The sequence below is a fragment of the Trachypithecus francoisi genome, unplaced genomic scaffold (genome assembly GCF_009764315.1).
Source record: "Trachypithecus francoisi isolate TF-2019V2 unplaced genomic scaffold, Tfra_2.0 Lachesis_group12, whole genome shotgun sequence".
Lineage (NCBI taxonomy): Eukaryota > Metazoa > Chordata > Mammalia > Primates > Cercopithecidae > Trachypithecus > Trachypithecus francoisi.
The window spans coordinates 88,935,108-89,005,971 of NW_022681457.1; the positions used below are offsets into that span (position 1 = coordinate 88,935,108).

The 70,864-nt window shown below is 44.9% G+C and overlaps 2 protein-coding genes across 3 annotated transcripts in view; both read left to right on the forward strand.

Moving 5' to 3' along the window:
- Positions 1–11,205: 11,205 nt before the first annotated feature.
- On the forward strand, positions 11,206–47,408 carry CLSPN (claspin). The gene is made up of 25 exons (XM_033227136.1): positions 11,206–11,353; positions 15,891–15,999; positions 16,503–16,951; positions 17,880–18,041; positions 18,725–18,802; positions 19,140–19,212; positions 20,000–20,108; positions 20,302–20,879; positions 27,964–28,155; positions 30,707–30,951; positions 32,395–32,573; positions 32,676–32,740; positions 34,235–34,434; positions 34,778–34,932; positions 35,530–35,756; positions 36,924–37,035; positions 39,506–39,581; positions 39,783–39,886; positions 44,030–44,194; positions 44,302–44,423; positions 44,978–45,105; positions 45,408–45,513; positions 46,088–46,170; positions 46,433–46,594; positions 46,899–47,408. Exons 1-25 carry the CDS (start codon positions 11,330–11,332, stop codon positions 47,007–47,009), a joined length of 4,014 nt encoding a protein of 1,337 aa, XP_033083027.1. The 5' UTR covers positions 11,206–11,329; the 3' UTR covers positions 47,010–47,408.
- Positions 47,409–66,539: 19,131 nt separating this feature from the next.
- Positions 66,540–70,864, forward strand: part of CUNH1orf216 (chromosome unknown C1orf216 homolog) — a 5,303-nt gene continuing 978 nt past the window's right edge. The window contains exons 1-3 of one of the 2 annotated variants that reach the window (XM_033227138.1): positions 66,573–67,061; positions 69,042–69,216; positions 69,388–70,864. The exon at positions 69,388–70,864 is cut by the window's right edge and continues 978 nt beyond it. In XM_033227138.1, the coding sequence (XP_033083029.1) occupies positions 69,393–70,082 (690 nt within the window). In that variant the 5' untranslated portion in view covers positions 66,573–67,061; positions 69,042–69,216; positions 69,388–69,392 and the 3' untranslated portion in view covers positions 70,083–70,864. Of the gene's footprint in view, positions 67,062–69,041; positions 69,217–69,387 lie in introns of both variants that reach the window. The other variant, XM_033227137.1, reaches the window with a different exon arrangement.

Here is a 70,864-nt window from a genome sequence, read left to right on the forward strand (position 1 = left end):
GTACAATCATGGCTCACTGTAGCTGGACCTCACCGGGCTCAGGTGATCCTCCTACCTCACCCTTCTGAGTAGCTGGGGCCACAGGCATGCACCACCAGCCCCAGCTAAATTTTGTATTTTTTGTAGAGATAGGGTTTTGCCACATTGCCCAGACTGGTTTTGAACTCCTGGGCTCAAGCTGTCCACCTACCTCAGCCTCCTAAAGTATTGGATTTACAGGCATAAGCAACCGTACTCAGCCTATTCTGTTGATTAATGTAGGTAACTAGGACAGCCCAGATTTAAGAGATACTGAATTAGATGGGAGGTACAGCAAAATCACATTGAAAAAGGGAAAGGGCCGGGCGCGGTGGCTCAAGCCTGTAATCCCAGCACTTTGGGAGGCCGAGGTGGGCGGATCACGAGGTCAGGAGATCAAGACCATCCTGGCTAACACGGTGAAACCCCGTCTCTACTAAAAAATACAAAAAAACTAGCCGGGCGAGGTGGCGGGCGCCTGTAGTCCCAGCTACTCGGGAGGCTGAGGCAGGAGAATGGCTTGAACCTGGGAGGCGGAGCTTGCAGTGAGCTGAGATCCGGCCACTGCACTCCAGCTTGGGCAACAGAGCGAGACTCCGTCTCAAAAAAAAAAAAAAAGAAAAAGGGAAAGGACACAGCCATGATTATTCTCTCAGTCTACCACAATGTTCAATAAAAGTTTGTGTGGTGCATGAATGACTGTATGTCTTATAGTTCTGTTCTTCATATTCAAGGTCTGCTATGATCCTGCTTCCGGAGCAAGGACCTCATATCTTTTCTATAACACTCATCACAATCTACTCCACAATTTATTTATTTGTAATGATATTTTATCCTCAGAGAAAGGTAACTTGTCTTGTTTTCTCTGATATCTCATGAGTCTAGCAGATATTCAGGCTCCAAATAGACACTCTGTAGATGCTTATTGAGTTGGATTTAAACAATCTTTAGATCTTATTCCCTACTTTCCTTATCATCATCACCTACTAGTCCCCACTAAAGTCATTAGCTGGACATCTCCCTTAGTATCTTACTATCATTCCTGTCTCCATGCCCTTACGCATTCTATTTTCTGTGCCTAAAATACTTCTCCTTTTCCTCTTTGCCTATTGTAATGTTTCTCACTGACATTTAGCAACCTTGGTCTTACACAAAAATGCCAATAGAGTCTGGGCCATTCTGACAATCATGATAAATCCCCTGGTTGAATACCACTGGTAGGCCGGGCACGGTGGCTCAAGCCTGTAATCCCAGCACTTTGGGAGGCCGAGACGGGTGGATCACGAGGTCAGGAGATCGAGACCATCCTGGCAAACACGGTGAAACCCCGTCTCTACTAAAAAATACAAAAAAACTAGCCGGGCGAGGTGGTGGGTGCCTGTAGTCCCAGCTACTCGGGAGGCTGAGGCAGGAGAATGGCGTGAACCTGGGAGGCGCAGCTTGCAGTGAGCTGAGATCCGGCCATTGCACTCCAGCCTGGGCGACAGAGCGAGACTCCGTCTCAAAAAAAAAAAAAAAAAAAGAATACCACTGGTAAAACCATCCTTTGGGCCTGTAGTAAGCACAAAATTATATTGTCTGTCCAATAACACCTCCTGTCTTAGAAGTTCCTAAGTGTTTCTCTATCCCAACTATATTGTGTTTGAAGGAGTTACTGTATTCTCATAAGGCTCTACCTTTCTAGGTATAGTTGAAGTACCTGGCATTCCTGAAGGGGGTCAAATATTAGCAAATCTATAAGTGGGAGCTGAAATGTAATAGCAGTAGGAATGGACCAGGCGTGGTAGCTCACGTCTGTAATCCCAGCACTTTGGGAGGCTGAGGTGGGCAGGTCACCTGAGGTCAGGATTTCAAGACCAGCCTGGCCAATATGGCAAAACCCCATCTCTACTAAAAATACAAAAATTAGCCGGGTGTGGTGGCAGGGCCTGTAGTCCCAGCTACTCGGGAGGCAGAGGCGGGAGAATCCGGCAGGCGAAGGTTGCAGTGAGCCGAGACTGCGCCACTGCACTCCAGCCTGGGCGACAGCACGAAACTCTGTCTTGGAAAAAAAAAAAAAAAGGAGGAATGGACCAGACTCTGTTTGTCCTTATGTGGTAGAATTCTTTTCCCCCAAGCATACATAAATGAATAGTCTCTTAAGACTGGTTGAGGCATATGTAATTGAAGTATAATTGACAAGTGTTAGGGATGCTAATGTCTAAATAAACACTACTGTCACCACCAAGCCATTAACTTTCTTTAATGGAGGTGGGAGTCGTGAAAACACTTGAGTTTTTATAAAAACTGAAGTAAAAAGCTTGAGAAAAAAAATCGAACACAGCAGGGTAGAAGAATTTCTCGTATTCACTTTTCCTGGGTAGGTAGCGAAAAGGGGAATTGAAGAGAAAATATGTGAATGGAGGCCGGGCGCCGTGGCTCACGCCTGTAATTCCACTACTTTGGGAGGCCAAGGCGGGCAGATCACAAGGTCAGGAGATCGAGATCATCCTAGCTAACATGGTGAAACCCTGTCTCTATAAAAATACAAAAAAATTAGCTGGGCGTGGTGGTGGGCACCTGTAGTCCCAGCTATTCAGGATGCTGAGGCAGGAGAATCGCTTGAACCCAGGAGCCAGAAGTTGCAGTGAGCCGAAATCGCGCCACTGCACTCCAGCCTGGGCAACAGAGCAAGACTCTGTCTCAACAACAAAAACAAATAAAGAAAAGAAAATATGTGAATGGAATACAAAAAGAGTTTGGGTTTGGGGTGCTGTAGGGATAGCAGTTTGGAAATAGAATGGAGAGAAAGGCTGAGCCTGGGGACCCCCTCTTTAGTCACCAGAAGTAACTCCAATTTGGACAATGAGTAGACAGGGGAAAGCGAGGAAGGATAAATCTTTCATTCTACACATTAATTTGCACCAAGTTAAAGTGAGTCTGTATTTGGAATTAGTTACCTGCATTCTTAATTTTGGTGAATGGCATCACAATCCATCACTCACCAGTCCAGAAATGTGGGTGTCACTGGAGTCACATTGGCTTCACTGTCCCTTGCCCCTCAAGGTTAATCATCCATCAAGCTCTGTCAACTTTGCCTCTTTTTCCAATCCATCCTCTCCTCTCCATTGTTACTACCATTGACCTAGTTCAGGTTTCCATAATCTCCCACTTAGACAACTGGTCTTCCTGCCTCCAGTCTAATACCCTTCCAATCCATGCTTCATATGCTGCTAGAATAATCTTTCTCAAGTATATATCTGGTCATATCGCTCTCCTTAACAAAACCCCTCCCCACACCCCATCTGCTCCATTCATACTGTCTAAAAGCTAAAATTTTAGGCATACCATTCCAGACCTTTTGTTCCTGGTTTAACCTTCATTACCTAACCTCTTCATAACATGTTTAGCCTTTATTCTGGCCACACCTCCACACCATGCTTTAGTCACACTGACCTACTTTTAGTTCCTCAAACACAACATGTTTTTTCAAGCCCCTTCACATACCTGGAATGCCTTCTCCTCCCTGTACCAGCCTGGAGAACTTCAATTCATCTTAGAAACTCAGTTCAGGAGTCATCTCCCCACTGACTTACCCCAGGCATGGTCAGTTGTCCCTTCCTCAAGGACAAGTAGCTCCCTCCCACAGCTACTTCCATGTCACACGTGCTTGTTTGCTTGCCTGTCTCTGACTGCAGTGGGAAGCTCTCTGAGAACAAGATTGTATTTAATTTGTCTTTATATTCTTTGTATCTAGTACAGGCTTAAAATAGGTGCTCAAGTGGATCAATATTTTATAGATACGTTAGATTTGCCTAGTGTCGTGGTAAGGAAGCTTCTGCACACAGACTAGATGATGGTGTGTGCATGTACTGTTATACCTTGGGAAAAGGTCTTAACATTTTTTTTGTTTTTTAGTCCCCAGTATTTTAACCACTTATTCAACAATTATTTATTATTTAATTATTCCTTTTTTTTTTTTTTGAGATGGAGTCTCACTCTGTCACCCAGGCTAGAGTGCAGTGGTGCGATCTCGGCTCACTGCGGCCTCTGCCTTCTGGGTTCAAGGGATTCTCCTGCCTCAGCCTCCCGAGTAGCTGGGACTACAGGAGCGTGCCACCACACCCGGCTAATTTTTTAGTTTTAGTAGAGACGGGGTTTCACCATCTTGGCCAGGCTGGTCTCGAAATCCTGACCTTGTGATCCACCTGCCTTGGCCTCCCAAAGTGCTGGGATTACAGGCGTGAGCCACCACACCCAGCCTAATTATTCCTTTTTTAAGATGGAGTCTCACTCTATTGCCCAGGCTGGAGTGTTGTGGTGTGATCTTGGCAACCTCTGCCTCCCGGGTTCAAGCAATTCTCTGCCTTAGCCTCCCAAGTAGCTGGGATTACAGGTGCCCACCACCATGCCTGGCTAATTTTTTGTATTTTTAGTAGAGACAGGGCTTCACCACCTTGGCCAGGTTGGTCTTGAACTCCTGACCTTGGGATCCACCTGCCTTGGCCTCCCAAAGTGCTGGGATTACAGGCGTGAGCCACTGCACCTGGCCTCAACAATTACTTATTAAGCACCCACTATATTTCAGGCCGTATACCTTTAAAAAAAAAAATTGAGTCAGGGTCTCGCTCTGCTGTTGCCCAGGCTGGACTGCAGTGGTGCGATCATGGCTCACTATAGCCTCAGGCTCAAGCGATCTTCCCACTTCAGCCTCCTGAGTGGCTGGGACCACAGGCGCTCATCACCACTATCAGCTAATTTTTTTTTTTTGAGACAGAGTCTCACTCTGTTGCCCAGGCTGGAGTGCAGTGGCGTGATCTCGGCTCATTGCAACCTCCACCTCCGGGGTTCAAGCGATTCTCCTGCCTCAGCCTCCTGAGTAGCTGGGATTACAGGCGTGTGCCACCACGCCCAGCTAATTTTTTGTATTTTCAGTAGAGATGGGGTTTCATGGTGTTGGCCAGGACAGTCTGGATTTCCTGACCTCGTGATCCGCCCACCTCGGCCTTAAGCTAATTTTTAAAAAAATTTTTTAGTAACGATGAGGTCTCACTATGTTGCTCAGGCTGGTTTTGAACTTCTGAGATCAAGTCATCCTCCTGTCTCAGCCTCCCAAAGTGCTGGAATTATAGGCATGAGTCATTGTGCCCAGCCTTGTGCCATTTTACTTTATTCTATTATTATATTTCTTTTCTTTTTTTTTTTTTTTTTTTTTTTTTTGAGACCAAGTCTCACTCTGCTACCCAGGCTGGCGTGCAGTGGCAATATCTCAGCTTACTGCAGCCTCTGCCTCCCAGGTTCAAGCGATTCTCCTGCCTCAGACTCCCCAAGTAACTGGGATTACAGGTGCCTGCTACCACATCCGGCTAATTTTTGTATTTTTAGCAGAGACAGGGTTTCACCATGTTGGCCAGGCTGGTTTCAAACTCCTGGCCTCAAGTGGTCCACCTGCTCGGCCTCCCAAAGTGCTGGGATAACAGGCATGAACCACCGTGCCCAGTGTATTTTTATTTTTTAAGACAGAGTTTCACTCTGTTGCCCAGGCTGGAGTGCAGTGGTGCAATCTTGGCTCACTGCAACCTCTGACTCCTGGGTTCAAGTGATTCTTGCCTGTTAGCCTCCAGAGTAGCTGGGATTACAGGCATGTGCCGCCACACTGGGCTAATGTTCGCATTTTTGGTAGAAACAGAGTTTCGCCATCCTCTTCTCTCCATTGTTATTACCATTGATCTAGTTCAGGTTCCCATAATCTCCCACTTGAACAAGTGGTCTAACTCCTCTTATTCTGGTTGAAGTCCTGGCCTCAAGTGATCCACCTGCCTCAGCCTCCCCAAAGTGCTGGGATTACAGGCTGAGCCACTGCACCGAGGCCCTGTACCATTTTAAAAGTCAGAGGCTACAATGATAAACAAGAAAAACAGCTCTGGCCTTCAAGCAGGGTACTCTCTAACAGAAGCTTCATAACTGTATGGAATGACTTTTTTTTTTTTTTTTTTTTTGAGACAGAGTCTCACTCTGTCGCCCAGGCTGGAGTGCAGTGGCGTGATCTCAGCTCACTGCAACCTCTGCCTCATGGGGTCAAGCGATTTTCCTGCCTCAGCCGCCATGCTGACATGCCCGGCTAATTTTCTTTTTGTATTTTTAGTAGAGACGGGATTTCACCGTGTTGCCCAGGCTGTTCGCGAACTCCTGACCACAGGCAATCTACCAGCCTCGGCCTCCCAAAGTGCTGGGATTACAGGCATGAGCCACCGCACCTGGCCGAAATTATTTTTAAAATAAGATATTGGGAGATGCGGCTATTTTACCCTACCATAGGAACATTTAAATAACTTGAATAAATCTTAAAATGACTCCCACGTCTCAAATGGTTTTAGGATAGAGTGGCATAACCAAGGTCTGCCACACAGTGGCAGTATTTCTCCAGGGACAAAGGTAATTTGGAGGCCCAGGACTTTGGAAAAGCAGGTAGTTCTCACACTTTACTCCAGAGGAATAGCAGTACTAAAAATGTAACATAATATCCTTCCTCAATTTGCAGAAAAAGAAATAAAAGACATAATTCAGTCAATCATCTTCCTCAAAACTTTCTTAAGCCTTTGGTTTCTGCTTTTGTCTGCCAAGGAACACGTATAAATAGAGCACTTTCAGAACTGGCTGAGCATGTTAAGTTCCATGGCTGACTTTTCCCCAGACTTGCAATGTGAGAATTGCTTTTTAACTTTTTTGTGTGATATAATAATATATCCTACTAGTAAAAATGTTTCCTCATTCAAACGACCAGATTAACAGCATCAGTATTGCAAAATGCTTCCTATGAAGTGCTATACTTCCTGGTGCCCTGCCCATTAAACCTACTTGAGAATCATGATCTCATCCAGTGTTTTCTAGTTACAAAAAAGAAGAACAAGTTTCTTTTCTTTTTTTGAAATAGAGTCTCACTTTCTCACCCAGGCTGGAGTCCAGTGGCATGATCTGAGCTCACTGCAACCTCCGCCTCCTAAGTCCAACCAATTCTCCTGCCTCAGCCTCCCGAGTAGCTGGGATGACAGGTGCCCGCCACCACGCTCAGCTAATTTTTGTATTTTTAGTAGAGTCAGGGTTTCACCACGTTGGCCAGGCTGGTCTCGAATTCCTGGCCTCAATTGATCTGACTGCCTCGGTCTTCCTAAATGCTGGGATTACAGGCATGAGCCACTGTGCCCAACCTCCAAAAAAGAACACATTTCTGAGAAACTAAATTACTTACTTAAGTTCATGAAGCCCTCTGTGGGACAGGTTCAGACTAATCCCCGTAAAGCGAGCACTCCAGATGTTTCCTTGGTTGCCACTTATCAACTTGATAAACAAGGATTGTTGGATAACTACAATAATGAAGGGACAGAGAGGTCAAGGTGATTCACAGGTTTCTGAACTGGTGAGTGGATTATGGTTCCATTCACCAAAATTGAGAATACAGGTTGCTAATTCTAAATACCGACTCACTTTATCTTGGCACAAGTTAATGTGTAAAATGTGTAAAATAAAAGGTTTCCTGGGGATGGGAGGAATGAGAAATTGTTGTTTAATGGGCATAGAGTTTCAGTTTTGCAAGATGAAAGGAGTTCTAGGCCAGGCACGTTGGGTCACAGCTGTAATCCCAGCGCTTTGGGAGGCCGAGGTAGGTGGATCACTTGAGGTAGGAGTGCGAGACCAGCCTGGCCAACATGGTGAAACCCCATCTCTCCTAAAAATACAAAAAAGTAGCCAAGCATGGTGGTGGGAGCCTGTAATCCCAGCTACTTGGGAGGCTGAGGCAGGATAATTGCTTGAACCCAGAAGGCAGAGGTTGCAGTGAGCCAAGATAGCACCACTGCACTCCAGCCTAGGCAATAAGAGCAAAACTCCATTTCAAAAAAAAAAAGAAAGAAAAAAAGAAAAGAATTCTGAAGAATGGTTACATAACAATTTGAATGTACTTCTGAACTGCATACTTTAAAATGATTAAGATGGTAAATTTTCTGTTATATATGTTTTACCACAATAAAAAATGAATAAAAGGTTTTCCTTTCCTAGCTTACCCGTCCACCCATTGTTCAAATTGGAGCTTTCTCTCTTCGCTTCTGTGATGAGTGAAGAGGTGCTCCCCAAAGATATTTTAAAATACTAATATAAGGAATGTTATTTATTCACTTTCAGAGGGAGCTCAAGTTGTCAAATTGTTGGCCGGGAGTGGTGGCTCACGCCTGTAATCCCAGCACTTTGGGAGGCCATAGTGGGCGGATCACGAGGTCAGGAGATCGAGACCATCCTGGCGAACACGGTGAAACCCCATCTCTACTAAAAACACAAAAAATTAGCCGGGTGTGGTGGTGGGCGCTTGTGGTCCCAGCTACTCGGGAGGCTGAGGCAGAAGAATGGCGTGAACCTGGGAGGCGGAGCTTGCAGTGAGCTGAGATTGTGCCACTGCCCTCCAGCCGGGGCGACAGGGTGAGACTCTGTCTCAAAAAAAAAGGTTGTCAAGTTGTCAAGTGAATGAATTAATTAGTTCAACAAATATTCATCAGTTTTCCTACCTTGAACCTGGGATGTTCTAAGCCCTTTGTTCTCAAAGTGTGGTCTCCAGATCAGCGACACCAGCATCACCAGGGAATTTGTTAAGAAATATACATTCCTGTGGGGCATGGTGGTTCATGCCCATAATCCCAGCACTTTGCGAGGCTGAGACGTGCAGATTGCTTGAGTCCAAGAGTCTGAGAACAGCTTGGGCAACATGGTAACACCCCTTCTCTACAAAATAAAAAATTAGCTGGGCATGGTGGTGCACACCTCTAGTCCCAGCCACTTGGGAGGCTGAGGTGGAAGCGCTGCTTGAGCCTGGGAGGTTGAGGCTGCAATGAGCTGTGATCATTCCACTGCACTCAGGGAGGAAAAAAGGAAAGAAAGAAGTATACATTCCTGGACCCCACTTCAGATATACTGAATCAGAAACTTTGGCACTAGGACCCAACAATCGCTGTTTTTACCAGCCTTTCAGATTATTCTGATGCATGCTCAAGTTTAAGAAAGATAATTCTAGGTTGCAATGATACAGAGGCAAAGAAAACAAAGTGCCTGTCCTCTTGGAATAATAACAGACAAAGATATAAATAAAATTTCAGGCAAAGGGAAGTGTTATCAGGGAAAGCAGCACAGGAGAAGGAGGGAGAACACAGAGGATGCTCCGGCAGGGTCTCTCTGAGGGGTATGAGCTCTGAAGTCACCTCGAGTCTGAAAATTGGCTCCACCAGTTTCTAGCCTTTTAAAAGTTTGGTTTTCTCATCTTCTAAGAAAGAGATAATGATATTACCTACAAGTTTACTCTGAAGATTAAATAAGATAACACTTATAAAATCCTTGCAACTGTTTCTGTCACTGAGTAAGGCTTCAACAAACGTTAGCCCTCCACATATGATGGGGAGTGCCATAGATGTATATTTGGGAGTCATTGATGTAGAAATTAATAGTAAAGTGGATGAAAAGGTGGATAAACCAAGACACAAAAAGAGAAGAGGATGGATGATGGGCTGTTTTTGGTGGCAGGGGCAGAAGTGGGTTGAGAGATGGTGAGGAGGTAAAGAAATGAAGATGTGGAAAGGGAGCTTTTTTCTGAACCCAGCCAAAGCTGGAAACTTGGAAGAGGAGGCCAGTGGATTGGGTGACGAACCAACCATTTGGTATGCCTGTGACTGAGGAGGTTCTCAGGATGCAGGACTTTCAGTGCTAAAACTAGGAAAGTCCTGGGCAAGCTGGGCTGGCAGTGGGTATGACCATGGAGGGTGAAGTGAGCAATAAATATTCTGACCTTTCTTTCCTGGTGGTCTCTCATCTCCTTACAGTCACCTTATAAAGTGCCTTTACAGGGGCCTGACCCAACCAGAAGTCAGAAGGCAAGGGAGCTGGGATAATACAGTCTAGAGAGGTCAGCCTTGCCTTGACACAAAACAGGGTAAAGGAAGGACAGAGAATTGACCTGGAGGGGCAAAATATAATGGCCAGCACAGTGGCAAAACTGGGATTAGAATTGTTTGGGATAGGCCAGGTGCGGTGGCTCACGCCTGTAATCCCAGTACTTTGGGAGGCTGAGACGGGCGAATCACGAGGTCTGGAGTTCGAGATCAGCCTGGCCAACACGGTGAAACCTCATCTCTACCAAAGATACAAAAAAATAGCTGGGTATGGTGGCACACGCCTGTAATTCCAGCTACTCAGGAGGCTGAGGCAGGAGAATCGCTTGAACCCGGGAGGCGGAGGTTGCAGTGAGCCAATATCAGGTCATTGCACTTTAGTTTTTAAAGACTAAAGGTCTTTAAAAAATAAAAGTGGGCCAGGCGCGGTGACTCACGCCTGTAATCCCAGCACTTTGGGAGGCCGAGGCGGGCGGATCATTTGAGGTCAGGAGTTCGAGACCAGCCTGGCCAACATGGTGAAACCCTGTCTCCACTAAAAATACAAAAATTAGTCAGGCATTCGTGGTGGGTGCCTGTAATCCTAGCTACTCGGGAGGCTGAGGCACGAGAATCGCTTGAACCCGGGAGGCGGAGGTTGCAGTGAGCTGAGATCGGGACATTGCATTCCATCCTGGCTAACAGAGGGAGGCTCCGTCTCAAAAAAAAAAAAAAAGTGTGTGTGTATACATATATATGTGTGTGTGTGTGTATATATGTGTGTGTGCATATGTATGTGTGTACATATATGTGTGTCTATGTGTGTGTATATGTGTGAGAGTGTGTATATATGTGTGTGTGTGTGTGTGTGTGTATATATATATATTCAGTGGTAAGTGTCGTGTACAAAAGGCAGACAGGATCTAGCTGCTCCAGAAATGAAGTCAGTGGAGAAAATCCCCACGGGGACCTTGGAATCCCTTTAAAAAGGTTCAGGTACAGGACACTCCCAGGTGCCCAGGAACCGTTTCCCAGCTCACTTCCCCCAGAAGACTCACCCCTCCGATCGCACTTCCTGCTTTGGCAAGTGTCAATGGTCAAAGACCACTGCTCGCCTGGTACCTACTGCTCGCCCCAGTGTACTTCCAGCTTCCTGAGGCTCCGCTTCCAGCAGCTGCGACCCAGCCTGGGTTATATGAGGTTGGGCGGCCGGAGGCGCTGCGTGATTGGTGGGTTGGAACGGGGCGGGGACTCGCTGGAAAGTCCCCTCTGGATTGGTGCAAACCATCGGGGTGGGACCTCTACTCTGGCTGGGCGGGAAAGCTCGAACTGCGCTGCCGGGCTGGAGACGGCGGGAGCCGCTGCTCTCCGGCTGAGGGAACCAGAGACAGCTCCGTCCCTAACGGAGCGCCGGGGAGGCAGGCGTCATGACAGGCGAGGTGGGTTCTGAGGTGAGTTTATGCACACGCCCCCCACCGGGGCTGCGAAGGCCCGGCAAAGAGGGGTTAGGTGGGGCCGGGGTAGACCCAGCTGACCCGGTGAGCCCGGGCGGGAGGACTGCGGCTCCCGGCGTTCACCGCGTCGGCTCCCGCAGCCTCGAGACTCGGTCGGGATGGGTTCCGACCGGGCGTCCCGTCCCGCCGCCGGGCTTCCCGCGCTTCGGGCTCCGTGGCCGGGGAGCTCCAGGTCTCTGCGGCGCGCGCTGCCGGCAGCCCAGCCCCTCCTCAGCCGGTTCCTGCAGCCAGCCCTCCCCTTTGGCGCGTTTCCTGTCGCGGAAGCTCCTCCCCTCAGGGTGCCCTGAAAGCCAGGAGGCTCTGGCCGAACCGGGCCGCAGGGGTGCGGGGCGGGATTCTCCGCAAATAGAGGACGAGGGTGTTAGGGAGTTCCACATTGGGCCTGGGAGGGGCCCTGGAGGTCATCGCACGGAGGCCCTTTGCGTTTTCCTACGGGGACCCGAGTGGGACGTCACCGTTGGGGCGCCTGGCTGGTGGCTCGCAGCTCCCTGGCGAAATTGGGCGTAGAAAACAGATGTTTCCAGACCTGTGTCCTTTCTGGGGCCGGATTCGGGCAAGGCACTCTCGCCTTAGGAGCAAAATTTAAAGGGGCGCCAAAACACTCATTAATCAAACTCATATTTTAATGCAATTTTTTTAAACCGAAATTAATGCAAAAAATTTTTATGATTTGATATTGAACAAAATATCAGACGTTTAAACAGAGACAAGATCTGACCAGTCATTTGCACGACCTTGGCTCACTCACCTCACCCTAATCCTGTCCTTGGTTCCAATAAACTTTATTTACAAAAGCGGGTGTATTATTTACCTCATGAGCCATAGATTATTAATTTTTAAAAAAATATTGCATTAATATGTTGTTTATTTTGATTACTGAATTTTTTGAGACCTCACCCCCCCTGTTCCTGGCCCTGCCCTTTGACGTTGCTGCAAATTGCCTAGAAGAGGGTCATCATTCAAAGCAGCCCTATTCCTTGAGCTGTCTAGTTACCTAAATTCGATTTCCACATTCACAAACAGAAGTAATAGTTTCACTGCTTTGGATTGTTGAGAGGATCGTCAGTGCATACATATTAATTCTCAGCAATCCCAGCACTTTGGGAGGCCAAGGCCAGCAGATTGCTTGAGCTCAAGATTTTGAAACCAGCCTGCATAGAAAACATGGCAAAACCCCGCCTCTACAAAAAAAAAAACAAAAATTAGCCGGGCATCGCCCGTAGTCCCAGCTACTCAGTAGGCTGAGGTGAGAGGATCCTTTGGGCCTGGAGGTCAAGCCTGCAGTGAGCCATGATCCTGCCACTGCACTCTAGCCTGGGTGACAGAGTGAGATGCTGTATCAAAAAAAAAAATTGTGCCAAGCATCCAAATCAATTTTTTATATATATATATATATTTTTTTTTTCCGAGATGGAGTCTCGCTCTGTTGCCCAGGCTGGAGTGCGGTGGCGCAATCTCGGCTCACTACAACCTCTGTCTCCCTGGTTCAAGTGATTCTCCTGCCTCGGCCTCCTGAGCAGCCGGGACTACAGGCACACACCACCATGCCCAGCTAATTTTTGTATTTTTAGTAGAGATGGGGTTTCACCATATTGGCCAGGCTGGTCTCAAACTCCTGACCTCGTGATCCACCTGCCTTGGCCTCCCAAAGTGCTGGGATTACAGGCGTGAGCCACCATGCCTGGCCAATTTAATGATTTTTTGAGAAACCACTCGGGTGAGACCTTGTACCCTGTTACATTACTGATGTTCATATTTCTCCCTTTATTAATAAGTGGATTCAGAGCCCTGAGAACTCCAAGGAGGTAGACTTGGCATCTAGGATTAGCTTGGTCACTAACTGATCAAGTCACCTAACACACCCCTCCTCCTTAGGTTTTTATTTGCGACTTTTTAAACTGTCTTATTTAGAAATTTTCAAACCTATACAACCGTAGAAAGGATGGTATAATGAACCCATCACCTTACTTCAACTACAGTTTGAATATGTCTCGTCTGAAATGCTTGGGACGAGAAGGGTTTTGAATTTCAGATTCATTTTGGGTTTTGGAATATTTGCATACACTTAATGAGATGTCTTGGGGGAGGGACCCAAGTCTAAACACGAAATTCAGTTATATTTCATATATACCTTACACACATAGTCTGAAGGTAATTTTATACAGCATTTAAAAATAATTCCGTGCATGAAGCAAAGGTTTTATTGCAGCTCATCATATGAGGTCAGGTGTGGAATTTTCATCCAGTGAAATTTCAACTAGCATCATGTCAGTGCTAAAATATTTTGGATTTGGGAGCATTTCAGGTTCAGATTAGAGATGTTCAACCTGTATTATCAAATCATGATCAATCTTGTTTCATTTATACCGCTACCCATTTTTCCTCTCATGGGATTATTTGGAGGAAAATCCCAGATATCATATTATTTGAACCACAAATATTTTAGTGTGCCTATCTAACAGACAAGGGCTTTCCAAAAAAAGATAACTACAATATTATTACCACACCTAAGAAGGATCTAGTCAGTGTTCAGATTTCTTTGACTCATAGATATTTCATTTATTTTTATATGTCACTTTAGCATATTTACATTCTTTTGAATCATCAGAAGTTGGCATATTGCAATTGTTTATATTATATATGTGTATATATACATATATGTATGTATTTTAGATATACATACATATATAAAACATATATGTGTGTGTATACACATATATATGTATTTTAAGATATACATACATATATAAAGCATACATTTATGTATATAGAAATATACAGGGCCAGGTGTGGTGGCTCACGCCTGTAATTCCAGCATTTTGGGAGGCTGAGGCAGGCGGATCACCTGAGGTCAGGAGTTCGAGACCAGCCTGGCTAACATGGTGAAACCCCATTTCTACTAAAAATACAAAAAATTAGCCGGGCATGGTGGCATGCACCTGTAATCCCAGCTACTCGGGAGGCTGAGGCAGGAGAATCGCTTGAACCCAGGAGGCGGAGGTTGTAGGGAGCCAAGATCATGCCATTGCACTCCAGCTTGGGCAACAAGAACAAAACTCCGTCTCAAAAAAAAAAAAGAAAAAGAAATATAGCATATAGAAATATACATACATGTATAAATATATGGAAATATACATATGTACACACATATATTCATTCACTTACGTATTAACTAACTTTATAGGTTTCTCTCCCTCTGTTTTTTTTTTTTCTTTGCAATATATTGCAAAGGCCAGGCGCAGTCACTCATACCTGTAATCCCAACACTTGGAGAGGCCAAGGTGGGCGGATCACCTGAGGTCAGGAATTTGCAACCAGCCTGGCCAGCATGGGGAAAACTTGTCTCTATTAAAATACAAAAAATTAGCTGGGCGTGGTGGTGTGCGCCTGTAATCCCAGCTACTTAGGAGGAGAATCGCTTGAACCCAGGAGGCAGAGGTTGCAGTGAGCAGAGATTGCGCCACTGCACTCCAGCCTGGGTGACAGAGCAAGATCCTATCTCAAAAAAAGAAAGAAAGAAAGAAACCACCCAGTTTGACTTGTGGAGTTTCCCACATCTAGGTTGCATCTCTGTGGTATTATTCAACATGTTTCCCTATTCACTCTATTTCCTGTAACTTGGTAGTTAGATCTACAGACTTGATAGGATTCAAATTTGATTGTTCTGTCAGGAATACTTTATAGCTAGTATTGAGTACTTCTATTAGGCAGCACATAATGTCTGGTGTTTCTCTTTTGGTGATGTTAGCAGCCATTAATGATAATTGCCGAGGTCTTATTTAATTGAGGGTTGATAAAATTGTGATAATCTAATTCTATCATTTGTTAATTCATTAGGATATTTCTCTAAATAGAAACTTCCCCTCATCAATCATAGGATATATGGGGAACAGTTCAGACAGAAAAGGCATAATAAATGCTTGATTCTTTTCATTTTTTTACCATTACTAAAGGAGTTGGTTCTGTTAGCATCCTTCAAAGGTGAAAAATGAACTTTTGTTTGTTTGTTGTCCAGTAATTTTTTTTTTTTTTTGAGACGGAGTCTTGCTCTGCCGCCCAGGCTGGAGTGCAGTGGCCGGCTCTCAGCTCACTGCAAGCTCCGCCTCCCGGGTTCACGCCATTCTCCTGTCTCAGCCTCCCGAGGAGCTGGGACTACAGGCGCCCGCCTCGTCGCCCGGCTAGTTTTTTGTATTTTTTAGTAGAGACGGGGTTTCACCGTATTAGCCAGGATGGTCTCGATCTCCTGACCTCGTGATCCGCCCGTCTCGGCCTCCCAAAGTGCTGGGATTACAGGCTTGAGCCACCGCGCCCGGCCTGTTGTCCAGTAATTCTAAATGTCATCCCTTCAAGGAACCATTGTATTTGGTTCTTTCCTTAGTTCAGGTTGATGATCCCATGATGATTTCTGTGTCATTATGTACTTGGAGCTTTTGGTCACTTGCTGGTTAATACAAAGTATATTGTCATTTTCTAGGTTCACCTGGAAATCAGTGATCCAAAAGTCATTTCACAAGAGGAAGCAGATAGTCCTTCAGATAGTGGACAGGGCAGCTGTGAAACAATTGGACTCTTGAGTGAAGGAGGTTTGTAATAGTAATTTTATTTTTAGGAATAGTATGCAGGAGCCTCAGTTGTAAGTAGATTGGATTAATTTCATTATTCTCTTGATTTATTCCATTAATGCCCCATCCTTATTGTTTGTTTTACTATAAAAGCAAAATAACAGTGCTTGTACCTTTTTGAAACTATGTTATATTGTTGAATGTCTAATAGCTACCACATTGCCTGGTTAATTGCATCCATCCTATAATAAAAGGAATTTTAACACCTGCCAGAGGATTAGAACAACTTCACACATTGTAAATATACATAAAATTACATTTCCCAGTAAGAGACATTTTTCCCAGGGAAAATGTTTTTCAAAATGTATTTTTAGATTTGCTTTGCTACAATCAGTTCTTAATAGTAGTTACATAATTTCACAATGTAATATATCACGTGTATAACTGAATATATTTTTGAGGAGTAGTGGGACTAGGAGGAAGATCAAATGATGGTATAATTAAAAGAAAATTGTTTCTTCCAGATTCAGATGAAGAGATATTTGTAAGTAAGAAGTTGAAAAACAGGAAGGTTCTACAAGACAGTGATTCCGAAACAGAGGACACAAATGCCTCTCCAGAGAAAACTACCTATGACAGTGCCGAGGAGGAAAATAAAGAGAATTTTTATGCTGGGAAAAATACAAAAATCAAAAGGATTTACAAAACTCTGGCAGACAGTGATGAAAGTTACATGGAGAAGTCTTTGTATCAGGAAAATCTCGAAGCGCAAGTGAAACCTTGCTTAGAGCCGAGTCTTCAGTCTGGAAACTCTACAGACTTTACGACTGACAGAAAGAGTTCCAAAAAGCACACAAATGATAAAGAAGGAACTTCAGGAAAAGCAAAAGTAAAATCGAAAAGAAGACTTGAGAAAGAGGAGAGAAAAATGGAAAAAATTAGACAGCTGAAAAAGAAGGAAACAAAAAACCAGGTACATTTTAAAGAATAATTTGCTATTGCTTGGGTAGGTTAACATTTTAGAAAAGGTTGCTGTTAGTACTTGAGGTTGTTTCTGCTCTCCGAATATTGCTTTGAATTGACTATTTTGTGTTAAGAATAATAGGGTATGTTATTTAAAACTAACTGATCTTGGCCAGGTGCAGTGGTGCATACCTCTAATCCCAGCACTTTGGGAGGCTGAGGCCAGAGGGTCACTTAAGCCCAGGAGTTCAAGACCAGCCTAGGCAACAGAGTGAGATCCCGTCTCTACAAAAAAGTTAAAAATTAGTTGGGTGTGGTGGCCGTAGTCCCAGCTGTAGTCCCAGCTACTTGGGAGGGTGAGGTGGGAGAATCACTTGAGCCCAGGAGGTTGAGGTTGCAATAAGCTGTAATTGTACCACTGCATTCCAGCGTGGATGACAGAGTGAGACCCTGTCTCATAAAACAAAACAAAAAAATAAAACTTATTGGTCTTATTCTATTTTGGGTATGCAGAGGACATTTCCAAATAAATGGGTTTCTTATTTTCTTTATGAGCACATGGAGTAATCCTTTGCTGTCTCTGAGCTGATGAAAATTAACTGAAAGAAGGCTTTTTAATGCATCTGTCAGTCAGAAGTCTTGTTTGCTAACTAGAAAACTATCCTCAAATTTATAAACTAGCTGCTTAACAAGTATTTGACTTTTCAAAAAAATATTTACTGTTTATTAAGTTAGTTTTAGACAGTTGCATAAAATCATAACTTGGACTTCAAAGGATAAGTGTGAGTTAGGAACCAGTGAGAATGTTCTAGATTTTATATGCTTGTCTGTTGATGAAACATGGGCTTTTTCTGGCCTGATCCAAATTACCATATGATGTTGTGAAATACTGAATTTTTAAATGATTGGATTATGCTTTTTGTTTATGTATTATCTAGGAAGATGATGTAGAACAGCCATTTAATGACAGTGGCTGTCTTATTATGGATAAAGACCTTTTTGAAACTGGGTTGGAGGATGAAAATAACTCTCCATTGGAAGATGAAGAGTCAATAGAATCAATAAGAGCAGCTGTAAAAAACAAAGTAAAAAAGCACAAGGCAAGTAAAACATGATTGCAATAAGAGTTAACCAACTGCCTCTGACCTTTGCTATATTTTTAATTTACTGTTGGAACCTTAATTTTTTCTTTTTTTAACTGAAGAAAAACGTGTCAATTGACTTAAGTTTTCAGCTGTTAATTTTGGAGACTTGCAGTACAAGTGATAGACGTGCTAACTTATTTGGAAACTAGTTCTTTGTTATTACCCTTTTAGGAATGCTGAAAAAAAAGACTAAGATACTTGACGGTGTAGTAAGATGCAGGTAAATAATAGGGAAGAGATGTAAATTTTGCAATCCTATAGCCTTTGAGAAATGAACCCTATAGGGTTTCAGGAAGGGTATCAAAGAGAGGCATCAGTCAAAACATTGTTGTCCCGAGTATTTAGAAGCATAATTTTTCTTCCTAAGATTTTTTTTAGCTTCCTGCGAGTTATTATCCCTCTTTAGGGAAAGATGTAAGCAGAGGTAAAAGAAATAAGGGTCCAAACTCCATTTGAGGTATCTAATTTGTTTTCTAAGCATAATAGGGTGCTGTGTGTTTAATAATTTCTATTCGATGATTATTGATTTATTAATGTAGCATGATGTGGTGTTGGATGACAAAAGTAGACTTCAACTAAATCATCCTCTTATTTGAATTTTGTTTTTGTCCTAATAATCAACATGCCATTTATTTTAGAAAAAAGAACCATCTTTGGAGAGTGGGGTCTATTCATTTGAGGAAGAAAGTGAGTTATCAAAAGGAACCACGAGGAAGGTGAGGTAGAGCCCTGTATATTAGTCACATTGATCTCTTTACACAGGAGTTTATGGATTGCTTAGGGATAAATATTTTATTTTGTTTATCATATTTTTCTGTTACCCATCATATTGCTTTGTACATAGTAGGAACAAAATATGGATTGGATTGAACGAATTCTCTGAGACTTGAATGAATTCTCTAAGACTTTAAATGAATTCCTTGAGTTTATACTGCATTTGGCTTACTATTTCCTTTCCTCTTTTCTTGGAGAGAGCAAACTCTTGAGGGATGAATATCTATCTTTCTGGATATTCATATAATTAATGTAGTCTCACTTTTTGTTTTCTTTAAGGAAAGAAAGGCAGCCAAATTAAGTAAAGAAGCATTAAAACAACTGCATAGTGAGACTCAGCGCCTTATTCGAGGTAATGCAACCCAGTAAACTTTGAGGCAAAATCACAATATTTCTTGGTAAGCTCAACTTGGATGTTGAGGACTTTTATTTTTTTAACACTTCTAATGTGAACTCAGGTTATAATATCAAGTTTAGAACTGATCTTGGTGAAAGGCCATTGTTCTAAAGCCCTTGGAACATTTGTATAAACTGAAGAAATTTTCAGAACTGTAATGCAAGTAGGGAGGAAATTTAATGGTTGTCTGTGGACTGATTGTGTTAGGATTCTTTGGAGAGGTAGTAGTCCCTCCTATTTGCAGTTTTGGTTCCCGTGGTCAGCCATGGTCCATGGAATTTTAAAAAAATCCCTTTGTCCAGTGTATCACACTGTATATGTTACCTGCCTGTTAGTCAGTTAGTAGCCCTCTCAGTTATCAGATGAAAAAAACACTGCATGGTTTAGTACTATCTGCAGTTTCAGGCATCCACTGCAGGTCTTGGAATGTATCCCTGTGGATAAGCAGGGACTACTGTATATAAATTTTTAGGCCCTACAGAGATTCTGATTCAGTAGGTTTGAAATGGGATCCAAGAATCTGTATTTCTAAAAAACTTCCTGGATCATTTTGATTTCACATCTAGGTTTAAAAGCCACTGGTCTTCAGGAAACTCTTCTGTACTTAGCTCCTCTGCCTTTGTTAAAGGGGAGTTTTCTATTTCTAGTGATGGCGTTGGTTATTATGTTTGGTTAACTGAATATGAAGCGACATTTCAGAATATACAGTATATATATTTGCTTGTTTTATTCTGTTTTATAGAGTCTGCACTTAACCTTCCATATCATATGCCTGAGAATAAAACCATTCACGATTTCTTCAAACGTAAACCCCGGCCCACTTGCCAGGGAAATGCCATGGCACTATTGAAGTAAGAACACTCTTATTATTATATTAAATTATTATTATTATTTTCATGAACATTTAGTTTTGTAGCAAACACCTGGCATAAAAAGTTCAGATTTCTCACTCCCCTAAAACTGATTTAACTGATATATACTAAGGGATGAGAATGTTTCACAATTAGGATAATTTTCAACTCCAGCTCATTTTCTCTTCTCTAGGTCATCTAAATATCAGTCAAGCCATCACAAAGAAATGACAGACACTGCAAATACTACTGAAATGAACAGTTATCACCATAGTAAAGGTTCTGAGCAGACAACGGGTGCAGAAAATGAAGTGGAAATTAATGCACTCCCTGTGGTTTCAAAGGAAACCCAGATCATTACTGGATTAGATGAGTCTTCTAGGAAGGATTTGGTAAAAAATGAAGAGCTAGAAATTCAGGGGAAACAGAAGCAGAGTGACATTAGACCTTCACCTGGGGACAGCTCGGTGGTGCAACAGGAATCCAACTTCCTTGGGAATAATCACAGTGAGGAATGTCATGTTGGAGGGCTTGTAGCATTTGAACCTCATGCCCTGGAGGGTGAAGACCCCCCAAATCCGGAAGAAACAGATGAGAAAGTGGAAGAGCCTGGACAGCAAAATAAATCATCAGCAGTTGTGCCACCTGAAAGAGTGAGAAGGTTTACTCTGGATAGACTTAAGCAACTAGGAGTAGATGTTTCCATTAAACCACGGCTAGGTGCTGATGAAGATTCCTTTGTGATACTTGATGAACCTGAAACCAACAGAGGTAATCCTTTAAATTGTGGGGAGTCTCCTTGGAGTGATTATCCTGGTAGCTTTTGATTATTGACCACTGTCGAGGACAGAGAACATAGGAGAAACCAATAACCACATGTGATCTTATCCTGCAGTTGTTCCAGATATGGGCAGAGTCCCTTTTAGAGAAATTTGGCAGGGTATCAGAGTGATCTAAGCCATGTTTACAATGGAAGTCTGTTAGCCAGGTGTAGTGGCTAACGCCTGTAATCCCAGTACTTTGGGAGGCCGAGGTGGGCAGATCACGAGGTCAGGAGTTTGAGACCAGCCTGGGCAATATGGTGAAACCTGTCTGTACTAAAAATACAAAAATTAGCCCAGCATGGTGGCATGCATCTGTAGTCCTAGCTACTTGGGAGGCTGGGGCAGGAGAATTACTTGAACCCGGGAGGCAGAGGTTGCAGTGAGCCGAGACTGCACCACTGCACTCCAACCTGGGTGACAGAGCGAGACTCTGTCTCAAAAAAAAAAAAAAGCTTGTTGATAGTTAATATAAAAAAGAGGTACATTGCTATTGTGTTATGGTATTTAGGAATTTATTATTTCTGCCTTTCCAATCTGAAATTAAGTTTTTTCTATAATCCTGAGTCAAATCTTAAGACATTGATGAAAACATCATTTAGTTTTTTACTGCTAAAGAGAAACATTTTGGTTCACTTAAATTATCTGTGAAACTGAATTTCTTTTGTTTTCACTCATTCAACAAATATTAAAGTATCTACTATGAGTAAGTTGCTATGGGGCATACCAAGATAAATCTGATATTTAAGGTATACTTAAGATGCTTTTACTCTTGGGGGAGATAAGAAGTATGCAAATAACAAGTACAAAGGAGAAAATGGTAAATGATGTCTTTGATAATGAATATGTCATTGATAATTGGAAAATAAATAACATGAAAAAGGAAAAGTATTTTCTTAAAGAACATTTAGAATAAAATACTGTAGGAATTCAGAGAGGGATAAATTTCTTCCAATGAATGGTTAGAGGACAGCTTGAAGAATAGGTGGATATAATTACTTGTTCACTGCCTTCCCTTTATACTGTGAGTTGGGATCTACTGCCTTGTTCCCTACTGTATCCCTAGTGCTTCCTCAGTGGATGACACATTGTAGGCACTTGTATTTATCAAATGAATGAATGATCTCTCAACACTGAACTCAAGTATTACCACGTTGAATAAATTTCCTGACTCTTAGATAGAGTTGGATGCTCCCCACTCTGCCTTGAGGCAGTATGGCATGGTGGTTAAGAGCTTAGACTTTGTGGCTGGACGCGGTGGCTCACGCCTGTAATCCCAGCACTTTGGGAGGCCGAGGCAGGTGGATTGTGAGGTCGGGAGATCGAGACCATCCTGGCTAACACGGTGAAACCCCATCTCTACTAAAAATACAAAAAATTAGCCGGGCGCGGTGGCGGGCGCCTGTAGTCCCAGCTACTCAGGAGGCTGAGGCAGGGGAATGGCGTGAACCCCGGAGGCCGAGTTTGCAGTGAGCCGAGATCACACCACTGCACTCCAGCCTGGGCGACAGAGTGAGACTCCATCTCAAAAAAAAAAAAAGAGCTTAGACTTTGTAGCAAGACCAGGATTTGAATCTGGACTATCATAGTAATTATTTAACATTGTATATGCCATTTGACCTCTTCAAGCATCTTTTTTTAAAAAGAGAGAAGAAAGCCAGGCAGAGTGGTGCACACCTGTAGTTCCAGCTACTGGGGAGGCTGAGACACAAGAGGGTCACTTGAGCCCAGGAGTTTAAGGCCATGCTGGGCAGCATATGAAATCCGGTCTCAAAAAAAGAAAAAAGAAAGAAAGAAAAAAGCATTATATGGCTTGTGGGCTATGGTGAAGATGTGTTGAAATAATGCATGCAAATGGATAGTATAAAGAAGCACTCAAAAAGTTGTTGCTGCTTCTACTATTATTAGTGAAATGGTTCACATCAAGACTTTTTGTTTTTGAGACGGACTTTCACTTGCTCTTGTCACCCAGACTGGAGTGCAATGCTGTGATCCCACCTCACTGTAACCTCCGCCTCCTGGGTTCAAGCAATTCTCCTGCCTCATCCTCTCAAGTAGCTGGGATTACAGATGCCCGCCACCACACCCAGCTAATTTTTGTATTTTTAGCAGAGACGGGGTTTCACCATGTTGGCCAGGTGAGTCTTGAACTCCTGACCTTAGGTGATCTGCCTGCCTTGACCTCCCAAAGTGCTGGAATTACAGGTGTGAGGCACTACACTCGACCAAGACTCTTTCATTAAACTGGGCACAGTCAGTGGCTTATGCCTGTAATTCTAGCACTTTAGGAGGTGGAGGTGGGAGGATTGCGTGAGCCCGGGGGGGTCAAAGCTACAGTGAGTTGTGAGCTGAAATTGCACTACTGCACTCTAGTCTGGGAGACAGAACGAGACCCTGTCTCATAAAACACACACACACACACAATTATGTTTCATTAAACAGCTTATTGTTGGCAGGTGCTATGTCAGCCACTATATCTGGTGTGTAAAATATGCTCAGTGAGTCTGTTAATTGAATGAGTTGACTTTAGAGATGGAGAGGATAGAAAGAGCACCTTGTCTCATTAAAAACACACACACACACACACACACACAAATAGATTCTCTTTCATTAAACAGCTTATTGTTGGTAGGTGCTATGTCAGCCACTGTATCTGGTGTGTAAAATATTCTCAGTGAGTCTGATAACTGAATAGGTTGACTTTGGAGATGAGGAGAAGGATAGAAAGAGCTCTGCATGGTGTTGCGTATTGGGAAGATGTGAAAGTCAGTTTGACCAGGGCTGGAGGTTGAGGTGGCAGAGTTGTGTAACAGAACTAGCATAGCTCCATTAGCAAAGAAGCATGAGAATAAGCTGTTGTCCGGAACACTGAGGGAAAGTTTCTGTTCTGTGGGACTAAGTTACCTAACAGTCCTAGACTGATAGGAAAGGGAGAAACGTTTTTTGAGTACCAACTATATTAGACACTGGTACATTCTTTGTTAGTTGTCTTTCTTAATTTTCATAGCGCCAGGTATTATTTTGCAAAATGAAGAGACTGAGGCTCAGAGAGGTTAGGTTATTTTTCCAGCATTATACTTGGCTTATAAAGAGACCTACATAGTGACTGGCATATGGTGAGCACTTACTTTTTAACTTGGAACATGTTTTCCTTTAGAAATAATTGACATGAAATTTGGGTTTCCAGACCAGCCATAATATACGTGAAGTTAGAATCAACATTCATTCATTCATGCAATAAATTGTATTTAGCACTGTGTTTGCTGCTGTGTATACATGTAAAACACTCCCCGCTCTCAAAGAAATTAAAGTATAATAGGAGTGATAGGCAGGCAAACAGACCATTACAATAGTGGATGGTAAGTGCTTACGATCAAGGTATGTAATTGAGGGTGCATTGGGAACCTAGAGGAAGGGTACCTTACTTGGAGCCTAGAAGTCAAGGAAGTTTCTGAAAGGAGCTCAGTAGAGATACCAAGGCAGACAGGTGAGGGAGGACTTTTTGGTGGAGGGGTTGGACCTGCAGATGTCAGAGACAATAGAAAGCACAGGGTGTTCTACCTGGCTGAAGTGAAGATAGCAAGGACATTGGTGATCATTGCCCAGATCATTCAGGGTTTTTATGCCATGCTAGGAGCTTGGACTTTAGCTCTTTGTAAGTAGAGGACCATTGAAACGTTTTCAGCAAAGGAAATGTTCAATCAGATACTCATTTTAGGAAGTTAAATCTGGTACCTGGTGTGGTGGATGCATTGGAAGGGGTTAAGAGTAAAAACAGTGGGAACAGCTCAGTTTCCTTACCTCATATAGGATAAGATTTCCATGAAAAAATGCATGTAAATTTAAATTTTGTGATGTTGCTTGCAATAGCATATGGAATAATCCCTGCCTCTAATTCTGCTTTCTGGACAAGAGTAATGTGAATGAGAACAGTTCTTATGCTGACTGCTATTTTAAGTCCCAGGTAATCTTCCCACCCAACCATTTCTCTTACTCTAGTGGCATCCATAATAACCTGCCTATTTCTGTTCCCTTTTCTCTGCTACTACCTGTTGCTTTCAGCTTTACTGAACCACTGCAAAATAGGAGGCAGACTTATAGCTGGTCTCTCTACTCTTTTGTTTGCAATGTAAACATAGCATCCTTTAGAGTTGGGTTTTTGCTGCTAATAATGTTGGGGGCTCAGAATAAAAAGATTTCCTTCATTTTTCTCTTTTTCTAGTAAGACCATCTAGAGGAAAAAGAACACATATCTAGATGCTAGTCACAAAAATACTGAAGTACGATTTGAGTGCAGTTTAGAAAATTAACCAAAGTTTCATGCCTATAGTTCCAGCACTTTGGGAGACTAAGGTGGGAAGATCGCTTTGAGGCCAGGTGTTTGAGACCAGCTTGGGCAACATAGCAAGTTCCTGTCTTTACAAGCTAGGACTCCCAAGTAGTCCTAGCTACTTGGGAGGGTGAGGTAGAAGGAATGCTTAAACCCAGGAGGTCAAGGTTGCAGTGAGCTGTGATCGCACACCACTGCACTCCAGCCTGAGCAACAGAGCAAGACCCTGTCTCTAAAAAGAAAAATGAAAAGTGGCCGGGCACAGTGGCTCACACCTGTAACCCTAGCACTTTGGGAGGTTGAGGAGGGTGGATCACTTCAGTCCAGGAGTTCAAGGCCAGCCTGGACAACATGGCAAAACCCGTCTCTACAAAAAATACAAAAATTGGCCAGGTGCAGTGGCTCACTCCTATAATCCCAGCACTTTGGGAGGCCGAGGTGGGCGGATCATCTGAGGTCAGGAGTTCAAGACCAGCCTGGCCAACATGGTGAAACCCCATCTGTACTAAAAGTAAAAATAAAAAATTAGGCCGGGCGCGGTGGCTCAAGCCTGTAATCCCAGCACTTTGGGAGGCCGAGACGGGCGGATCACGAGGTCAGGAGATCAAGACCATCCTGGCTAACACGGTGAAACCCCGTCTCTACTAAAAAATGCAAAAAAACTAGCCAGGCGAGGTGGCGGGCGCCTGTAGTCCCAGCTACTCGGGAGGCTGAGGCAGGAGAATGGCGTGAACCCAGGAGGCGGAGCTTGCAGTGAGCCGAGATCCGGCCACTGCACTCCAGCCTGGGCGACAGAGCGAGACTCCGTCTCAAAAAAAAATAAATAAAATAAATAAATAAATAAATAAATAATTAGCTGGGTGTTGTGGTACACGCCTGTAATCCCAGCTTCTAGGGAGGCTGAGGCAGGAGAATTAGTTGAACCCAGGAGATGGAGTTACAGTGAGCTGAGATCATGCCACTGCACTTTGGCCTGGGCAACAGAGTGAGACTCCGTCTCAAAAAAAAAAAAAAAAAAAAAGTTAGCTGGGGTTGGTGGTACATGCCTATAGTCCTGGCTACTCTCAGGAGTAGCACACTGGATATTTTCAGGTGGCCTTCTCGTCCATGATAAAATGGTGAACCCAGGAGGTGGAGCTTGCAGTGAGCTGAGATTGCGCCACTGCACTCCAGCCTGGGCAACACAGCTAGACTCCATCTCAAAAAAAAAAAAAAAGTCAAATTAGCCAGTCTGCTGCCACAGGCCTGTAGTCACAGCTTCTCCAGAGGCTGAGACAGGAGGATCTGTTGAGCCCAGGGGTCAAGGCTGCAGTGAGCTGTGATGGTGCCACTGCACCCCGGCTTGAGTAACATAGCAAGGCCCTGTCTCAAAAAAAATTAAAAAGAGGCCGGGCGCGGTGGCTCAAGCCTGTAATCCCAGCACTTTGGGAGGCCGAGACGGGCGGATCACGAGGTCAGGAGATCGAGACCATCCTGGCTAACACGGTGCAACCCCGTCTCTACTAAAAAAAATACAAAAAACTAGCCGGGCGAAGTGGTGGGCGCCTGTAGTCCCAGCTACTCGGAGGCTGAGGCAGGAGAATGGCGTAAACCCGGGAGGCGGAGCTTGCAGTGAGCTGAGAGCTGGCCACTGCACTCCAGCCTGGGCGACAGAGCGAGACTCTGTCTCAAAAAAAAAAAAAATTAAAAAGAATAAAAAAGCAAGAGCCATTTTTAGCTTGCGGATAATACAAAAATAGGCTACCAACTAGAATTTGGCCTGTGAGCTACAGCTTGCTGACCCTTGTTATAGAGGCTGCGCTCAGACAACAAAAACGAAACTTCGGCTATTATGAAGTAACAGAGACTGGATTTACCTTCCTCCTTAAACAACTAAAAGGTCAGACAAAATATATGAAGTAAGTTTTTCAGGCATTTAACAGGCAGAATAGAACAGTAAGCTCTGAGAGAAGAGAAACAAATGATGTGAGTCCTATCATTGCCCCAGCTTACCATCTGGAGAGTTTCCAGGCCACAACGCATACAGAGTGAACCTAAGTGGAGCCTGGCAATCTCCCAAAGTTGAGATCACACCACTGCACCCCAGCCTGGGAGACAGTGAGACTCCATCTCCAAAAAAAAAAAAAAAAAAAAAATAGCTGGGCATAGTGGTGCTCACCTGTAATCTCAGCTACTCAAGAGACTGAGGTAGGAGAATCACTTGAACTCAGGAGATGGAGGTTGCAGTGAGCTGAGATCGCATCATTGCACTCCAGCCTGGGCAACAGAGTGAGACTCCGTCTCAAAACAAAAACAAAAAACAGCAATAACAGATAGGGAATTTTAAATAGATGGAAACCCATGAAAAATTTAGCCCTTGAATAGATGAGATTATAATCTTTTTTCCTACCAGTTTAATACTTTTAGAGAATTTTTAAAGAATGTTCAAAAGAATTGCACATATTTAGAAATTTCAGGTATACATTTCTGTATGGTTTTTTAAAGTCTGATTTTTGAAACGTTGAGGAAGAATAGTTGTGGCAGTCCATTAGTTTGGGTTAAGTTGTGTGAATTTGACTCAGGAGTTAATAGCAAGGGGTTTTTGGTTTCTCTGTGTGTGGTTTTCCTCATCATTGGTGAGCTAAAAAAAAACTTAGCTTGTAAGTCTTAAAGGAAAGAGTTTTGAACATGGCAAACTGAACCACTGGTTGGCGTTTGGGTTTAGAACTGGAAGCCTTGAAGCAGCGTTTCTGGAAGCATGCTAATCCAGCAGCCAAACCCAGGGCTGGTCACACAGTGAATGTGAACGTCATAGTGAAAGACGTGGGCACTGATGGAAAGGAAGAGCTAAAAGCAGATGTGGTACCTGTGACTTTAGCACCTAAGAAGTTGGATGGAGCAAGCCACACAAAACCAGGTATTTGAGCCCACAGGTTTTGTTTTTTGCTTTTTACTTTGTATTCTAACAGATCTTCAAGGCTATTGAAAACCTTATAATGAAAAGTTATAGAATCTTTTTCTTTGGAGACTTTGGACAGCAGTATCTCTGGCATGATTCATGTGTAGCACACCTAGAGGTGTGGGGTGGACAAGCTGGCTTTATTTTTTAAAAATTATCATTTGTCTTATAAAAAACAAATACCCATTATAGAAAAATATATAGAATAATGAAAAATTTAATCTTCTATCAGAGACAGGTTCTATAACCAAATTGTGTATCCTTTTAAACTCTCTTCTTTGCACATATGTATATGTATTTAAACAAAAACAGGGCCAGGTGCAGTGGCACAGGCCTGTAATTCTAGCACTTTGGAAGGCCAAGGCAGGAGGATCTCTTGAGCTCAGGAGTTGGAGACCAGCCTGGGCAACATAGTGAGCCCTAATCTCTACTAAAAAAAAAATTATCCAGGCATGGTGGCATGCACCATGGCCCCAGATACTTGTGAGGCTGAGACAGGAGGATCATTTGAGCCAGGAGGTTGAGGTTGCAATGAGTCATGATTGTGGCACTGTACTCCAGCCTAGGCAAGAGGGTGAGACCCTGTCTCAAAACAAAACAACCCACCTAATAATGTGATCATAACATGCATTCTGCTTTGTGTTTTAGAAATGTATTAAGGACAGCTCTCACCGCCCCCGCCCCCTTGAAATCACAAGTAATATATCACTTGGAAAACAGTTTTAAATACTGAAAAAAGGTATCAAATGAAAAATTAGTCTTCCCAAAGATAACTATTAACAATTTCTTCTATGTCCTTATAGGAGTATTTTTATCGATATACCATTTTTTGTGAATGTGTGTGACATTGAACATTTACTCCCTGTCAGGCATTGCTCTAGATTCTTTATATGTTTTATCTCATTTAATCCTTACAACCCTATGAGGTAAATAACATTAGTATCCTTATTTTGTATATGAAGAAACTGATATGCAGAGCACTTAAGCCACTTGCTCAAGTTCACACAGCTAATAATAATAATAAACGGTAAGACCAGTGGTCTAATCCAGACCACCTAACTCCAGAGCTCAGGATCTACTTTATATTGCTTTTGAGGCTTTTTTTTTTTTTTTAATAAAGAGTCTTGCACTGTTGCCCTGGCTGGAGTGCAGTGGCACAATCTTAGCTCGCTGCAACCTCCACATCCTGGGTTCAAGCAATTCTCCTGCCTCAGCCTCCCAAATAGCTGGGATTACAGGTGCCCACCACCATGCCTAGCTAATTTTTGTATTGTTAGTAGAGATGGGATTTCACTATGTTGGCCAGGCTGGTCTCGAACTTCTGACCTTGTGATCCACCTGCCTTGACCCCTCAAAGTGCTGGGATTACAGGCATGAGCCACTGCGCCCAGCCTTGAGGTTTTTTTTTTAAATGACTGCATAATATTGCATTGAATGAATACAGCATGACTCATTAAACCATACTCTTATTGACAGATGTCTTGTTTGTTCCAGTTGTTGCTATTGCATACAGTGTTATATTATATTATAGTGCCAGATATATGGTGGTATATTAGATGCAAAATTCCTTGCAGTGGAATTGTCATGATATATATCACATTTTGATATATATCACCCAGTTGTCTTTCAGAATGGTTGTACCACTCTGAATCACAGTGTATGAGTTCCTTTTTCCTCTCAGTAATAGGTATTATCAAACCTCCTAATTTTTGCCAAACTAACATGTTGAAAATGTATCTCATTATTTTGATTTATAACTCTTTAATTAGAAGTGAGGTTAAGCGTTACTTTTAATTTGTTTATTAACAATATATGTTTATTTTTCTGTGAACTGGCAGTTCATATCGTTAGCTCATTTTACTTTTGAGTTGTTTCTCTTCTTTTTTTTTTTTTTCTTTTTGAGATGGAGTCTCGCTCTGTCGCCCAGCCTGGAGTGCAGTGGTGTGATCTCGGCTCACTGCAAGCTCCAACTCCCGGGTTAACTCCATTCTCCTGCCTCAGCCTCCCGAGTAGCTGGGACTACAGGTGCCCACCACCACGCATGGCTAATTTTTTGTATTTTTAGTGGAGACGGGGTTTCACTGTTTTAGCCAGAATGGTCTCGATCTCCTGACCTTGTGATCCGCCTGCCTCAGCTTCCCAAAGTGCTGGGATTACAGGAGTGAGCCACCACTCCCGGCCTCTTTTTCTTTAATATAGGTAAATTTATCAATGTTTTTCTTCATGGCTTTTGAGCCACAGACTTTTGAAGCTCTACTCCCTACCCCCCGTTCTCTCTTTTGAACAATTATTTTATAATCCCTGAGGAGTATACTATCCAGGGTGCAGAAATTCTCTTTGATACTTCAATTAATAATAATACTCTTGTGTTCAAATAACAAAAAAGCCCAGAAATACTAGAGTCTCAGATTTTCCTTTTGGGATGTGACTAGAATACTTCTGGAGTTACCTAAAATGCATACCTAATTATTGTATTATGTCTAAAGCATTTCTACATATTTCTGTTCAGGTGAAAAGCTTCAGGTGCTAAAAGCTAAACTGCAAGAGGCAATGAAACTCCGAAGGTTTGAGGAGCGCCAGAAGCGCCAAGCACTGTTTAAATTAGATAATGAAGATGGATTTGAGGAAGAGGAGGAGGAAGAGGAAGAAATGACAGATGAGTCTGAGGAAGATGGAGAAGAGGAGGTAGAGAAAGAAGAGGAAGAACTGGAGGAAGAGGAGGAGAAAGAAGAGGAAGAAGAAGGAAATCAGGAGGTTTCTGGCAATTATGTTGTTTTGTTACCTTGTCATGGTGAATATGAGAGAAAAAGTCAGACTTGATTAAGAGTATAATAAGCATGTTCAATTGTATAAGAGGTTTTAAGGGCATGGTAAGGGTAACTACCCCTACCCCACATATCTCTAAATCTTAGTATCTTCAGTTCTGTCAGTACCATTGAATATCTGTAGATCATCATTATGTATCTGAATACAGATATTCAGTGGTACTGACAGAATACCATTGCCGGGGCTTCCACCTGTTTGTTTATATATTTTAATATAATAATGCTAATATTAAAAATGGCTTTGTATTTGTAGGAAATTTTATGTTTGTTGTTTATTTAGGTTTCTCTGTCAGATTAAAAAGCAGTCCTAACCTTGGCTAGATCGAGGTCTGGAGTAAATTCTCAGGGAGTCAGAGGGCTTTCTGAGTTATTTTCGTTCTTTGTTGAAGAAGGCATTTGTAGAGGGGCCTCTTGCCCTTCCTTGTTCCATAGTATTGTTTTCTGCCTAGGGAAAACAGGTGATGATATGATTGTTAAGTATTAAAAAGCTTTCCTTTTTGGGCTGGGCAGGGTGGCTCATTCCTGTAATCCTAGCACTTTGGGAGGCTGAGGTGGGCGGATCACCTGAGGTCAAGAGTTTGAGAACAGCCTAGCCAGCATCGTAAAAATCCATCTCTACTAAAAACACAAAGATTAGCTGTGTGTGGTGGCACACCTGTAATCCCAGCTACTCAGGCAGGAGAATTGCTTGAACTCGGGCAGTGGAGGTTGCAAGGAGCCAAGATTGCGCCACTATACTCTAGCCTGAGTGACAGAGTGAGACTCCATCTCAAAAAAAGAACAGAAAAAAGCTTTCCTTTTTGTATGCTGGGATCACTTATTTTATTTTATTTTATTTATTTATTTAAAGTTTTTTGAGATGAGGGTCTCACTATGTTGACCAGACTGGTCTCGAACGCCTGGCTTCAAGTGATCCTCCCATCATTGTGGCCTCCCAAGGTGCTGGGATTACAGGCATGAGCCACCACGCCCAGAAACTTGAGTTAATATTTAGTTTTGGGTAAAGGAGAAAGAAAACAATGGCTGAGCTATACAGCCTGTCTCAGTCTGTGCTTGGTTTGAGATCAGTAGTCAGCCTGCAGTCTTAGACTGATTAATTAACCTCTTATTGCCTCAGTAAAATGATAATCCAGTCGTCCTTTATAATCTTAGCAATTTTGGGAGGGTAAAGGGTAAAAAAAATACAAAAAAGTTCTAGAAGTGTCAGGGAAAATTATGTTGATAATGGTCATATGGAATGTCCTTCAAGTTTGCCTTTTTAAATTTAAGATGTTATCAGTAACCAGTCAGCCGTATTTCAAGCTAACATTGTATTTGCTTTTAAAGTTTTTGACTTGTATTATTTTGTTTTGTGGTGGCATGATTGGTAAAGACTGCAGAATTCCTTCTTAGTAGTGAAGAAATAGAAACCAAAGATGAAAAAGAAATGGATAAAGAAAATAATGATGGCAGTAGTGAAATTGGCAAGGCAGTTGGCTTCCTCTCTGTTCCCAAGTCTCTCTCATCAGATTCTACTTTACTTCTATTTAAGGACAGCTCTTCCAAGATGGGGTAAGTGATTCTCTCTAAGAAAATTTAAAATTGCCTTGGATTTGCCCCTCCTGTAAAAAACTAGGAACAGATACTGAACCAATTTACTTTCTTATTTTACAGTTACTTTCCTATTGAAGAAAAATCAGAAACAGATGAAAACTCAGGCAAACAGCCTAGCAAACTGGGTAAGTAGTGATTCTTGTGTAGAACTTGACATTTCTTTTGTCCCTCAGCTTTGATATTTAAGGACTGCAGTACTGTAAGTTTCCATTTTTAAAAATCTGGTCACTTCCCAGTTTCATATGTGGCAATGAAAGGGGTTTATGAATTAGAATATTTTTCTTGGTCTATTTTTTGAAAACTTACTTGCAGTTTATTTATAGTAGACGGTGGCACATAATGGCCTTAGTGAATGTGTGTTGATTGAGTGAGCAATGAAATATTTCTTTCTTTTTTTTTTTTTTTGAGACGGAGTCTGGCTCTGTCACCCAGGCTGGAGTGCAGTGGCCGGATCTCAGCTCACTGCAAGCTCCGCCTCCCGGATTTACGCCATTCTCCTGCCTCAGCCTCTGGAGTAGCTGGGACTACAGGTGCCCGCCACCTCGCCCGGCTAGTTTTTTGTGTTTTTTAGTAGAGACGGGGTTTCACCATGTTAGCCAGGATGGTCTCGATCTCCTGACCTCGTGATCCGCCCGTCTTGGCCTCCCAAAATGCTGGGATTACAGGCTTGAGCCAGCAATGAAATATTTCTATATGTAGATCAAAGGAAGATGTATAATTGATTGGATAGGCTGGGCGTGGTGGCTCATGCCTGTAATCTCAGCACTTTGGGAGGCCGAGGTGGGCGGATCACAAGGTCAGGAGATTGAGACCTTCCTGGCTAACACGGTGAAACCCCATCTCTACTAAAAATACAAAAAATTAGCCGGGCATGGTGGTGGGCGCCTGTAGTCCCAGCTACTTGGGAGACTGAGGCAGGAGAATGGCGTGAACCCAGGAGGCGGAGCTTGCGGTGATACGAGATCGCGCCACTGCACTCCAGCCTGGACAACAGCGAGACTCCGTCTCAAAAAAAATAAAAAATAAAAATAAAAATAAATAATTATTTGGATAATGAAGAGTGTGATCATAGGCATTAGGAAGGATAAGAGAAAGAAGAGAACTTTCTGCTGGGCGCAGTGGCTCACGCCTGTAATCCCAGTACTTTGGGAGGCTGAGGCAGGCGAATCATGAGGTCAGGAGATCGAGACCAGCCTGGCTAACATGGTGAAACCCTGTCTCTACTAAAAATACAAAAAATTAGCTAGGTGTGGTAGCATGCACCTGTAGTCCTAGCTACTTGGGAGGCTGAGGCAGGAGAATCACTTGAACCCAGGAGGCAGAGGTTGCAGTGAGCCAAATTCGCGCCACTGCACTCCAGCTGGGGCGACAGAGCGAGACTCCATCTCAGAAAAAAAAAAAAAGAACTTTCAAGTGTCACTTAGCTCAGAGTAATAAGCCCTGATTATATAATGCTATCTTAGTACTGTAATTTACCTTTAACTTAATGTTTTGGAACTTATAACTTGAGGGGTTTGCCTATGAATTTTATCTGACAGTTTCATCCTCAGCTCTTTTTCCTAAACAAATCCACCTTATTTCTGTAATCATGAACTTAAAAGGTGTTTCTCTTTCTTTAGATGAGGATGATTCATGTTCATTGCTAACGAAGGAGAGCAGCCACAATAGCAGCTTTGAGCTGATTGGCTCCATGATTCCATCCTATCAGCCTTGCAACAGACAAACAGGCCGTGGGACCAGTTTTTTCCCTGCAGCAGGAGGATTCAGATCTCCTTCCCCTGGGCTATTTCGAGCCAGTTTGGTCAGCTCAGCTTCTAAGGTAAGATGGTAATGGTTTTTCTAATCTCCTCCTCTCTTTGCTTCCCACATTGCTAAATAAAGTTTGTCCCAGCCAACCAACTCCCACCACTTTGGTACCGAGCTTATGTGTGTTCAGTTTAAAAAATACACCCCCTTTGTGTATTAAAAACAAGCTTCATCCAGTATTCTTACTTTCTTAGAGGTATTTTTCTTTATGCTTCTCATGGCTGTGTATTGTCCTCCTCAATTGCAATTTCCTGAGAGTAGCTTAAATATTGCAAATAGCAACTTCTGTTGTTGTCATGAAAATGAATGACACTTGTAAAATGTTTTGTTATTGTTTGTTTTTGTTTGGGTGCCAGAGTTCAGGGAAACTGTCTGAGCCTTCACTTCCCATAGAGGATTCCCAGGATCTGTATAACGCCTCCCCAGAGCCTAAGACACTTTTCCTAGGAGCAGGAGACTTCCAGTTCTGTTTAGAAGATGACACTCAGAGCCAACTGTTGGATGCAGATGGGTAGGTAGTTTTGTGTTTCTGTGGGCGGGAATGGTTCTGGATACTGCTTAATTTTGTTTAAAAATAAGTAAGCTTCTGTCACTCCATCTGTGCTTTCTCTTCTGAGAAAGAGAAGGTGTACAGACCATTAGTATTACATTCTATAAGTTTGAACAAAGTCTGTCCAGAAAATAAACATAAATAGCTCTTGCTAACATTCTGGTCCTTCAATTTCTGTCTTACTTGAAATGCATAGATCTTGTATTGTAAGGTCATCAAATTTCCCTGTATCCATCCTGCTATGTTATTGTTGGGTAAGGCTGAGAATTCACAGACTGGTGGCACATTACAGGACATAATGCCAAGCCCTGCTCTAACATCATCTGAAGCTAAAAGTTATCCTTTACACTTTACCTTCTGAGTAACATTTTATTCTTTCACAAAACTTTTCCCTCCCTCTTTAGATTAACACAAGCCTAAAGTTTGAATCTTTTGCTTTCTAGTTTGAGATTCAGCTTTTAACTGGTGTTGGAAATTAATTCAGAGGTTTTTCACCCCCTACTTTGCCATTTCTCTGAGGAATTTTTTACACTATTCGTTGTGCTCATTGGCTCTTAGGTTCTTAAATGTTAGAAACCACAGGGATCAGTACCAAGCTTTGAAGCCTCGATTGCCATTGGCCAGTATGGATGAGAATGCCATGGATGCCAACATGGATGAGCTGTTGGATTTGTGTACTGGAAAGTTTACATCTCAGACTGAAAAACATCTACCCAGAAAGAGTGACAAGAAAGAGAACATGGAGGAACTTCTGAACCTTTGTTCAGGAAAATTCACTTCTCAGGGTAAATATCCAACAGAGAGCATCAGGCTTACCACACCCAAGTCTCAGTGTCCTTGAAAAGAATTCCCTGGGCGGGTGGGGTGGCTCACGCCTGTAATCCTAGAACTTTGGGAGGCTGAGTTGGATGGATCGCTTGAGCTCAGAAGTTTGAGAACAGCCTGGGCAACATGGCAAATCCCCATCTCTACGGAAAAAAAAATTAGCTACACATGGTGGCATGTGCCTGTGGTCCTAGCTACTTAGGAGCATCTGTTGAGCCTGGGAGGTAAAGGTTGCAGTGAGCCGTCTGTACTGGAGTACAGATCACACCACTGTACTCCAGCCTGGGTGGCAGAGACCCTGCCTAAAAATAGAAAAAAAGAAAGAAAGAAAAGAAGCCCCTTAACCTCAGGTGAAAAGTTCACAGAAAACAGGACTGTGATGGAATCTATATAAATTGAATTCACTGCTTAGTGCCCTGACATTTAGAAATTTTATCAACTTAAGACTACCTTAGGCCGCACACGGTGGCTCATGCCTGTAATCCCAGCACTTTAGGAGGCCAAGGTGGGTGGATTGCCTGAACTCAGGAGTTTGCGGCCAGCCTGGGTAGCAAGGTGAAACCCTGTCTCTACTAAAATACAAAAAATTATCTGGGTGCGGTGGCCCGTGCCTGTAATCCCAGCTACTTGGGAGGCTGAGACAGAAGAATTGCTTGAACCCCAGAGGCGAAGGTTGCAGTGAGCTGAGATCGTGCCACTGCACTCCAGCCTGGGCAACAGAGAGAGACTCTGTCTCAAAAAAAAAGACTGCTTTAGCTTTGCCCATATGAGATATCATTTATGATTAATGTATGTACAAAGTTTAGAACAGTGTCCGATGTATAATAAATTTCACATAAATGTTAACTTACTTCCTGTCCCCTGCCCCCAGCGCACACAACTGCTAGACTGAACATAAGCTCTATGAGATCTGGGATAGTGGTTTGTTCATTACTGTATCCCTGGTGGCCTGGCACATATGGCACATAGTAAGCACTAAATAAGGATTTGTTAAATGAATAGATGGTAGGTTCTTCTTGGCAAGCTTACCTTAGAACTGTATCGAGCTGGCATGACTTTAGATGGCTGGGAAAAGAGTATAAAGCTATCATTCCTTGGTGACACATTTTTTCCTTGTTGTGATGTAGATGCCTCCACTCCGGCCTCATCAGAGTTAAATAAGCAGGAGAAGGAGAGCAGCATGGGTGATCCAATGGAAGAAGCACTTGCTCTTTGCTCAGGCTCTTTTCCAACAGACAAGTAAGTCTCAGATTGCTGGGAACTTGGGAAGGCCTGGCCTTTTGATAAAATCAAAATAACTGATCATCTTAAGGGCTTTGCACCTTTTCTGAGAATCTTGCAGTGGATTTGAGTCTCATATATGCCTAGTAAGCAAATTATAATGCTTTGGTGGAGAACAGGGTAAAAAAGGCAAGAATATGAAAGATATTTAATATCATTAATAGGGAAATGCCAATTAAAACCACAGTGAGACACCCATTAAGATGACTTTTATCAAAAAACCCAAAGAGTGTTAGTGAGAATGTGGAGAAACTGGAAACCTTGTGTACTATTGGTGAGAATGTAAAATAGTGCGGCTGCTAGGGAAAGTATGATGGCTTCTCAAAAATTAAAAATAGAGGCCAGATGCAGTGGATCACCTGAGGTCAGGAGTTTGAGACCAGCCTGACCAATGTGGTAAAACTCTGTCTCTAATAAATACAAAAAATTAGCTGGGCATGGTGGCACATGCCTGTAATCCCAGCTACTTGGGAGGCTGAAGCAAGAGAATTGCTTGAACCCCGGAGGCAGGGGTTTTAGTGAGCCAAGGTCATGCCATTGCACTCCAACCTGGATAATAAGAGCAAAAGTCTGTCTCAAATAAATAAATAAAATAAAATAAAAATAGTATGACCATATGATCCAGCAATTTCACTTCTTCGTCTGTACCCCAAAAAAGTGAAAGCAGGACTTGAACAGATATTTTCACCCCCATGTTCAAAGCAGCATTATTCATAGTAAGTAGTCAAAACATGAAAGCAACCTATGTGCCGGGCGCGGTGGCTCAAGCCTGTAATCCCAGCACTTTGGGAGGCCGAGACGGGCGGATCACAAGGTCAGGAGATCGAGACCATCCTGGCTAATACGGTGAAACCCCGTCTCTACTAAAGAATACAAAAAACTAGCCGGGCGACGAGGCGGGCGCCTGTAGTCCCAGCTACTCGGGAGGCTGAGGCAGGAGAATGGCGTAAACCCGGGAGGCGGAGCTTGCAGTGAGCTGAGATCCGGCCACCGCACTCCAGCCTGGGCGACAGAGCCAGACTCCGTCTCAAAAAAAAAAGAAAAAAAAAAAAAAAAAAAAAGAAAGCAACCTATGTTTATTGGCAGATGAATGGGTAAACAAAATGTATATATATATGCAATGGAATATTCAACCTTAAAATGGAAATTCTGGCTGGGCATGGTGGCTCACACCTGTAATCCCAACACTTTGGGAGGCTGAGGTGGGTGTATCACTTGAGCTTAGGAGTTTGAGACCAGCCTGGATAATATGGCAAAACCCCATCCCTATAACATGATTGTGCCACTGCACTCTGGGCATCACAGCAAGACCCTGTCTCAAAAAAAGAGGAAGTTCTGACACTTGCTACAACATGGATGAACCTTAGGATGTTATGCTAAAAGAAATAAGCCAGTCACCAAAAGACAAATACTGTATGAGTCCACTTACATGAGGTACTTAGAGTAGTCAAATGCATAGAGACAGAAGGTAGAATGGTGGTTGCCAAAGACTGAGGTTATGGGGAAATGGAGAGTTTAATGGGTATACAGTTTTGGTTTTGCAAGCCGAAAAGAGTTCTGGAGATTGCTTAACAATATGAATGTACTTAATACTACTGAACTATAGAAAGATCATTAAAAAGGCAAATTTTATATTATGTGTATTTTACCACAATTGAAAATTTAGGCCGGGCACGGTGGCTCAAGCCTGTAATCCCAGCACTTTGGGAGGCCGAGACGGGCGGATCACGAGGTCAGGAGATCAAGACCATCCTGGCTAATACGGTGAAACCCCATCTCTATTAAAAAAATACAAAAAACTAGCCGGGCGCGGTGGCAGGCGCCTGTAGTCCCAGCTACTCCGGAGGCTGAGGCAGGAGAATGGCGGGAACCCGGGAGGCGGAGCTTGCAGTGAGCTGAGATCCGGCCACTGCACTCCAGCCTGGGCAACAGAGCCAGACTCCGTCTCAAAAAAAAAAAAAAAAAAAAAAAAGAAAATTTAAAAAATGTTCTTCCTGTTTCTTGAAGAGATTTTTGGTGATAATAGAAGTTTTAAATTTGGCCAGGTGAGGTGTCTCATACCTATAATCCCAGTACTTTGGGAGCCCAAGGCAAGCAGATTGTTTGAGCCCAGAATTCAAGACGAACCTGAGCAACATGGTGAAATCTGTCTCTACAAAAAATACAAAAATTAGCTGAGCATGGTGGCTTTGTACCTCTAGTCCCAGCTACTCAGGAGGCTGATGTGGGAGGATCACTTGAGCCCTGGAGGTGGAGGTTACAGTGAGCTGAGATGGTGCCACTGTACTCCAGGTGGTATAAGAGACCAAGACTGTCTCAGAGGAAAAAAAAAAAAATTACACAAAATTTTTTTTAATTCCTAACTTGGCTGACTACTTGTAGTTTGCTTTCAACAACTTATTTATTGATTCATTGATTTACATTTCAGGGAAGAGGAAGACGAGGAGGAGGAATTTGGAGACTTCCAGCTTGTCTCAAATGATAATGAGTTTGATACTGATGAGGTGAGTATGAAGGGAACAAAGTACTCCATGTATTGCTGCCCTAAAGTGTTTTTTTCCCCTCAGTTCTTGAGAATTCTAAGTTTGGCATCTTATCAGAAACAATTTCCTAGAATGAGGTGTTTGGGCAGATGTTTATAAATCCTTTTTTTGTGGAGGACACATTTTATTCTGCTTAATTTGGATATGATGCTGATTTTGTAGGATGAACACAGTGACTCTGGTAATGAAGACCTGGCACTGGAAGACCACGAAGATGATGATGAAGAAGAACTCCTGAATCGATCTGAGAAGTTGAAAAGGCAAATGTAGGTGTTATTAATATGTCCATTCCTTCAGGTGTATTTAAAAGTTGGTCACTAGGCCAGGCATGGTGGCTTGCGCCTGTAATCCCAGCACTTTGGGAGGCTGAGGCAGGCGGATCACCTGAGGTCAGGAGTTCAAGACCAGCCTGGCCAACATGGTGAAACCCTGTCTCTACTAAAAAGTATAAAAATTAGCAAGATGTGATGGCAGGTGCCTGTAGTCCCAGCTACTTGGGAAGCTGAGGCAGAGAGAATTGCTTGAACCCAGGAGGTGGATTTGCAGTGAGCCAAGATCACACCACTGCATTTCAGCCTGGGTGACAGAGCAAGACTCTGTCTCAAAAAAAAAAAAAAAAATTTGATCACTTAATATGTCCTGTGTGCTAATAACTGTGCTTTACAGGCATTAACATATTATCTTATGCTGCGTGCACTGGCTCAGGCCTGTAATCCCAGCACTTTGGGAGGCCAAGGCAGGCATATCACTTGAGGTCAGGAGTTTGAGACCAGAGTGACCAACATGGTGAAACCCTCTCTACTAAAAATACAGAATACAAAATAAAATACAAAAATTAGCCAGGCATGGTTCCAGGCACCTGTAGTGCCAGCTACTTGGGAGGCTGAGGCAGGAGAATGGCTTGAATCCGGGAGGCAGAGGTTACAGTGAGCTAAGATTACCCCATTGCACTCCAGCCTGGGTAATAGAGCAAGACTCCATCTCGAAAAAAAAAAAATTATGAGTGAGTACTATTCTCCTCATTTTACAGTTGAAGGAACTGAGCCTCAGAAAGATTAAATTTACCCAAGATCACATAGCTAGAAGGTAGCAGAGCCTGGATTCAACTTAGATTAGGTAAAATCTCCCCTAACAGTCAAGTTAATAGTTTGCCACTTTTTTTTTTTGAGACGGAGTCTCTTTCTGTTGCCCAGTCCAGAGTGCAGTGGTGCGATCTCCACTCACTGCAAGCTTCACCTCCCAGGTTCACACGATTCTCCTGCCTCAGCCTCCCATGTAGTTGGGACTACAGGTACCCACCACCGCGCCCGGCTAATTTTTGTATTTTTAGTAGAGACGGGGTTTCACCGTGTTAGCCAGGATGGTCTCGATCTCCTGACCTCGTGATCCGCCCGTCTTCAGCCTCCCAAAGTGCTGGGATTACAGGCATGAGCCACCGCGCCCGGCCAGTTTGCCACTTTTTAACTTAAATCCTCCTGCCTCAGCTTCCCAAGTAGCTGGGACTACAGGCATGTGCCACCACACCTGGATAATTCTTTTTACTTTTTGTAGAGATGGGGCCTTGCTTTGTTCCCAGGCTGGTCTTAAACTCCTGGCCTCAAGTGATCCTCCTGCCTCAGCTTCCCAAAGTCTGGGATTACAGGCATGAGCCACCAGGCCCAGCCTTTTCTTTTTGAGATGGAGTCTTGCTCTCCAGGCTGGAGAGCAGTGGCATGATCTTGGCTCACTGCAACCTCTGCTTCCTGGGTTCAAGCGATTCTCCTGCCTCAGCCTCCTGAGTAGCTGAGCCTATAGGTACGTGCCACCACACCCAGCTAATTTTTGTATATTTAGTAGAGACGGGGTTCACTATGTTGGTCAGGATGGTCTCGATCTCTTGACCTCATACTCTGCCCGCCTTGGCCTCCCAAAGTGCTGGGATTACAGGCGTGAGCCACCCCACCCAGCCGGCCCAGCTTATTTTTTTGATATGTTGTTCTGGTCATGAAAGTAAAATATTTATTTTAGGATATTTAAAAGAATACAAACCGGGTGCAGTAGCCTACGCCTTTAATCTCAGCACTTTGGGAAGCTGAGGCGGGTGGATCACCTGAGGTCAAGAGTTCGAGACCAGCCTGGCCAACATGGCGAGAACCCATCTCTACTAAAAATACAAAATTAGGCCGGGCGCGGTGGCCCAAGCCTGTAATCCCAGCACTTTGGGAGGCCGAGACGGGTGGATCACGAGGTCAGGAGATCGAGACCATCCTGGCTAACACGGTGAAACCCTGTCTCTACTAAAAAAAAAATACAAAAAACTAGCCGGGCGAGGTGGCGGGCGCCTGTAGTCCCAGCTACTTGGGAGGCTGAGGCAGGAGAATGGCGTAAAACCGGGAGGCGGAGCTTGCAGTGAGCTGAGATCCGGCCACTGCACTCCAGCCTGGGCGATAGAGCGAGACTCCATCTCAAAAAAAAAAAAAAAATACAAAATTAGCCAAGCGTGTGGCCAGCGCCTGTAATCCCAGGAGGCAAGGCTGGAGAATAGCTTGAACTGGGAGGTGGAGGGTGCAATGAACTGATATTGTGCCATTGCATTCCAGCCTGGGCGACGAGAGAAACTCCATTCCCTCCCACCCCCCCAAAAAAAACGAATACAGAAAGATATAAATAAAAAGTTATCCATGTCCACCATCCAGGATGTAAATGAAAGTTAGTTAGTTCCTCTTAATCTTTTTTATGCGTATATTTTTATATAGTTGAGATTTGTACAATCTTTTTATATGAATACTTTTGAATTTTTCTCTAATTAGCATATCCAGAAACATTTTCCTATGATGTTAAAAAGTTTTATAAAGACAGTTCTTATAGGTATTTAATATATTGTATGTGAATGATTTGGAATTCACATATAGGATATCATATTGATCCCTATTATATTTATATGGTTGCTTTTATCCCATAATTTCATTCTGTTAAGATTCACTTTGGGTTCTGACTTGTCACCTGTCAAATGAACTCTCATAAAGCTTTAGGTCATCCATAGATTTTTCTAAGGTAGTGGTTCTTATCTGCAGAGCTCTTTGTTTAAATAAAATCTTTTAAAGAATAACAGATAAAAGTTGAACTGTTTAAAGACAGTAAGTGGGAAGTTTGGGAAACTTAGTGACTAGTGGCCCCTGAAGGAATTTTCCAGGAACCCTAGGATTTAGAACAACTTAGCTTTAAGAAAATACAGTGTAGGCTGGGCGTGGTGGCTCACGCCTGTAATCCCAGCACTTTGGAAGGCTGAGGCAGACAGATCACCTGAGGTCAGGAGTTCAAGACCACCCTGGCCGACATGGTGAAACCCTATCTCTACTAAAAAAACAAAAATTAGCCAGGCATGGTGCCATGCACCTGTAATCCCAGCTACTTGGGAGGTTGAGGCATGAGAATCACTTGAACCCAGGAGGTAGAGGTTGCAGTGAGCCGAGATGGTGTCTCTGCAGTCCAGCCTGGGCGACAGAGCAAGACTTCATCGCAAAAAAAAAAAAAGAATAATACAGTATAGGTCTTTGATAAAAATCAGTTTTTAGAAAGCCACCAAAATTCTGCCATTTTGGACCACATGGGACCAAGATGACTTTGAATCCAGGGTGACAAGAGATTTGTTCTCAAGGGGAGCTGAAGTCAAAAGAAGTAACTAGTAGTCATTTTGATTACCAGGAGCTCTGAGCCTCAGTCTTCCTTCTGATGTGGGGGTCAAGATTTGTTAGGCTGTAAGAAGGTCCCAGTTTATTACCTTTCTACACCACACCATCTCTAGTTTGTCTCGTAAAGCTGGTGTGCTCAAATGCAAAACAAAATAGTTGAACTTCCAGCAGGTATTCTAATACATGTAGAAGAGATTAAGAGTTTTCTGGCTTTCAAATCACCCAATCTAAGTTGAATCCAGGCTCTGCTACCTTCTAGCTATGTGACCTTGGGTAAATTTAATCTTTCCAAGGCTCAATTCCCTCAACTGTAAAATGAAGAGAATAATAGTATCCATTCCTAAGATAATATGTTAATGCCTGTAAAGCACAGTTATTAGCACACAAGACATATTAAGTGATCAACTTTTAAATACAGATGCTCCACATCTTACAATGAGGCTATATCCTGATCAATCCATCCTAAGTTGAAAATGCACTTTCAGCTTTTCTAGCTGTAACTCCATCGTAAATTGAGAAGCATACTAAGTGCGTATCACATTCATGTCATTGTAAAGTTGAAAAATCATTAAGTCAAACCATCATAAGTAGGACACTATTACCAAAAAAATTTAAATATTATCAAATGTATTATGTTTATTATTATTAGAAGTGGCTCTGTGTTCTGCTTTTCTCTGCTTCCGTATTCTGTGAGTATATTCATTGTTGCTTTTTCTAATCCTCAAAATTGCTTTCTAGGAGATTGAGGAAATACCTGGAGGATGAGGCAGAGGTGTCAGGAAGTGATGTGGGAAGTGAAGATGAGTATGATGGGGAAGAAATTGATGAATATGAAGAGGACGTAATTGATGAAGTACTTCCTTCTGATGAGGAACTACAGAGTCAAATCAAGAAAATACACATGTCAGTATCCCAACAAGCCCTTCTGAGTAATAGGGTACATCTTAAGACAAGCCCTATAACCAGCCAGAATGGTCCTTGTTTTGAGCACCCTATTTCTTCTGTTGCAGGAAAACTATGTTGGATGATGATAAGCGACAGCTACGTTTATACCAAGAGAGGTACCTTGCTGATGGGGATCTGCACAGCGATGGTCCTGGACGAATGAGGAAGTTTCGATGGAAAAACATAGGTATCCTGGTTGTTGTCTTTAAAAGCAATCACTAACGGGCCGGGTGTGGTGGCTTATGCCTGTAATCCCAACACTTTGGGAGACAGAGGTGGGCAGATCACAAGGTCAGGAGTTCAAGACCAGCCTGAAAAACATGGTGAAACCCCATCTCTACTAAAAGTAACAAAAATTAGCCGGACGTGATGGCATGCACCTGTAATCCCAGCTATTCAGGAGGCTGAGGCAGGAGAATTGTGTGAACCCGGGAGACAGAGGTTGCAGTGAGTGGAGATCACGCCATTGCACTCCAGGCTGGGCGACAGAGTGAGACTCCATCTCAAAAAAAAAAAAAAAGTAAACAGTTATAATTCACATTTGTCCAGTTGCAGATGGCAAATGGCAAGCAAAACCATAACAGGCTATGTGAAGACCTAGTTGTAACTGTTGTTTTCTGTTAGAGGATGGGAAAAGTTTACATCATTATGTAGTAAATGATAAGGGTTTGTTTTTTGTCTGTCCAAGCACCCTCTCCTGTGAGGACTGCCGAATGCTGATTACCTTCACTCTTTGTTTAGATGATGCTTCCCAGATGGACTTGTTCCACAGAGACTCTGATGATGATCAGACTGAAGAACAACTTGATGAGTCAGAAGCCAGGTGGAGGAAGGAGCGAATTGAACGAGAACAGTGGCTTCGGGACATGGTAGGAGTTCATCTACTCTGACCCTAGTTTATGAGACTGGCACTTAGCTTGTCATGATAGTTTCAAAATCTTAGGCAGCATATTGCTATGTTTTTTAATCCTCGAGCTATCTTTTGTGTTTTGAGAAGGCTATACCATGGACAGTTCTCTTCGTGTTTGTCTAAGATTAATTTTTTTTGTCTAAAGCAGCAAAGGCTGCAAAAAGGAAAACAAATATCCCAGGAACTCTAGATTCACAATCCAGGCCATACTATTTAGGAAGGCTATAAACTTTTTTTAATGCTGTATAATTTTTTTTTCAGGCACAGCAGGGGAAAATTACAACTGAAGAAGAAGAAGAAATTGGGGAGGACAGTCAGTTTATGATACTGGCCAAGAAAGTTACAGCCAAAGCACTGCAGAAGAATGGTGAGCTCTTGTTTCTCCTTAAGGTCTAGCCCCCTGGATTGTTAGTGGTAGAGCTTTGGAGGTGACTCTAACCTTCAGGAGCTATTGCAGCTTCATCATAAGCTTGTATCTAATACTGTCTTAAAGAGGTTTCTCAGAGGTGGTGGGAGACCGTGTACTTAGACTTTAGACTATTGGGCAGTAGAGACTGTATTTGTGAGTATATGTGGCTGGTTTTACTTTATGTTCTAAGGCTCAGAGTAGTTAATTCTGGCTTTCTGTATTTAGTTGCCCAGGATTGTATGTATACCTAAGTGTTAGAGGTGGGATTTGAATCCAGGAATATTTAACTCCAGAAAGCTCTTCTTTATTCCATACACTTACCACTTCTGTTTTTCTTAAATGATTACTGTTCAACTTAGTTGTGTCTCTTCTTGGAGCCAATTATTATAGTTTCAAAGTTACCATTATATAGAACAGAGTTCCCATGGCTTTAGCATATTGATTTAGTTACAAGATTTCTTAACTTGTTTAGAGTTAAAAGTAATTCTAATCAGCTTTTCCCAGAATAGGCCTCTCTGTCTTTTCTTTCCAGCCAGTCGCCCTATGGTTATTCAGGAATCAAAGTCTTTGCTCAGAAATCCTTTTGAAGCCATCAGACCGGGAAGTGCTCAACAGGTTGGTTGGGAACCTTGTTAATCTGAAATCATAGTCTACAGATTATAAACGCCCAGGTCCAGCTTAGGGAATAGCCTCTGTCATTAGAGGAAGGAGGTGGCTGCAGGGAAAGAGTTAATGTCAAAGAGTCTGCTATTTCTTTTCTATTTGAATAGGGTAGGAATATGTACCCTCAATATCTAGGGGGAAGCAGGGAGGGAAGGACTTTTCATTCTTTAGTTGGCACTTGGGATTTGATACCAGATGACTCTTTTTTCCTCAGGTGAAGACAGGCTCACTGCTAAACCAGCCCAAAGCTGTGCTTCAGAAACTGGCTGCTCTCTCTGACCATAACCCCAGTGCTCCTCGAAATTCAAGAAACTTTGTCTTTCATACACTTTCTCCTGTCAAGGCTGAGGCGGCAAAGGAATCGTCTAAGTCTCAGGTATGGAATTTGAGAACTAATATGGTGGCTTCCCAAACCAGAATTTATTTATTTATTTATATTTAAAAACAAAAATTCTGGCTTAACCCCTTTATGCTGCAATGTTGAAATTTTGCACTCCCCGATAAGGTACAAGAGAATTGCTACCCCTAGTAGGTAATCAACTTTTAAACTTGCCTAGAAAGTTTATCTTTCTTTTTTTCTGTTGTTAATCATCCACAATTTATGAGTTGCTTGAGAGCTAATTGAAGGTAAGTACTTGTATGAAGGTCTTAAGCTGGCTCTGACTCCCTCTGCTCTCTAGGTAAAGAGAAGGGGTCCATCTTTCATGACTTCTCCTACACCTAAGCGCCTCAAAACAGAAGATAGCACTTCAGGATTGAAGCGAAGCATCTTCAAATACTTGGAGAGCTAACACCATCAAAGTTGCCAAAATCTACATTGAGACTGCTTTGAGAAGTTCCTAGCACTGAAAATTGGAATTGACACTCAAGCCAACGATCCTTCCTTCCTTCATAATCAATGCAATAAGATTGCAGACAGAAATTCCTGTTCTTTCTACTGCACAGCTCTGCTCTTTTCCTAGTATTATTCCCTGGATTGGCCACTGATCTCAATTCTGCAGTATTTACAACATCAACAACTAATGGAATACTTGGGTGAGGTTTGTTTTTTTTTTTAAGATGGAGTCTCACTCTGTTGCCCAGGCTGGAGTGCAGTGGCATGATCTTGGCTCACCGCAACCTCCACCTCCCAGGTTCAAGCAATTCTCCTGCCTCAGCCTCGCAAGTAGCTGGCATTACAGGCGTGTGCCGATATGCCCAGCTAGTTTTTGTATTTTTAGTAGAGACAAGGTTTCACTATGTTGGCCAGGCTGGTCTTGAACTCCTGACCTCAAATGATCCACCCGCTTCGGCCCCGCGAAATGCAGGGATTACAGGCATGAGTCACCGCACCTGGCCTTGGGTTAGGTTTCACTTCTTCCATTAAACGTTTGACATTTTATCCTAGCAGCTTTCTGGGTTAATATCTCTTTGTGATAGAAGTGGTTGGAAGAGGAAGAGTAGGGAAAAGTGTGACATTACAGATTAAACAGTGAAAATCAGTACCACAATGACTCCTTTACACCCATGATATACGTACCATGATGACCAGGGTTCAGTGAAAGAAAGATTTCTTTTCTTTTTTTTTTTTTTTTTTTGAGACAGTCTCACTTTGTTGCCTAGTCTGGAATGCAGTGGCGCATCTTGGCTCATGGCAGCCTCTGCCTCCTGGGTTCAAGTGATTCTCCTGTCTCAGCCTCCCAAGTAGCTGAGACTACAGGCGCATGCCACCACACCCGGCTATTTTTTGTATTTTTAGTGGAGACAGGGTTTCACCATGTTGGCCAGGCTGATCTCGAACTCCTGACCTCAAGTGATCCAGCTGCCTCAGCCTCCCAAAGTGCTGAGATTACAGGCATGAACCACACTGTGCCCGGCCAAAAGAAAGATTTATTAGACAGAGGACCTAGGAACCAATAGATGGGCTGCTGTATTACTCTTACCCCTTTCATTTTCCTGTATGCTTCTTCCCAAGCCAGCATCAAATTTTGAATTAATTTTTGCTGCTTAATAAGGACTTAAACTGGTACCCAAGTCAGAAAGACTGGCTCTAATTTTCTGGAGCTTGGGGATGAAGATAAAGCGTTACATCCACTGTTTGTCCACCACAGTCTATGAGGCAGAGAGACCTTCCCTGGGACTGAATTCTCAATTTGAAGCACTGTTGTTCAAAGACCTCCCTTCTGGGTCTGACAAGAAGAAACATAACCATTATTTATTGCATTCTCCTGGCTTAGATACATTGCCCACACTAGTCAATCGACATTTCAGTATTTCATTACTAATTCTGAGAGAAGACCACCATGGAATTTAAAAAAATATTATTGAAGAGAATTGCCATCATTCTCCATTTGCCCTGAACTACCACAAGCTTCTTAGAATTTTAGATAAATGTTTTTCCCCTCAGAATTGAGCATCAATGCTGCTTTCGAAAAACATTCCATGTGAATACTGTGGTTTCAGTGTCAGGACCTGGACTTGGGAAGGTGGAAGAGAGTGTGCCAGTTTTTTACTGGGAGATGGGAACACCAATTTAATTGATGCAATTAGGTTGTAGCTTTTCTACAGTTTTTCTTTTCTTTCCTCTTTCCTCTTTTCTTCTTTTTCTTTTTGTTTTATCTTTTTTTTTTTTTTTTTTTTTTTGAGACAGAGTCTCGCTCTGTCGCCCAGGCTGGAGTGCAGTGGCCGGATCTCAGCTCACTGCAAGCTCCACCTCCCAGGTTCACGCCATTCTCCTGCCTCAGCCTCCCGAGTAGCTGGGACTACAGGCGCCCACCACCTCGCCCGGCTAGTTTTTTGTATTTTTAGTAGAGACGGGGTTTCACCGTGTTAGCCAGGATGGTCTCGATCTCCTGACCTCGTCATCCGCCCGTCTCGGCCTCCCAAAGTGCTGGGATTACAGGCTTGAGCCACCGCGCCCCGGCCTCTTTTTTCTTTTCGACATAGGCTGGCTCTGTCTCCTAGGCTACCCAGGTTCCAGCAATTCTCCTGCCTTGGCCTCCTGAGTAGCTGGGATTACAGGTGTCCACCACCACACCCAGCTAATTTTGTGTATTTTCAGTAGAGATGGGGTTTCGCCATGTTGGCCCAGCTGGTCTTGAGCTCCTGACCTGAGGTGATCCACCCGTCTCAGCCTTCCAAAGTGCTGGGATTACAGGTGTGAGCCACCGCACCCAGCCAGTTTTCTAATACTCAAGATGTTGACTTTGACAGTACTTATGTTTGTATATTTGTAATCTTATAATGGGGGAAATGTGTATAAAGATGTTTTAATATGTATGTAGTTTTTCAATAAATCTTAATGCCTTGAAGATTTGCTGTCCAGCTTCAATGTTCATTCTTAGGTCAGTGCCTGTCTAACCTTGAGGAGCATTTCATTTTCAGGTTATCTTCATCCCAGGGAAACCCTCTGGGTCTAAAGTGAGAGGCTGCTGCAATTGTCCCCTCACTGGCTTCTCAGTCCTAGTGAATTGATCAAGTTAACTTACCAAGTGGTTTGGGTTCAGCTCAGGTGAAGAGGATAACTGAGTTTACATAAATGGTACCTTCTATTACAGCTCTTTTATTTATTTATTTTATTTTTTTTTTTTTTGAGACGGAGTCTTGCTCTGTCGCCCGGGCTGGAGTGCAGTGGCCGGATCTCAGCTCACTGCAAGCTCCGCCTCCCGGGTTTAAGCCATTCTCCTGCCTCAGCCTCCCAAGTAGCTGGGACTACAGGCGCCAGCCACCTCACCCGGCTAGCTTTTTTTTTTTTGTATTTTTTAGTAGAGACAGGGTTTCACCGTGTTAGCCAGGATGGTCTCGAACTCCTGACCTCGTGATCCGCCCGTCTCAGCCTCCCAAAGTGCTGGGATTACAGGCTTGAGCCACCGTGCCCGGCCTACAGCTCTTTTTTTTTTAAAAAAATATTTTTAGAGACAGTCTCATTCTGTTGCCCAGGTTAGAGTGCAATGGCACAATCATAGTTCACTGTACCCTTGATCTCCTGGGCTTCAGCATCCTCCTTCCTCAACCTTTGGAAGAGCCGGGCCACATTACAGGCACATGCCACCATGCCCAGTTAATTACTTTATTTTAGTAGAGACAGGGTCTTGCTGTGTTGCCCCAGCTGATCTTGAGCTCCTGGCCTCAAGTAATCCTCCCACCTTGGCCTCCCAAAATGCTGGGGTCACGGGCTCAGCCACCATGCCAGCCTGGTACAGCTTTGATTGGCCTTTCTCTTTAACTGAGTTTGTATGTACTTCATTTTATCCATGGGTTCAAGATAAGTGTTTTTGCCTCTTTCTTTGAACTCTCTCAACAGTACCCAAGGCAAGGTGGCCTTTGCTGGGCCAAAGAGAACTGAGCAGGAAGGCTAGATATTTCTCCCCTCTTGTTTCCCTACATGTGTTTTAGGGAGAGATGGAAAAGACAATTGGAATTGACAACTGAGGATAAAAAAATTCAGCCAGGTGGCTATGGCTCACGCCAGTAATCCCAGCACTTTAGGATACTGAGGTGGGTGCATTGCTTAAACTCAGGAGTTCGAGACCAGCCTGGGCAACATGGTGAAACCCTGACTCTATTAAAAAAAAAAAAGGAAAGGAAGGAAGGGAGGGAGGGAGGGAGGGACGGAGGGACGGAGGGAAGGAAAGAAAGAAAGGAAAGAAAGGGAAGAAAGAAAATTTGTGCCTGAGAAATCCAGGGAGAAAATGGTTTCTGGGCCCGGCGTGGTGGCTCACATCTGTAATCCCAGCACTTTGGGAGGCCGAGGTGGCTGGATCACCTGAGGTCAGGAGTTGGAGACCAGACTGATCAACAAGGTGAAACCCCGTCTCTACTGAAAATACAAAAATTAGCCAGGCGTGGTGGTGGCAGGCGCCTGTAGTCCCAGCTACTTGGGAGGCTGAGACAGGAGAATTGCTTGAACCTGTGAGGTGAAGGTTGCAATGAGCTGAGATCACGCCACTCTACTCCAGCATGAGCAACAGAGTGAGATTCCCTCTCAAAAAAAAAAAAAAGAAAGAAAATGGTTTCTGATTGAGGCTCCTGGGAGAAAGCCCTCTTTGGAGAAAGAAAACTTGAGTCTTAAACTCTGGGTTACTTTTCCTTATGCCAGGATAGCTGCTATAAAGTAAGCTAAGCCTTGATCTTGGTAACAGCATTGAAATGGACAGTTTTGATCTGACCCTTATGCCCTTTGCCCAAAGCACTGAGCCAGCAGTATCAGCTATGTTTTAATGAAATTGAAGCCCCAGGACCCGACACTATGGCTCGCAGGAGGACTCAGCTCCACTAGCTTGGAAATTACATATTTGGAGGGATCAGAGCCCATGAGCGTGGGAGATAGGGTATGCTCAGTGTCAGTCAATCTTTTTGTTTCTTCCTTGTTCCATACGCTTGAGTAGGGATACATGGTATTAACCTCTTTAAACAGGTCTCTAATTTCATCTCATTAATTCACAGTTGCCTAGCAATACTAGGGTCTCTTCCATAAACCGTAAGAGTTTATTCACCAAAGCTCTAGAGACAAGGTGCTCAGATCTCTGGCATCCCTCATTTTCTCAACTGCTTCTCTACAAACTTCTGCTCACTTTGAGAGTTTCTAATGCTCAGGCTGGAAGACTTTTTAGGGGGTGTTTTTGGTTTTTATCTCCTAGGGTTATGTCTAATCACTCTTGGGGCATCCTGTCCTGAGATTTGTGCACCTAAGGATAGAGGAGAGTATTTCTGGGAGGAGTGTTCCCATGATACTATTTGATTATGTCATCCTTGAGATGGTATTGTATCTTCTACCCTTATATCCTACTCATGGCCTGGCACACAGTTTGGAATGTAGTGGTGCCTACCACAGTTTGAATAAATAACACTACACCTTTCACAGCCTCTGTTTATAAAATGAGGATAGTAAGTCATGGCTGTCTCAGAGTTGCTGGGGGGCTTCAGTTGGAAAATGTATGTCAGTGCATTATGTCAAGTGCCACTCTGTAAGCATAAGAAATTGCCAGTAGAGGCCAGGCGCAGTGGCTCAAGCCTGTAATCCCAGCACTTTGGGAGGCCGAGGCGGGTGGATCACGAGGTCAGGAGATCGAGACCCTCCTGGCTAACACGGTGAAACCCCGTCTCTACTAAAAATACAAAAAACTAGCCGGGCGAGGTGGCGGGCGCCTGTAGTCCCAGCTACTTGGAGGCTGAGGCGGGAGAATGGCGGGAACCCAGGAGGCGGAGCTTGCAGTGAGCCGAGATCGCACCACTGCACTCCAGCCTGGGCGACACAGCGAAACTCCGTCTCAAAAAAAAAAAAAAAAAAAGAAATTGCCAGTAGCTCCCAGAAAAAAAGAAATTCACCTCCTTTGAGAATGAAAGAAAGAAATTACCAGTATCACAATTATATCATATTTTGTAGGCCACTTCTTAAAGGCCCATTGTTTCTCAAATATCTCAAACTTGGCCGGGCGTGGTGGCTCACACCTGTCATCCCAGCACTTTGGGAGGCAGAGGCAGGTGAATCATTTGAGGTTGGGAGTTTGAGACCAGCCTGACCAACATGGAGAAACCCCGTCTCTACTAAAAATACAAAATAAGCCGGGCATGCCTGTAATTCCAGCTGCTTGGGAGGCTGAGGCAGGAGAATTGCTTGAACCTGGGAGGTGGAGGTTGCAGTGAGCTGAGATTGCACCATTGCACTCCAGCCTGGGCAACAAGAGTGAAACTCCATCTCAAAAAAAAAAAAAAAAAAATCTCAGACTTAACATGAAAATGTGATTTTCTCTAAAAACCTGCTCTTCCTCCTGTATTTGCCATTTCAGTAAAAGGTACCTCCATATATCCAGTCACTCAGACTGGAAACCTGAAGAGCATTCTTGACCCCTTCCTTAATCCTGTAATCAGGCCGGGCGCGGTGGCTCAAGCCTGTAATCCTAGCACTTTGGGAGGCCGAGACGGGCGGATCACGAGGTCAGGAGATCGAGACCATCCTGACTAACACGGTGAAACCCCGTCTCTACTAAAAACTACAAAAAACTAGCCGGCGAGGTGGCGGCGCCTGTAGTCCCAGCTACTCGGGAGGCTGAGGCAGGAGAATGGCGTGAACCCGGGAGGCGGAGCTTGCAGTGAGCTGAGATCCGGCCACAGCACTCCAGCCTGGGTGACAGCGCGAGACTCCGTCTCAAAAAAAAAAAAAAAAAAAAAAAAAAAAATCCTGTAATCAGTCTCCAAGTTCTATTATTTCTACTTCCAAACTGCATCTTGAATCAGTTCATTTCTTCCAGCTCTATGGCCAGCACCCTGGTCCAAGATTCCATAATTTCTTTCCAGGGTCCTACTATAGCCTCCTGACCTCCCCACTTCTGTTTTTGCTTCCCTTCCATCCAATCTGCACAGCAGCCAGAGTTGACCTTTATATAAATGTAATTTGGAAGATGATACTTCCCTACTTAAAATCTTTTAATGTCTTCCACTGCACTCAAAGTTCAAACTCCTCTTGGCCGATACATGATATAGCTCTGCCTCCCAACCTCCTGTCTACTCTTCTTTCTCATGACGTGCAGCCTCAGGAGCATCTAAAGTGTCCTCTTTTCCTGGAATGCCCTCCTCTACATCCTCCCTCTTTGTCTGACTGATGCATAATTTTCAGGGTGTTAGCTTAAGCCTAATTTCCTCAGAGACGCCTTCTCTGACCATTAACATCCCTTTCTTAATTAGGTTACCTTTGTATAAGTTTCATTTTCTTTTCTTTTCTTTTTTCTTTTTTTTTTGAGACGAATTCTTGCTCTGTTGCCCAGGCTGGAGTGCAGTGGCACGATCTCGGCTCACTGCAACCTCTGTCTCCCCGGTTCAAGCAATTCTGCCTCAGCCTCCCAAGTAGCTGGGGTTACAGGCATGTACCACCATGCCTGGCTAATTTTTGTATTTTTGATAGAGACGGGGAAGGTGTTAGCTTAAGTCTAACTTCTTCAGAGAAGCCTTCTCTGACCATTACCACCCCTTTCTCTAATTAGGCTACCTCTGTTTAAGTTTCCTTTTTTTTTTTTTTTTAAATACGGATTCTCACTCTGTTACCCAGGCTGGAGTGCAGTGATGTGATCTTGGCTCACTGCAACCTCAGCCTCCCGGGCAATCAATTATCCTGCCTCAGCCTCCCAAGTAGCTGAGGTTACAGGTGTGTGCCACCGCACCTGGCTAATTTTTGTATTTTTAATAGATACGGGGTTTTGCCACGTTGACCAGGCTGATCTTGAACTCCTGACCTCAAGTGATCCACCTACCTCGGGCTCCCAAAGTGCTGGAATTACAGGTGTGAGCCACCTCAGCCTTAAGTTTCCTTTTGGGTCTATCATCATGATGTGTTACCTTAATGTTTGTCGAGGCTTGCTTTCCCTGCTAGACTGTAAGCACTGTGAAAACAGACCATATCTGTTTAGTTGAAAAATGTATGCTTTGGGAGCACCATGCCTGGCACATAAAATAATTCAATGAATTTTCTGAGCAGTGAGTCATGGAAGACCTGGAAGAGCTAATGGTGAAAAGCATGGAGTTGAATTATATACAGAGGAGCTTTCTAGTATAGGACAGAATAGAGGTGGAGAGCTTTAGCCCTTGCTCTTTCTGCAGCTTGTAAGCATCACGACTTTGGGTAAGTCATTCTCAACTTTTTTCCTCAGCTGGAAAATGGAGCTCATGTGAAATGACTTGGTTTACCTCACAGGGTATGGTTAGGATCAAACGTAAAAATTAATGTGAAGTCAATGTGCATATTTCAGAGGCTGCACTAATGCAGGCTAACCCACTGCTGAGGAATGGGTAGAGCTGAGTGGGAAGGAGAAGCCAAGCCCCAACAAAGCTCCATAGTCCACCACTGGTGGCTAGCTATGTGCTGAGACTTGTTATAGCAGTAGAAATGGAGGCCTGCACATATGCTTGGACTCTACAGTGAACTGGGAAGATAGACATGGCTTGTGTATGGCTGGTGTCACCTCAGATTTTACCTTTTGAGACCAAAGTGCCTGGTTTCTGTCCCTAGTAGTTGTATCGTCTTGGTCTGTATCATCCACATCCTTCCCATCCCCTCTTTTTGTCCTCTCTCCTCTCACCTTAAAGGTTTCTCATTTTCAGTTTATTGATTTAGTTCTTCCCTGTGGTGGGATTCATAATGGGAAAAGGGAGTTTGAAGTAGCTACAGCCTAAGGGTGATTGGAAGGAGTTATGGGGCTGGACACCTGAGTTCCTTCCCTTCATTTTAGAGAGAACCATAGTCCATGGTATTCTTGATGGCTGGTGGGCTAGAGGTAGGGCTGAAGAGGCAGCTCCCAGCTCCAGGGTGGAGAATTATTGCCTAGTCCAAGGGGTAGAAAGTGCTGGGGCAGGGTTGGGAGTGAGCCATGGTTTGGGTTTTTCAGCCCTCATCTCTTTCTCAGAGGCTGAGGGAAGGAAAAAGGCTGACTGCCTACCCTTCTGTTTGTTTGTCTTGTCTAATTTAACTTACGTTATTTATCAAAAAGACAGGTTATTTGGAAAACCAGATGGACCTAGGCAAAAATCATCTGGGTTTTCCAAACGTGAAAAATTAGGTTCTGGGGGCCCAGGAGGGAAGGCGTGTGTGTGTGTGTGTGTGTGTGTGTGTGTGTGTGTGTGTGTGGTGTATGTATGGTTGAGGGGAGGGTGAGATTGAGTGAATGTCTCTGTAGTTAGACCCAGAAATTGTTCCATGACTTCCAAGCATACTCCCTCTTTCATTTTCCTTCAGGTTATTTATGATTAGAATCTAAATGAGAAAATTAAGATCTTAATGTTGGTTGCTGGATGTCTTAATTGACCAAAGATGAGAACCCATCAGGGCTATAGAAGAACAGCAGCTGACAGTTTTCTCTATCTTTCCAGCCCTCAGCCCCTTACACAGAGTGGGCAGGTTAGTGAGAGGTACAGGGTACTGACAGTTTTCTGAAGCAGAAAGCTGTGCCTCTTGTCCCTTCAGCATTATTGTCCCAAAACAGTTGCAGCAAATATGGAGGTTAGACATTAGGGAAGAACTTACAATCTCAACTTTCTGATGATCAGACGGCTAAAAGAACACTGAGGATCCAGGGCTATCTCTCCATTGACTTTCCAGGGAAGGAGCTAGCCCAGCTTCCTTTTGGGCAATGGTGGCTTGCTCTGTAGCTACAACCAGGAATTTGTAAAGCTTGTGGTTTTGGGCCCGACATGGTGGCACATGCCTGTAATCCCAGCACTTTGGGAGATTGAGGCGGGGAGAGTGCTTGAACTCAGGGGTTTGAGACCAGCCTGGGCAAAATGGTGAAACCCCATCTCTACAAAAAAATACAAAAATTAGCTGTGCACGGTGGCGTGCGCCTGTAGTCCCAACTACTTGGTAGGCTAAGGTAGGAAGATCACTTGAGCCTGAGGGTTGTGGCTGCAGTGAGCCAAAACTGCAGCATTGCACTCTAGCCTGGGTGACATAGTGAGACTCTGTCTCAAAAGAAAAAAAAGAGAAAAAAGCTTGTGGTTTTGTTACCTTGGGCAGCAACATTTTTTTTTTTTTTTTTTTTTTTTTTTTTTTTTTTTTTTTTGAGACGGAGTCTCGCTCTGTCGCCCAGGCTGGAGTGCAGTGGCCGGATCTCAGCTCACTGCAAGCTCCGCCTCCTGGGTTCCCGCCATTCTCCTGCCTCAGCCTCCTGAGTAGCTGGGACTACAGGTGCCCGCCACCTCGCCCGGCTAGTTTTTTGTATTTTTTTTTTTTTTTTAGTAGAGACGGGGTTTCACCGTGTTAGCCAGGATGGTCTCGATCTCCTGACCTCGTGATCCGCCCATCTCGGCCTCCCAAAGTGCTGGGATTACAGGCTTGAGCCACCGCGCCCGGCCGGGCAGCAACATTTTTAGGAAGGAATTAAAGCAGGAGGCTATTGAGGCACAGCTCTTGGCTGCCAGAGAGGAAATGTTCTGACTGAAAGCAGAAGGCAAGCCATCCCGTTCATACACATATGCAACATATGCACACACACAGAAGACAGCCAAGACCCTTTCTGACCTAAGAAATCTTTGGTGGCAGCAATAGCACTTGTCCCATTGTGAGTGGCATTTTTTCAAAGTGTCATTGGACTGTGAAAGCTACTTAATAACTTGATCTCATCTGAATAATCTGAGTTAATACTAGCTTCACAGTTGTGAGGATTAAATAAAAAAAAATTTGTAAAGTGTCTGCCTCAAGGCCTGGCACACAGTAAATCTCAACAAATGCTCGTTGAATGAATGAATCCATGAATCTGAGCATTAAGGCCCCCCTCACCGTTTCCAAGGATCAGTGCATAACAGCCCCGGTAACTGAGACTTGTAGACTGTCCCAACTGAGCCTGCAGCCTGAGGCATGATCTAAACCTGCTCTTTCTTTGACAAATATTTGATGACTTATGGTATGGAGGGTGGACTCTTCCATGAAGGCCTTGTTGGCCTGGCTGTTGGAAGCACTATGCAGACAGCCTTTCAGGGTGGGAATTGCCTCAGAAAGCACCTTGTCCAAGGTCAAGGATAGCCCACATCCAATGGCAACAGGTGTATAAAGGCCTGGCCTTCTTAGCTCATTTTGAGTCAACTCTCAAGGGCCATTCTAGCTTCAGAGCTCCCTGTGGGGTTGGCTAAGGCTGTCACAGGCTTGTCCTGTAGATCAGCTTCTTCCTCTGCCTACTCCTGCTCATTCTCATTCTTCCACAGCTGTTGATCCCAAAGGAGATTCTTAATAAACATCCAGCGCATTAAACATTCTCAGAGTTGGCTTCCTGGGAAATCCAAGCTGTGAATGCAATAGTCCTGGTGGCCAAGCCTTTAGAACAACAAAGAACGGACTCCTTTGCAATGGATTTCCAGCGTTGGAGGTGTGGATACTGTCTCTTTATGCCCACCAGAGGGCAGCAGCATCCTAGCCACCTGCCCTCCTGAGGCTCCAGGAGTAGGCTTGAAGACTTTTCCCAGGCTACTTCACGCCCCACACCAGTATTGGGCAGGATCACTTTAAGGTGTCCACCCTCCCGACTAAAACAACAAACTTTCTTAAACTGTCCAGGCCTTAGTTTGTTAGTCTCAAGTTCCTGCACCACCAGCACTGAAGGCCAATCCGTCTTCCCACTGCACCCTTTCCCTTGCTCCCGGGCCGGCAAGCTCCGTGCTGGGATCTCCCACCCCTTACACTTACCACCCCCCACAATAGATTTGTTTTCTGTGTGACAAGGTAATTATGAGCTTGGGGCCAGTAGGCCCAGGGGCCAGTCTGAGGATGGTTGCTTCATTCTGGCTCTGCCTGTTCTGCTAACGGTATTGATTTTCAGTTTTATTTATTATGATGATGTGTGTGTGTGATCTGGCCCTGGTGACATGACATATGGAGGCAAGAGGGTGAGAACAAATTTCCTCTTGTCACAATTTGACTTCTTGAAACCGCGCCCCCCCCACCACTCCGGCCCAGCATTGTTTATCTACAGGTTTTAGCATCTTTGCTTACCTGTCTTCATTCTGTCCCCTCATCCCCAAAGATTTCCAAGAGATTCTTCTGGGAATTGGAGCCAGATGGATGTGGCTACAGGAAGGAGGAAAGGGTCTGGGAAGAGGAGTGAGAGCAGCAAGCGCACTACCTTTGGTTAGCAGCCACTAACTCATCCAGCAAACATTTACTACATTCCCATCACCTGTCACTTACTCCTGGGCTAAGCTCTCCAGCTCCCTGCTGGAGGCCATCCTGAGATAGGCTTTGCTGTGCGCCTTTTTTTTTTTTTCTGTCTGCATCTGTTTCTGTGGCTGTGAAATGGGTGTGAGGAAAACCTGGCCAGGAAGCTTTCAGAGAGAGTGAGGTTGAGTTTGCGTGCAACCAACTCAAAGAACGATGCTTGCTTGAACTTAAGGCTACTTAAGGCCTCCCGTAATGTAGTCTACTTCCTTACAAGGAAGAGGAAGGGTAAGCTTGAGGCAAAACATTACAAGTGGGAGGGGGCACTCTGAACTGCAGTGATTGCCGTGGGAATCAGCTGAGGCTGAGGGCGATTTGTGGGGCCATGTTTCCCCAGCCTGTCTTCTCTGTGCGTGCCAGGAGAATGAATAAATCATTGTTCATGGGCGGGATGCAGCTGCCGAGCTCCTCCCCTCGGCACATGCCCCGACTCCAGCTCCTCCATTGAGGGCTGCTGGAGCAGAGCGGTTTATACACCCAGCTCCCCAAATCCTATTGAGGCCTCCCCCTCTGCACGAGCCACCGGCTCCAAGCCCATTCAGCCTGGCCCTTTGTGCTGGGGGTTAAGTGGTTACATGTGGGGGGCACCCAGAAAGGAACTGTCAGGCCTTGAAAGGCTGTGCTGATACAGTGGCCTCCTACTGATGAATGGGGTGGGTGGAGGAGGGGTGGGCGGCCGGAGGGTGGGGTGGGGGAGAGGGCATGGGGATTACGGAGCCCACAGAGGCAGCTGCTAGGAAGGGGGTGGAACAGGCACCCCCTTCTCTCATTCCTCCTTCACTTCAGCTTCTCTGTTGAGCTTACTCCCTCTGTTGTGGGCCCTGGATGATCAAGAGCCTTGGGACCTTGGATTTGGCTTTTCTGGTGTCCTGGTGATCGCTTGAGTGCACTGGAGAGAAAGAGTTTATATGACCTTTCATTCTTCCAGCAGCTCCAAAAAGACCTGTTTCTCCCTTTTGCCTTGGAAGGGGTGGGTGAGAAGGGGAACAGGGTCGGGGACAGGGGGAGGATTTATTTCCTGGGTTCTTCTGGTGCAGTGGATTTGCAGCTGTGCCCTGCCGAACTTTAAAAGCTTCCCTGAAGTTCCCTCAGAGCCCTTAGGTGGAGGGTTTAGGGGAAGAGAGATCTCAAACTGGATATATTGCAAAGATTTTGTTGAGGAAAAAGAAATGACTTCAAGGCTCTAGAAATGCTTTAAAACTTCTAATTGTCAGTTTACAGCTGGGAAAACAGCCAAAATGGAAGATAGGGGAATGGGCATATTTTACCTAAGGTAAACACATAGTAATTTCTTGATAGACTAAAGAGGTGCTTTACCTTTAAGACGCAGTAGAGAAATGGATGAACAAAACAACTAGGCCACCAGCTTCCTAGGCCTTCCTTTCCCAAGATGAACCAATTCTGGGGAATAATTCTCGTTCTTATCTGCCCTAAAGGCTCTTTGGCATGTCAAAGGTCCTCTGGGGTTGTGCCTGGTCTTGGGAGCCCAAGTAACAACGTTCATCGCTATGGTATTGAACAATTTTTAAGGCATATTATTTTATTTAGCCCAAAAAGCTTAAAATGATTTGATTTGCCTAAGTTCCCAAAGCCACGTGGGGAAGTTGACAGATGATGTGACCTCAGGAAGAGAGAAGAAAGCAAGTTAACAACGTAGTTTGTCATCCAGGATTTTGCTTTGTTCTGATATGGAAAGTCTGCGGGTTTCCTCAGTTATTTCCCTGCTGCCCCCAGGATAGAGCCCAAGCTCCCTGGATGGTGGTCAAGAACTTTCACAACTGGGCCAACTTTATCTTCTAGCCTCACCTGACTTCCATTTCCCACCGAGCTCCAGCCACACTGGCCTACGGGGTGTTTCCTGAACTCACTCTGAAAATGCAGTCTCCTATGCCTTCTCTTGCTTTCTCTTAGTGAGCTCTTATTCATCCCTCAAGGCCTGGCTCAAATATCACCTCTGTGCTAGCTGGGTGTAGTGGCTCATCCCTGTAATCCCAGAATGTTGGGAGGACAAGGTGGGAGGATCACTTAAGGTCAGGAGTTCGAGATCAGCCTGGGTAACCTAGCAAGACTCCCATCTCTTTAAAAAAAAAAAAAAAAAAAAGGCCGGGCGCGGTGGCTCAAGCCTGTAATCCCAGCACTTTGGGAGGCCGAGACGGGCGGATCACGAGGTCAGGAGATCGAGACCATCCTGGCTAACACGGTGAAACCCCGTCTCTACTAAAAAAATACAAAATTAGCCGGGCGAGATGGCGGGCGCCTGTAGTCCCAGCTACTCGGGAGGCTGAGGCGAGAGAATGGCGTAAACCCGGGAGGCGGAGCTTGCAGTGAGCTGAGATCTGGCCACTGCACTCCAGCCTGGGCGACAGAGCGAGACTCCGTCTCAAAAAAAAAAAAAAAAAAAAAAAAAATCACCTCTGTGAAGCCTTTCCTTACCCTTTTTTGGGCTTACTACTTTTGCCTCCTGGCTCGGTTGCCGGGCCCATTACATTGTTATAGCCCATTCTTCTGTCTATTCCTTTTTCTTGTTTTTTTTTTTTTTGAGACAGGGTCTGGCTCTGTCTCCCAGGCTGGAGTAGTGCAGTGGTGTAATCTTGGCTCCTGCAACCTCTGCCTCCCAGGTTCAAGCAATTCTTGTGCCCCAGCCTTCCAAGTGCCTGGGATTACAGGCATGTGCCACCATGCCTGGCTAATTTTTGTATTTTTAGTAGAGACGTGGTTTAACCATGTTGATCAGGCTGGTCTCAAACTCCTAGCCTCAAGTGATCTGTCCGCTTCGGCCTCCCAAAGTGCTGGAATTACAGGCGTGAGCCACCACACCAGGCCTTCTGTTTCCCTTTCTAAACAAGGAGCTCCCCAAGACCACAATCAGTTCTGATTCTGCTCTGAATTCCCAACCCAGTACCTGGCACAAAATAAGCACTCTGTAACTATGATACGTGTAAATGAATGGGTGGGAAGGGACAAGGTCTTTGAAGCTGAAACACCTTGATCCTACCCACCCCTTTCTTCCTGAGAATACTGACATTGAGAAATTATCCACCTATGAATAACCCTTATGCCTGTCCTATTTCCTGGATGAGAAATTCCTCTCATCTTCTCTGGTCTCCTTGCCTGACACCTCAGGCCCTGGGACCTGGATCTGGCTACTCACTGCTAGCCTCTCTTGGCTCTGACATCTGTCTGTTTGCCAAGAGGCTTACCCACTGTCCGTCATTGGGTCTTGATGGCATGGCCTTTTGCAAAGCCCTGTTCAGGCTGATACTGGCCATCTCTGGAGATTTCTGTGTCCCTGCCACTTAAGTCCCTGGCATATATGTGGGTAGGTGAACACAGCCACAGATACCCTTTCACTTGGGGGTGAATAATTCTCTGGTGTCCTCACTGGAAAAGCCTCTGGTGAATGAATAACAGGCATCTCTACAGCTGCTTTTTTGTCTTCCTGTGGACATGGACATCCCTGCCTTCCTGGAGCTTTTTATTCTTCAGGCTTTGAGCTCTGAAAATTATGGAGTGACCAGGATTGCTGTGTGAGCACTGGCTGTATTAATTATACAGTGCTAGAGTATTCCTTACAACACTGCCCTTGATTAACAAAACAGGCTACAGGCTGGGTGCGGTGGCTCACGCCTGTAATCCCAACGCTTTGGGAGGCCGAGGTGAGCAGATCACTTGAGGCCAGGAATTTGAGACCAGCCTGGGCAACATAGTGAAACCCCGTCTCTATTAAAAATACAAAAATTAGCCAGGTGCAGTGGCACATGCCTGTAATCTCAGCTACTCAGGAGGCTGAAGCATGAGAATCCTTTGATCCTGGGAGGCGGACATTGCAGTGAATGAAGATTGCACCACTGTACTCCAGCCTGGGCAACAGAGTAAGACTCCGTCTCAGAAAAAAAAAGAGAGAGAGAAAGAGAGACGGAAAGAGAGAAAGAAAGGGAAGGAAGGAAGGAAGAAAGGAAAAGAAAGAGGCTATAATCTGATTCCCTTCAAATGAATTCATTTGACTTAGCAGGTATTATATTATTTAGGAATAACTAGCTTTAGGCCAGGTGTGGTGGCTCAACGCCTGTAATCCCAGCCCTTTGGGAGGCTAAGGCGGGCAGATCACCTGATGTCAGGAGTTTGAGACCAGCCTGGCCAACATGGTGAAACCCTGTCTCTACCTTTTTTTTTTTTTTTTTTTTTGAGACGGAGTCTTGCTCTGCCACCCAGGCTGGAGTGCAGTGGTCGGATCTCAGCTCACTGCAAGCTCCACCTCCTGGGTTTACGCCATTCTCCTGCCTCAGCCTCCCGAGTAGCTGGGACTACAGGCGCCCGCCTCGTCGCCCGGCTAGTTTTTTGTATTTTTAAGTAGAGACAGGGTTTCACCGTATTAGCCAGGATGGTCTCGATCTCCTGACCTCGTGATCCGCCCATCTCGGCCTCCCAAAGTGCTGGGATTACAGGCTTGAGCCACCGCGCCCGGCCTGTCTCTACTAAAAATACAAACATTCACCAGGTGGCGGGCACCTGTAATCCCAGCTACTCAGGAGGCTGAGGCAGGAGAATTGCTTGAACCCAGGAGGCGGAGGTTGCAGTGAGCCGAGACTATGCCACTGCACTCCAGCCTGGGTGACAGAGAGAGACTCCATCTCAAAAAAACGAGGAATAACTAGCTTTTTAGAACAATGGAATTGATGACTCAGCTGTTCCAGGCCGGGGTGCTGCCCTGCAGAGCACAATATAGGCTTTATTTATTTTATTTTTAGTTTTAGTTTTTTGAGACAGGGTCTCACTCTATCACCCAGGCTAGAGTGCAGTGGCACGATCTTGGCTCACTGTAACCTCCGCCTCTTGGATTCAAGCAATTCTCCTGCTTCAGCCTCCTGAATAGCTGGGATTACAGATGCACACCACCATGCCTGGCTAATTTTTGTATTTTTCGTAGAAACGGGGTTTCATCATGTTGGCCAGGCTGGTCTCGAATTCCCAGCCTCAAGTGATCCGCCCGCCTTGGCCTCCCAAAGTGCTGGGATTACAGGTGTGAGCCACCACACCAGGCCCAATATAGGCTTTAAATCAATATATATAATGTTTTGTCCTTTGCAGCCAGGATGCATAGGAAGAAGAAGTAGAGGTGGTTGTGGCACCTTATATGATTGTACCAAAGGACTAAGAGTTTTCTTCCTGTCTCTGAGATTCTGGGTATTGCAGGTCAGAAGGTGATAGCATCAGCCAGGCATGGTGGCTCACGCCTGTAATCCCAGCACTTTGGGAGGGTGAGGCGGGCGGATCATTTGAGGTCAGGAGTTCGAGATCAGCCTGACCAACATGGGGAAATCCTGTCTGTGCTAAAAATACAAAAATTAGCTGGGTGTGATGGCACGCACCTGTAATCCCAGCTACTCAGGAGGCTGAGGCAGGAGAATGGCTTGAACCTGGGAGGCAGAAGTTGCAGTGAGCTGAGATTGCGCCACTGCACTCCACCCTGGGTGACAGAGTGAAACTGTCTTGGAAAAAAAAAAAAAAAGATGGTGATAGCATCGTGGGAGGAATGTTTCTAACCAAGAAACACAAAGATGATTCTGTTGGATTTCAGGCTCCTGGTAGTACTAGAGGAATAGAAAGGGGTGGTCACAGTGTAGACTGGACTGATAATGGCTCTCAAGGAGAAAGGGAGTTACTGCTACCTAATAAGGGTTGAGAGGTGGGTGAGTGGAACCAGAGACCCTGGGGTCACTACCTTGTGCTATTGTATTAATCAGCATTCTTTCGATTGTTGGTGAAAGAATTCCACTCAAGTTAGGCTTGGCAAAATAAGGCACACAAAACTATAAATTTAGATTCAGGAAACAGAGTCTGCAACATTATCAGAACTTCTGTCTCTCATCTCTGTTTCTTCCCTGCCTCATCTTCCTTTAATTTCGTTTCAGAAGATCCCAGAGAAGGACTCCGACTGGCTCACCTGGAGTGGAGTTCCTATCCCTTGATTCTTCAGGCTTTCATTTGACCCATATGGTTAAGCTGGGAGAGACAGAGTCCAAACAGAGGCAGAGAAGGGCTATTCTGGGCAGAACAAACAATTGATGACTTTATGGCTCTGTGGTCTGGGGAGAACTGCCTAACCCTAGATCACCAAAGCTGAGAGCCTGTAAGAGTGAGGATTTGGGCCGGGCGCGGTGGCTCAAGCCTGTAATCCCAGCACTTTGGGAGGCCGAGACGGGCGGATCACGAGGTCAGGAGATCGAGACCATCCTGGCTAACACTGTGAAACCCCGTCTCTACTAAAAAATACAAAAAAAACTAGCCGGGCGAAGTGGCGGGCGCCTGTAGTCCCAGCTACTCGGGAGGCTGAGGCAGGAGAATGGTGTGAACCCGGGAGGCGGAGCTTGCAGTGAGCTGAGATCCGGCCACTGCACTCCAGCCCCGGAGTCTCAAAAAAAAACAAAAAAACAAAAAAAAACAGTGAGGATTTGGATTTGGGTCACCCCAGGCTGAAGGCCAGGGGAACCTGAAGTGGATAAGGGAAGGGAGAGAACTTAGGCTACAGGATCTGATGTTTTGTAGAAATGAGGCTGACATCTCCACCTGTATTTTCTTAGCTGAAGGGGTGTGCAAAGTTTGAATTACTTCTGCCTTCTTCTTATTTCCTTTTCCCTCTTCAAATAGTCATCATAATCATAAAAATTTCTTTTCCATCTTCCCTCTTTTTGCATATAGGATTTCTTGGTGTGATTCAATTTGCCAGTTAGTCTCTAGGTTGCAGAATGGTGACTTGGAATCAAGTTGAAACTGGAAGAGGGTACCTCATATATTAGGGTCAGCAATTACTGAACTCTGTTCTTTTATTCCAAACAGGGTCCCCAACTTCACATTTCCCCAGGGTGCAAAAGAGGGGGATCAAGCTTCAGTAGAGTGGAGCTCTGAGAAGAATTCACTGGAATTTGGAAGCCACGACCCTGTTTTATAACCTTGTTCCTTCTCACCTGGGCAAAAGCACTGGTGCCCACTGCACAGGCGTCATGCATGGGCTCTGTGTCCTGTGGAGAGCCCCCATTCCAGGTACAGGACATCAGCCCTGTGCCCTGTCCCAGGCGGGATCTCCTTCTTTCTCTCTTTTTTTTTTTTTTTTTTTTGAGACAGTCCCACTCTGTTGCCCAGGCTGGAGTGCAGTGGTACAGTCTTGGCTCACTGCAACCTCCACCTCCCGGGTTCAAGCGATTCTCCTGCCTCAGCCTCCCGAGTACCTGGGATTACAGGCGCCCGCCACCATGCCCAGCTAATTTTTGTATTTTTAGTAGAGACAGTGTTTCACCATGTTGGCCAGGCTGGTCTCGAACTCCTGACCTCAGGTGATCCGCCGGCCTCGGCCTTCCAAAGTGCTGGGATTACAGGCGTGAGCCACCGCGCCCGGTCTCAGTGACTTTAGTCAAATAAGCACAAAAAGGAATATATAATTCCAAATTGTGATAAATGCTGTGAAGAAAAGGAACGTGCCCTGACATACAAGGGGGAACGATTGAGATCTAGGGAATCAGAGATTTCTCCGAGAAGAGAGCTGAAATAGGATTAATCGAGAGGGGGAAGAGAATGCTAGACCGAGGGAACCGTGCGTGCCAAAGCCCCGTGGCGGAAAGGGGCGTGCGGGAGGGTAGCTGCGGAGAGGGAGGGTAGAGGACAAAGCCGGAGAGGCAGACGCAGGGCAGGACGCGCAGAGCCCCGCGGCTGCTGCCTTAGGGGTTGTCCCGGCTGTGGGGAAGCCATAGAGGAGTTTAAAGCCGGAAGGTGGTGACTAATCAGATTTCATTTGAAAATGGCCCGGTGTCTGCCGTGAGGTGAACTGATGGGAAGGGCCCAGGAGTGAACGCCAATAGGAGAGAGCACCGGACCTGAAAGGCCTGGATCCACCGGCCCCGCGCGGGGGCGAGGCGGTTCCGGCGCAGAACCTGGCGCGCGGCTCCGCGGAAAACCGAATCGGCCCACGTGGGCCCGGCCGCTACGCCCCGCCCCGCCGCGCAGACGCCGCCTGACTCCGTAGTCCGGGCCTGGGGCTGGGCGCGCTGCCCGGGAGCCCCGCACCCACGCTTGGACCGCGGAGACGCCCAGGCCGAGGAACCCCCAGCCCAGGGACTAGACACCACCAGGGCCGGGCGGAGCCAGAGCCAGACGGCGCCGGAGCGGGCGCCTCTAGGCCGTGAGTCTGAGGCGGGGGGCTTGGGGCCCAGCCGCGGGAAGCGGGGAGTCACAGCGGCCTCCTTCGAGGAGACTAGGGAAGGATGGTCTGTGCCTCCTGGGGTGGTCTCCCACTCCCCTCCTATTTGGGCGGAGACCTAGTCCTGGGGTGTCGGGGTTCCTATTTTACTATATTTGAGAACCCTGTGATCCCTAGCGCCACCCCCACCCCATCCCAGCTTCCTTCATGGCCCCATCCAAGTATAGGAAAAATTAAAAATTGGTGCGAGGGGACATGTGTAGGCACCTTCCCACAAGCCTTGCTTAGAGGGTGATTACAAAGGAACTGTTCCTACACCCTTCTCCCCAGGACTTCTGCCTATTGCTGGGGGTGGGGAGAGTCCATGCCACCTATGGAGCGCCTCCCAGTGCCGGCTCCACTTACAATATCCTTCCTCTTTATGCGCTTAAATTGTTCTAATCCCAGTGCTGTTTAGTCAGTAGAATCCCTTTGTCAATTCAAACCCTAATTTTGGTTAGAAGCAGGTTATGGAGGAGAGAAGAGTGATGTGGTATGCCCGCCCTCCAGGGCCTCAGGATGGAGCAAGCTAGGGACAGGGACACAAGATAGTGGCCGTGTTCCAGAGGCATTAGGAGGGAAGGGGGCAGGCTCAGAAGAAAAGCTTCTCACAGGGGAAGGCTGGGCTCCCTGGCTGGGGTAGGAGAGGGAACCGAACCCAGCTCTTCCAGCCCTGGGGAGTCGGGAGTAGCTTCCTGAGCATGGAGGTTCACTGCAGTCTCTTCTCCCATTCACTCGCTTAGCAAGTACCTGTATGCACAGAGAGCCTGGTTCCCGGCTCTAATGCTGGCTGACTCTGGCGAATATGATGGAGGATATATAGGGGAGGTCCAAGCTAGATTACAAACTGCTATTACAAGATCATTGCCACCAACCAAAAATGCCAGTTAAATAGACATTCACTGATCGTCGACCATGTATGCCAGGGACAGACACAAAGTTGGATAAGACAGTGTGTACCCAGGGCAGTGGGGACCCAGAGGAAGGCATAACTAACTGTGCTTGTTTATGTAATACTGATTGGGGCAGTATGAAGACAGCTTCAGAGACATAGGTACATGGAGACATGAGGATATTACAGCTGATTTTGAAGTACAAAAAGGAATTTGCTGGTTGGAGAAGGGAGGAGCTTTGAGGGGAGGGGAGAGGAAGGATATTGTAGGCCAAAGGAATCCTATAAGAAGAACAATGGTGTGTTTTGAGATCTCTGGGCAGTTTGCTATGATGGGAGGGGCAGCGTGGCAAAAGGCAGGTATGGAAGGGTGAGCAGAGGCCAGATCAAACAGGGCCTTGTAGGCCACATAGAGGTTTAGCAGGAGTTCAGGGAGGGCATTCTGAGTGGTGACAAGTGAAATTGACATTTTTAACTGGAGGCAGAGAGATCAGTGAAAAGGCCGAGGCAATAATCCAGGTCAGAAATGGCCTGGAAGAGGAAGGATGGTCAGAATGTGGTTATCAATGAGATGGGAGAAGGAAGAAGAGTGAGGAGCCCAGGATGCTCCTAGCCTTCTGGATGGAGGGCGGAGCCATCTTGCTGAGGATACTGAAGGAGAGCTTGTTTGGTTATGTAGAATTTTGGTGGTGGGGGGCGAGGGGTGGAGGGGGATGAAGTCTCACTCTGTCACCCAGGCTGGAGTGCAGTGGCACAATCTCAGTTCACTACAACCTCTGCCTCCTGGGTTCAAGCACTTGCCATGCCTCAGTCTCCCAAATAGCTGGGATTACAGGTGCCTGTCACCATGCCTGGCTAATTTTTGTATTTTTAGTAGAGATGGGGTTTCACCATGTTGGCCAGTCTAGTCTCAAACTTCTGACCTCAGGTGATCTGCCTGCCTCGGCCTCCCAAAGTGCTGTGATTGCAGGCATGAGCCACCGCACCCAGACTGGTTATGTAGAATTTGAGGAGCCTATGATTGGTTGCAGGGTTGGATAGCAGTTAGATCTGGGCTGAAGACAGATCTGAGAGTCATCAGCATATGATGGTCCTTGAAGCTACAGCAGAGAATGAGGTCCTCTGGAGAGAAATGTGGAAAATCAGAAAACAGCCTGGCTCTGAGAACTGAGGAAAAACCCTCCGCAGGAGACTGAGAATGAACAGGTAGACAGGGAGGATGAAAACCGTGAAGGGAAGTGTCACCAGAGTCGAGAAAGGGCTTGACAGGGAGTGGTCGGGCTCTTGCTTTCAGCCTTGTCCCTGCAGCTAAGTTGCCCTGACTTCAGGCACCTCACCTGTCCTACTGTGACTCGGTCTCCTGCTTTCCCTTTACAGACCAGATGTTCGCCATCCAGCCAGGGCTAGCTGAGGGGGGCCAATTCCTGGGGGACCCACCTCCTGGAGTATGTCAGCCTGAGCTCCAACCAGACAACAACTCCAACTTCATGGCAAGTGCCAAGGATGCTAATGAGAATTGGCATGGGATGCCAGGCAGAGTGGAACCTATCCTGAGGAGGAGCTCCTCTGAGTCGCCCTCTGACAACCAGGCCTTCCAGGCCCCTGGATCCCCTGAGGAAGGGGTGCGCAGCCCCCCAGAGGGGGCAGAGATTCCCGGGGCTGAGCCTGAGAAGATGGGTGGTGCTGGCACAGTCTGCTCCCCTCTGGAGGACAACGGCTATGCCAGCAGTTCCCTGAGTATCGGCAGCCCTAGCAGCAGTCCTGAGCCTGCCTGTGGGACCCTGCGAGGCCTTGGCCCTCCCGATCCCCTTCTGCCCTCAGTGGCCCAGGCTGTGCAACACTTACAAGCCCAGGAGCGCTACAAAGAGCAGGAGAAAGAAAAGCACCACGTGCACTTGGTGATGTACCGTCGCCTGGCACTGCTCCAGTGGATCCGGGGCCTGCAGCATCAGTTGATTGATCAGCAGTCCCGACTACAGGAGAGCTTCGACACCATCCTAGACAACCGGAAAGAGCTTATTCGCTGTCTCCAGCAGAGGGCAGCACCATCCAGGCCCCAGGACCAGGGCTAAGGGTGTGCCTCCACAAGTGTGCAAGGGTGTATGTGTATATTTGCAGGCATGTGTGAGGTTGTGCACTAGTAAGTACATAATTATTTGCTGGCACGATTGCAGGTAGGCATGAGTGTGTATGTGCTAACACGTAGGCTGGTGTGTATAGGAATGTGTGAATAAACATGTATAAATGAGCTTAAGTGTGCTGTGTGCACATGTGCACACACAAGCTAATTTATCTGCAGACCTATATGTGAGCATGTAAGAGTGAACGTGTGTGTAGTATGTAAGAAGAATGAGGAAATCTGTATGTGCGTGTGTAGACAGGTACCCAGCAGTGTGTGTATATGCGCATGAGTGAGGATGTATATGCAAAAGATGTGTGTGTCTGTGAGTGAGTTTGAGTGTGCAGGCTTGTGTTGGGTGTATGTGAGGGAGCCCTTGTGTGTGCAGGGGTGCACGTGTGTGGCTGCAGGCATGGGAGGTGTATGTTAGCATGTGTGTTTGCAGGCAGACTCATGAGCAGGTGTGTGCAAATACATATCCAGCTGCACTGTGGGGTATCCACCCACACCTTGTGTTCCTCATGGCCTGCCGCAGCCCTTCTTCTCCACTGGGTCCCACTGTTCCCTGGAGACAGAGGGCTAGCATGCTATCATTTATCTGAGGGTTGTGGCTGACCCATTCTCCTGGGATTTCCCAGGCCACCTCTCCTTTCCCTGACTTAACCCACACTTGCTCAGCTGAGGCTATTGTCCCTGATGTTGGCTTCGCTTGTAGGAGGTTTAGTGGCTGCTCTG

Bases quoted from the DNA above. Each gene is read 5' to 3' on its own strand.
- CLSPN (XM_033227136.1), top strand. From the start codon at position 11,330: ATGACAGGCGAGGTGGGTTCTGAG. The intron at 39,582-39,782 runs GTGAGTATGAAG...CTGATTTTGTAG, and splicing joins ATGAGTTTGATACTGATGAG to GATGAACACAGTGACTCTGG. The intron at 44,195-44,301 runs GTCAGTATCCCA...CTTCTGTTGCAG, and splicing joins CAAATCAAGAAAATACACAT to GAAAACTATGTTGGATGATG.